The sequence below is a fragment of the Salmo trutta genome, chromosome 5, assembly GCF_901001165.1.
Source record: "Salmo trutta chromosome 5, fSalTru1.1, whole genome shotgun sequence".
Classification (NCBI taxonomy): domain Eukaryota; kingdom Metazoa; phylum Chordata; class Actinopteri; order Salmoniformes; family Salmonidae; genus Salmo; species Salmo trutta.
In genome coordinates, this window is record NC_042961.1 from 61,160,667 (window position 1) to 61,232,755 (window position 72,089).

Genomic DNA, 72,089 nt, shown 5'->3' on the forward strand with positions numbered 1-72,089 from the left:
AAAGGTTAAGGTTTTGATAGGAGACAGAATGTGATCAGATCATCATCTAATTGGCATTCACATAAACTCTTATAGATTTTCCACGTGGACGGGAATATTGGAAATTTAACCAAAGTTTACTGGAGGACAACTTATTTTTAACTAAGACAAAATAATTTATAACTGAATTTTTTCCAGTATAATATATAGGTTCAGCAAATCCCTTTATTGTTTGGGATACCTTTTAAATGTACCTTTAGGGGGTCATTCAATTCAATAATAGAAAAGCAGTTTCTGGCTAAAGAAACAAGACTAACGAGGGAAATCCATGAACTAATAGTACAGGTAGATAGCAATAAAAACAATACTACAGAGATACAAAATAACTTAGAGGAAAAACAAAAAGAACTTGAGGAACTTATTCAAGAATGATCTAATGTAATCTATTACAAAAATAAAGCAAACTGGATGGAATATGGAGAAAAATTCACAAAATTCTTCCTAAATCTCCAATACAGGAACGCTAACAAAAATAATTTGCAAAAACTCGTTACTGAAGACGGAGTCATTTATAATTCTCCGAATGATATTTTAAAAGAGGAAGCTGATTATTTTAGGCAGATGTTCGCTTTTCCGTCTCATTCTCTCCCACTGAATGAAGATTACGGTAAGGAGTTCTTTCCAAATAATATAAAAAATGTACAGAAAGATCAGTGCGAAGGCCAAATTACAGAGGAAGAACTTCAGTCTAAATCCTTTCAGTCTGGAAAAACCCCAGGGCTTGATGGGATACCGGTAGAGGTATATTAAGTATTTTTTTATATACTAAAAGCTCCATTGTTAGATTGTTTTAACTACTCCTATAGAAATGTTAGTCTGTCAGGTACTCAGCCGGAAGGTCTGATTTCTCTATTATTAAAACAAGACCCAGGTCTATCTAAAAAACTGGAGGCCCCTTACACGTCAATGTTGTGATGCAGAAATACTAGCAAAATGCATAGCACTCAGGGTTTTACCAGGTATTGTTCATCCTGATCAGACAGGTTTTTTACATGGACGATACATTGGAGATAATATACAACACCTACTAGAAATAATAGAACATCATGAAACATATAAGAAGCCAGGAATAGTATTTAAAGCGGATTTTGAAAAGGCATTTGATAAAGTAAGACTGGATTTTATTTATAAATGCCTGGATTTTTTTCAATTTCGGTAATTCTCTTATAAAATGGGTAAAAATAATGTATAGCAACCCCAGGTGTAAAATAGTAAATAACGGCTACTTCTCATAGAGTTTTGAATTGTCAAGAGGAGTTAAACAAGGGTGTCCGCTGTCACCATATCTATTTGTTATGGCCATCGAAATGCTAGCTATTAAAATCAGATCCAATAACAACATTAGAGAATTAGAAATCCAAGACTTAAAAACAAAGGTGTCCATGTATGCTGATGACTCAAGGTTTATGTTAAGTCCGCAAGCTAGATCCCTGCAATGTCTCATTAAAGATCTTGATAACTTTTCTGTACTCTGGACTAAAACCTAATTATGATAAGTCTACAATATTATGTATTGGATCCTTAAAAAAATCAAAATTTTACATTACCCTGCAGTTTACCTATAAAATGGGCTGATGGTGAAGTAGACATACTCGGTATTCATATCACAAAATATATAAATAAGCTCTCCACAATGAATTTCAATAGAAAACCTGTAAAAATAGACAAGATTCTGCAACCATGGAGAGGTAAATACCTGTCTATTTATGGAAAAATTGCCCTGATTAACTCCTTAGTCATATCTCAGTTTACTCAGTTTACTCACTTATGGAGCTGCCTTCGTTTTTTTCAAATCATATGAATAAATAAAACGAGCCCATCTATATAATGAATATGCATTGGGTGGGTTGAGATTATTAAATATAAAATCACTAAACCTCTCTCTAAAAGCTTCACTCATTCAAAAGTTTTACTTGAACCCTAAATGGCTCTCAAGTAGATTAATAAGAAAAGCTCATCCATTGTTTAAAAATGGCCTTTTTGCCTTTGTGCAGATTGCATGTCTCATTTTCGATTAATTGAAAATTATACTTTTTTCAAAGTATCTCTTTTTTTTCAAACAAGCATTGCAGAGCTGGCTACAATTTCAATTTCATCCCCCTGAAAATATAGAACAAATATTATGGCTGAACTCAAATGTGCTGGTTGATAAAATACCTGTATTTATGGGAAAGTTTGAAAAGCGTATTTTGTTCTTAAATGATATTGTAATGGTAGAGTTATGTCCTTCATGGAGTTATCAGAATTGTATGGGAAGGTCTGCTCAATCCAAGAGTACAACCAATTGATTACAGCATTGCCCCAAAAATGGAGGAGGCGGGTGGCAGCGGGAGGAGGTAGGGAACTGGTCTGTCTGCCCAATATAAAGGATCAAAACTGGTGGAGGAATAAATATAGCATAAATAGGAAAGTATACCAGTTTCATTTGAGGACCAGGATGTTGACAACTGTGCCATACAGATTGCAAAATATTTGGAAAGAGATTTTTGATGTACCGATTCCATGGTACAGGGTGTATGAGTTCATATACACTGCTCAAAAAAATAAAGGGAACACGAAAATAACACATCCTAGATCTGAATGAATGAAATAATCTTATTAAATACTTTTTTCTTTACATAGTTGAATGTGCTGACAACAAAATCACACAAAAATAATCAATGGAAATCCAATTTATCAACCCATGGAGGTCTGGATTTGGAGTCACACTCAAAATTAAAGTGGAAAACCACACTACAGGCTGATCCAACTTTGATGTAATGTCCTTAAAACAAGTCAAAATGAGGCTCAGTAGTGTGTGTGGCCTCCACGTGCCTGTATGACCTCCCTACAACGCCTGGGCATGCTCCTGATGAGGTGGCGGATGGTCTCCTGAGGGATCTCCTCCCAGACCTGGTCTAAAGCATCCGCCAACTCCTGGACAGTCTGTGGTGCAACGTGGCGTTGGTGGATGGAGCGAGACATGATGTCCCAGATGTGCTCAATTGGATTCAGGTCTGGGGAATGGGCGGGCCAGTCCATAGCATCAATGCCTTCCTCTTGCAGGAACTGCTGACACACTTCAGCCACATGAGGTCTAGCATTGTCTTGCATTAGGAGGAACCCAGGGCCAACCGCACCAGCATATGGTCTCACAAGGGGTCTGAGGATCTCATCTCGGTACCTAATGGCAGTCAGGCTACCTCTGGCGAGCACATGGAGGGCTGTGCGGCCCCCCAAAGAAATGCCAACCCACACCATGACTGACCCACCGCCAAACCGGTCATGCTGGAGGATGTTGCAGGCAGCAGAACGTTCTCCACGGCGTCTCCAGACTCTGTCACGTCTGTCACATGTGCTCAGTGTGAACCTGCTTTAATCTGTGAAGAGCACAGGGCGCCAGTGGCGAATTTGCCAATCTTGGTATTCTCTGGCAAATGCCAAACGTCCTGCACGGTGTTGGACTGTAAGCACAACCCCCACCTGTGGACGTCAGGCCCTCATACCACCCTTATGGAGTCTGTTTCTGACCGTTTGAGCAGACACATGCACATTTGTGGCCTGCTGGAGGTCATTTTGCAGGGCTTTGGCAGTGCTCCTCCTGCTCCTCCTTGCACAAAGGCGGAGGTAGCGGTCCTGCTGCTGGGTTGTTGCCCTCCTACGGCCTCCTCCACGTCTCCTGATGTACTGGCCTGTCTCCTGGTAGCGCCTCCATGCTCTGGACACTACGCTGACAGACACAGCAAACCTTCTTGCCACAGCTCGCATTGATGTGCCATCCTGGATGAGCTGCACTACCTGAGCCACTTGTGTGGGTTGTAGACTCCGTCTCATGCTACCACTGGAGTGAAAGCACCGCCAGCATTCAAAAGTGACCAAAACATCAGCCAGGAAGCATACAAACTGAGAAGTGGTCTGTGGTCACCACCTGCAGAACCACTCCTTTATTGGGGGTGTCTTGCTAATTGCCTATAATTTCCACCTGTTGTCTATTCCATTTGCACAACAGCATGTGAAATTTATTGTCAATCAGTGTTGCTTCCTAAGTGGACAGTTTGATTTCACAGAAGTGTGATTGACTTGGAGTTACATTGTGTTGTTTAAGTGTTCCCTTTATTTTTTTGAGCAGTGTATAAAACAATGCAAGATTCAAGACTTCATGCTTTTCAGCTAAAATTATTATATAGAATTCTTGCCACCAACAAATTGTTGAATATTTGGGGCATAAAATCATCGAAGCTCTGCAGATTTTGTTGTGAGGATACAGAATCAATAGACCATTTATTTTGGTATTGCCCTCAGGTAGCCTGTTTCTGGTCTCAGGTTCGGGTTCAGGAATTGCTGAAAATGCAGAACATTGATCTAAAATTGAAAATTGATTGGAGTGGCTGTGTGAGAGATAGAATGATGGTCAAACGATAAAGGAGAAAAAAAAGTCAAAATAAAACATAATAAAAGTACACTTGAATGACACAAAGAGGCAGTGTTTTTACAACTAATGCCAGTTTGCCTGAGGCTGATGCCGTGCAGGTGTTTGTACACATGCATATACACACACTCTCATTCAAATAAACACATACAAGAACACACACATACATGTAATAGTGCCAGACATGCACACAAACATATACAGTTGGCGTTGCTGTTATAATTTCAGTCGTCCTTGATGTCCTTTGTTTTAAATGTATTATTATTTTTTTTAAAGTGCATTGTTGTTTGCTGTTTTCTTCTGTCTTGTCCTTTTTCCTCTTTAGTTCATTCTCTTGGGTGTTGGTGCTGTGGGGGTTTCTTGGGGAATGGAATTAATTATATATATTTTTTAAATAATCTTCGGGGGGGTAGGACTGTGGGAGGGGTCTCGAATGGTTGAGGGACAGCTATTGGGGAACTGTGGGGGGGGGATCTTGGAGGGTTCTGGTTTCACAAGATTGTGATCATGAAAAAGTTAACTATGACATATATTTTATATCACTATCATGCACACGCACCCTCACACATAAGGATGGGTCTGTTGCAGAAAGACTGATAGTGTCTTGATGCTGTAGTGTTTGTCCTTCATGTTCTCATACTTTAATGTTACCCCTTCCTTGTGTTTTTTGTAATAAATAATTATTTAAAAAAAAAAAGCTGTCACATCAGTCATTTACATTCAAGTCATTTAGCAGACACTTCATAGTGACCAGTTACTGCATTCATCTTTAGTTAGCTAGGTGGGACAACCACATATCACAGGCAAAGAAAGTATATTTTTCCTCAATAACAAGGACCTAAAGTAGATGGCCCTAGCTAGCAAAAAGACAGTACTATACCACAACAGATAAAGACAACAAAAAATGATACTTCTCACTCCTGGAGATATCAGGAGTCCTCCAGCTATAGAATGAAGTCCCAAGCCGTTGCAGCTTTCAGGAGTCGCCTGTGTTACAATGAGTTGTCTTTCAATTCAGTTCATACAATAAGTTATATAATATATTATAACGTTTTCCCCACATGTAGTTATCTATTTCTATTATCACTGCTAGTCTTGGGTGGCAGGTAGCCTCGTGGTTAGAATGTTGGGCCAGTAACCGCAAGGTTGCTGGATCGAATCCCTGAGCTGACAAGGTTAAAATCTGTCGTTCTACCCCTGAACAAGGCAGTTAACCCACTGTTCCCCAGGATGCCGTCATTGTACATAAGAATTTGTTCTTAATGTAACTGCACTGTTATCAGATACGAAGGTAAGACCCAGATGCAGACCACGTCGGACAACCAATAGTTTAATAATCCCAAATGGGGCAGGCAAATAAACAGGTCAAGGCAGGCAGGGGTCAATAGTCCAGAGAAGTGGGGCAAAGGTACAGGACGGCAGGCAGAGGTCGGTAGGGCAAAGGTACAGGTCGGCAGACAGGACAGGCAAGGGTCAAAACCAGGAGGGTGAGAAAACAAGAAACTGGGGAAAAGCAGGAGCTGAGACAAAATGCTGGTTGGCTTGAACAAACAAGACCAACTGGCACAGACAGAATACACAGGCATGAATACACAGGGGATAATGGGGAAGATGGGTGACACCTGGAGGGTGATGTAGACAATCACAAAGGCAGGTGAAACAGATCAGGGTGTGACAACTGTCCAATTTACAGTAGCTATTACAGTGAAAGAATTATTGTTTGAGGAGAGTGCCCAGTTTTGAACTTGAAAATGTATTCATAAACCAATTAGGCACATTTGGGCAGTCTTGATACAGAAGTTTGAACAGAAACGCAATGGTTCATTGGATCAGTCTGAAACTTTGCACATACACTGCTGCCATCTAGTTGCCAAAGTCTAAATTGCGCCTGGGCTGGAATAATACATTGCCTTTCTCTTGCATTTCAAAGATGGTACATTAAAAATACAAAAAAACCAGATGGTTATTTCTTTGTATTATCTTTTACCAGATCTGTGTTATATTCTCATACATTCATTTCACATTTCCACAAACTTGAAAGTGTTTCCTTTTAAATAGTATCAAGAATATGCATATCCTTGCTTCAATGCCTGAGCTATAGGCAGTTAGATTTGGGTGTCATTTTAGGCGAAAATTGTAAAAAAGGGTCAGATCCTTGAGGTAAATAATTTTCCACACACTTTGTCTGTGCCTCTATTTAGTTTTCATGCTAGTGAGGGCCGAGAATCCACTCTTACATAGGTACGTAATTGCAAAGGGCATCAGTGTCTTTTAACAGCGCGATTTGCCAAGGCAAGAAACTCTGAGCGCAGCCCAATCCAGAAATCTGGCAGTGGCTTCTGATTAAATTGAATTTTCACAGAACCGCTTCTTGCAATTTCAATGAGGCTCTTGTTCAGATATCGGTAAGTGGACTGGAGGCAGGGCACGAAAGGGATAATGAATCCAGCTGTTTGTGTCATCCGTTTCGGGAAAGTACCTGCATAATTTCCACCCAGCTCACTCAAGTGCTTCGCCATATCACATTTGACATTGTCCGTAAACTTGAGTTAATTTGCACACAAAAAATCATACAATAATGGAAAGACCTGTGTGTTGTCCTTGTTAATGCAGACAGAAAAGAGCTCCAACTTCTTAATCATAGCCTGAATTTTATCCCGCACATTGAATATAGTTGCGAAGAGTCCCTGTAATCCTAGATTCAGATCATTCAGGCGAGAAAAAACATCACCCAGATAGGCCAGTCGTGTGAGAAACTCGTCATCATGCAAGCAGTCAGACAAGTGAAAATTATAGTCAGTAAAGAAAACTTTAAACTTGTCTCCCAATTCAAAAAAACGTGTCAATACTTTGCCCCTTGATAACCAGCACACTTCTGCATGTTGTAAAAGTGTTACATGGTCGCTGCCGATATATTTACATAATGCAGAATATACACAAGAGTTCAGGGGCCTTCCTTTAACAAAGTTAACCATTTTCACTGCAGTGTCCAAAACGTCTTTCAAGCTGTCAGGCATTCCCTTGGCAGCAAGAGCCTCTCGGTGGATGCTGCAGTGAACCCAAGTGGCGTCGGGAGCAACTGCTTGCACGCACGTTATCACTCCACTATGTCTCCCTGTCATGGCTTTTGCGCCATCAGTACAGATACCCACACATCTTGACCACCAAAGTCCATTTGATGTCACAAAGCTGTCCAGTGCTTTAAAAATATCCTCTCCTGTTGTCCTGGTTTCCAGTGATTTGCAGAATAGGATGTCTTCCGTAACTGACCCCCCATAAACGTTACAGACATATACCAGGAGCTGTGCCAGACCCGCCACGTCTGTTGACCCATCATCCAGCTGTAACGCATATAATTCACTGGCTTGCATGCGAAGTAGCAATTGTTTCAAAACATCTCCTGCCATGTCAGTGATGCGTCGTGAAACAGTGTTGCTCGATGAAGTCATTGTCTGTATAGTTTTTTGGGCCTTATCCTCAGCATTGTCACAGCCATATCCGCGGCAGCAGGAAGAATTAAGTCCTCCACAATAGTATGGGGTTTGTCTGTCCTCGCCACTCGGTAGCTCACCATATAAGACTCTTCTAGCCCCTTCTTATTAATGGTATCTGTTGCTTTTATACGTCTTACTACTCAAAAGTCATCTTTATTCTCGCTCAAAAAACTCCTGTAGCTTATTTTTGGCAGTGAAACAAGGATACTCAGGTGAGAAAAAAACCTCACCTAAATGTATAGCCCCATTGGAAAATATAAATTGTACTGTTTGAAAATGTGAAGGGAAAAAAAGATTAAAAAATTATAATTTGTTTTACACCCAGGGATGCGCGTCAAACCCTTCATCTGTGGACCTGGAGTTCCTCACCGTAATGGGACCTAGTGTACCACGAGACGAAAGAGGTATACTCACCTTGTCATGCCTTAGCCTAACACCCTGAGACATTTTCATACACACCCCAAAGCATGGACCCAACACAGTAACAAAGAGAGGAAACCCTCTGGTCTATTTCGGTCAGTGGCCCCTCCAGAGGAAATGCACAGCCAGTATTTATTCAAGCAAAGCCCTTTATAATCAGTCTACTCATCCTATGGATTCTCTAGCTCTCCACCTCCAGGAAACACAATCCTGTTCCTCCTAAAGAAAAATACTAATTACATGACCCTGCACGTGTGGATAAAAAGCGGAAGCTTACCTCTAACTGATGTCTTAGAATTCAGAAAACGTTAACAACAAAATACAGCAGTAGAATATTTAGCAAAAAGGCCCCAGAGAGAGAGTTTCAAAAAACAGGCCGTCTACAGACAAAGAAAAATAACTTGCCAACAATGACTTATATACAGTCCAGCCTCGCTTGTAAACTCCTCCCTCAACCAGTTAAATCTGATTCACACAATACAGGAATACCCCCTTATCCAATCACTACTCCCCTGGTTACATCCCCTTATCCAATCACTACTCCCCTGGTTACATCCCCTTATCCAATCACTACTCCCCTGGTTACAAAACATCCCATTTATCCAATCACTACTCCCCTGGTTACATCCCCCTTATCCAATCACTACTCCCCTGGTTACAAAACATCCTCCTTATCCAATCACTACTCCCCTGGTTACAAAACATCCTCCTTATCCAATCACTACTCCCCTGGTTACAAAACATCCCCCTTATCCAATCACTACTCCCCTGGTTACAAAACATCTCCCTTATCCAATCACTACTCCCCTGGTTACATCCCCTTATCCAATCACTACTCCCCTGGTTATGTAATGCTCACATTGATTATATAAGGGATGTTTTCTACAATTTCTTCAGATCGGATACATCTGGGTGGCTACTTTGAAGAAAGTAAAATATTACATATTTTTGGATTTGTAAAAATCACTTTTGGTTAATACATGACTCCATATGTGTTATTTCATAGTTTGTTTTCAGTATTATTCTATAATGTAGAAAATAGTCAAAATAAAGAAAAACCCTTGAATGAGTAGCTGTATCCAAACTTTTGACTGATACTGTAAATCTATTTACATGTGCGAATACTTGGGAATATATTCCCTAAATACATTTTCAAAATGTCCAACAATGAAAAAAAACCAAATACAAATATTCTATAGATTATCTTGTTTTAATCAGAAAACTTGGGGCCAAATAAAATCACCTATTGGGAATCCTACATTACATCTGGACATCTTGTATCCATATCTGACTACGACATTGAATGTTCACAACTCTCCAACCCCATCCCTCAGTTGTTCACCTAAAAAGTGGTGGTTGTCTGAACTGCAGTGTCCATTTCATACACAAAGAGTAGCAACATTACCTGTCAGGTTCAGACAACAGCCCCATTATATCATTACTGTGACATTGGACTGAGCAGGATCAGGAGGACCAGTTAGAGTTGGTCCACAGGTGTATCTCAATACTCTCTTAGTCCCCTCTCTGTGTCCTCATTTACTTTCTTTGTGGATGTTTTTCACTTGTCAGTGGATTAGTTGTCTGAATTAATATTTTATCAGACTGAGCAGCCATGTTGGTTCCGATTGAAGCTTTTCTCGCAGTCCACACAGCTAAATGATTTCTCTCCTGTGTGAATCAGCATATGTCTCCTTAGGTTCCCCTTCAGAATAAAGCTCTTCCCGCAGTCACCGCAGCTAAATGGTTTCTCCCCTGTGTGAGTCAGTATATACCTCATTAGGTCACCCTTCTGAATGAAGCTTTTTCCACAATCACCACATCTAAATGGTGTCTCTCTGGTGTGAGTCAGTTTGTGCATAGTTAAGGTCTGCTTGCGATTGAAACTTCTCCCACAGTCACCACAGCTAAATGGTTTCTCTCCTGTGTGAATCAGTATATGTCTATTTAGTGTCCTGTTTTGAATAAAGCTCCTCCCACAGTCACCACAGATAAATGGTCTCTCTCCTTTGTGAATCCTCATGTGCCTGGACAGATCTCTTTTGTGTTTGAAGATCTTTCCACAAACAGGGCAGGTGCAGGGTTTCCCACCGTGACAGAGTCGGACATGGGCCTTCAGTTTACAGGTAGAGTTGTAGCGTTTTTGGCAGGAACTACATTCACTGGGTATCTTACTGAAGAGAGTCACATGTCTCTGCAGGTCAGCTTTCAGAGCAAATGTTTCACCACAGTCACAGCAATAGTGATTTTTTCTAGCTGTGGTGCTGGGTTTGGAACAGTGTTTCTCCAATGTTGGGCTGGGATCCAATAGTGGACTGATATCAAGTCCTACTGTGTCACTCCTTACAGCTGAGCTGTGGCTGGAGGCATTGTTTTGATTATCTGGAGGGTCACAGGGAATGTAGAGACCCTTAATGTGGGTCACAGTGACAAAAGGTTTCAGATCCACTGGTTTAGAGTCACTCTCTCTGTTCTCCACAGTCTGGGTTTGGGGAAGAGTCAAGGACTGAAGTGGGTCCTCCAGATCACATTCACTTTTCACACAGGAAGGAGTGAATATGGAGTCTTTGGTATCAAAGAGCCCTTGAAGCTGCTCTTCCTCCTGACTGGTCCTGACTTCCTCCTGTTCCTCTTTAATCTGTGTGGGCTCTGAGTCCTCCTGCCCCAGACTGGGGCTCCACTCCTGCTCACAGTGCTGCTGCTCAGGGGGAACCTCCTCTTCAGAGACAGAGAACTTCAGGGAGTCTGGAGGGAAGGAACAGATGTTATTTATATATTACAGAATTAAATACAACACTTGAATCACAAATGTGAATTATAGATCAATGATTTTTTAATTGCAAATGTCTTTATTGGCATTGATCCAAAATAATAACAGTAGCTAAAATAATGTGCAATACAGATAAAAATAGTTTCACTGTTCCCAAACTTGATATTTTAATAAAGTTTGTACACGTCCTAATAATTTGAGAGATTTCTCAGAAAACTAGATGTTTTGATCACCGTATGCTTACTTCTATTATGAGCTCACGGCGTTTAAGATGAGCAGAGTCAGGGGTCTACAGGACTGAAGCCGTACTCTGCCTACTGCCATCATCAATATAATATTGAATTACTAGTGTGAACGTAAACGTACTCACATTCTCTAATGAAATGCATTGGAGTCAGAAAGGCTGTGCTATATAAGCTAATTCAATCATCTTTTCCTGACAGATAACTTTTTAATTATGCCCGGTGAATCTTAGCTATATTATAAACTGTTCTTTAAAAATGGATGCAATGGAGATCCCTGTTACCGGAAACAATTTATTAACTAAGTAGAACCGTAGCTAGCTAGGTATTACCGTAAAGTTCGGACTATAAGCCGCAACTTTTTTCCCAGGCTTTGAACCTCGCGGCTTAAACAATGACGCGGCTAATATATGGATTTTTCCCGCTTTCAAATTTTTTTTTCTCTAAAAAAAACCCACATTCTGTGACGTGCTCAGTTTTTTGGCGGCATGAAGCTTTCATTAGACCAATGAAATTGCCGAACGGGTTAAGGTCAAACAACTTTTTTGTTTACTGTTTAGATTAAATTGAGCGCTCTCAAATTTCCCATCATTCTGATTACGGTAGTCATTTTGTCACCATCATCATGGCAAAGACACGGAGAAATATATATGATGCAGCTTTCAAGTTGAAGGCGATTGATCTGGCTGTTGGAAAAGGAAATAGAGCTGCTGCACAGGAGCTTGGTCTTAATGAGTCGATGATAAGATGTTGGAAACAGCAGCGTGAGGAATTGACTCGGTGCAAAAAGACAACTAAAGCTTACTGCTATTTTTATTTTTTTTGTTACAAGCCGTGTTTCGTTAAAGCCTGTGTAAAGTTCATTTGTTTCAATGTACCGGTAGGCACCTGCGGCTTATAGACATGTGCGGCTTATTTATATTCAAAATAATATATATTTTTTAAAGTCAGTGGGTGCGGCTTATATTCGGATGCGCTTAATAGTCCGGAAATTACGGTAGATCTACGTACGAACCTATTCTACATAGTTTTATCTCTGGTGTCCTCCGCAGCATTCTCCGTAGCAGATCACTCTTCCTGGTACTCTGCTACAGTTTCCTCAACCGCACCAAGAATCTCCACAGCAGCAGATGCCGTTAAACATTCATTTAACAACACACGAAACAACTGTAGTTTAGACGTTTTCAGTGGACTGAGAGTTGGGTGTTCAGCTAGTATGGCTTCTTGATGTGGGTCCATCTGATCACATTCACTTTTCACACAGGAAGGAGTGGATATGGAGTCTTTGGTATCAAAGAACCCTTGAAGCTGCTCTTCCTGCTGACTGGTCCTGACTTCCTCTTGTTCCTCTTTCATCTTTCTGGTCTCTGGGTCCTCCTGCCCCAGACTGGGGCTCCACTCCTGCTGCTCAGGGGGAACCTCCTCTTCAGAGACAGAGAGCTGCAGGGAGTCTGGAGGGAAGGAGAGGAATAGCAGAGGTTTACACTCCCCTATGTATTTATTTAGACAGTGAAACTAACATTTACAAATGTGGCTCTGTATTCCAGAATTTGGGATTTGAGATCAAATGTTTATGTGAGGTGACAATACAGAATGTCACCTTTTATTTGAGGGAATTTTCATAAGACCTGTTTTACCATTTAGAAATCAAAGCACTTTATGTATCTAATCCCCCAACGTGAAGAAGTCATAAGTGTTTGGATAAATTAACTTAATGTATTACAGTAGTCAGAAGTGTAGTATTTGATCCCATATTCCTTACACACATTAAGCTTGTGAAACCACAAACTTGTTGAATACATTAGCAAGGGTGGGTATAACGTGGGGAACGTTCCAACAGGAATCTGTTCCCAAAACTACGTAAATAACAAGGATGTCAACAAACAATGCATACAACGTAGCGTGATCAACTCACCACCTAGCTAACTAGCTGCCGAATAGGCATCAACTCACCACCTAGCTAACTAGCTGCCGAATAGGCATCAACTCACCACCTAGCTAACTAGCTGCCGAATAGGCATCAACTCACCACCCAGCTAACTAGCTGCCGAATAAGCATCAACTCACCACCTAGCTAACTAGCTGCCGAATAGGCATCAACTCACCACCTAGCTAACTAGCTGCCGAATAGGCATCAACTCACCACCTAGCTAACTAGCTGCCGAATAGGCATCAACTCACCACCTAGCTAACTAGCTGCCGAATAGGCATCAACTCACCACCCAGCTAACTAGCTGCCGAATAGGCATCAACTCACCACCCAGCTAACTAGCTGCCGAATAGGCATCAACTCACTACCCAGCTAACTAGCTGCCCAATAGGCATCAACTCACCACCTAGCTAACGAGCTGCCGAATAGGCATCAACTCACCACCTCGCTAACTAGCTGCCGAATTGGCATCAACTCACCGCCTAGTTAACTAGCTGCCGAATAGGCATCAACTCACCGCCTAGCTAACTAGCTGCCGAATAGGCATCAACTCACCACCCAGCTAACTAGCTGCCGAATAGGCATCAACTCACCACCCAGCTAACTAGCTGCCGAATAGGCATCAACTCACCACCCAGCTAACTAGCTGCCGAATAGGCATCAACTCACCACCTAGCTAACTAGCTGCCGAATAGGCATCAACTCACCACCTAGCTAACTAGCTGCCGAATAGGCATCAACTCACCACCCAGCTAACTAGCTGCCGAATAGGCATCAACTCACCACCCAGCTAACTAGCTGCCGAATAGGCATCAACTCACCACCCAGCTAACTAGCTGCCGAATAGGCATCAACTCACCACCTAGCTAACTAGCTGCCGAATAGGCATCAACTCACCACCTCGCTAACTAGCTGCCGAATTGGCATCAACTCACCGCCTAGTTAACTAGCTGCCGAATAGGCATCAACTCACCACGTTGCTTAATTCTTTTTATTCTTTTTTCCTCTTAGAGTTTAACCATTTATGTTCTTTAATACAGGGCCGACATACAAGTTCCTTACTTTTTTCCCCCTTCTACTTGCCTCTTCCCTTTTTGTGGTAATGCTGCAATTAATTGGTTGTAAATTTGGGTAGAGCAGACATTTCTATATGTCTGTGTTAGCTGCATGTGTGACATAACTCCACCAGTCCTATTTATAATATCATTCACTAAAATTATACCTTTTCTAAACATTTCTTTGAAAAACACAGTTTTTTTATCAGTTAGTATATTTGAATTTAACCACAATATTTGTTGTATTATTTGTTCTGTCTTTTCAGGTGGATTAAACTGAAATTGCAACCAACTTTCTAAGGCTTGTTTAAAAAATAAAGATATTTTGGAGATTCTTTTCTTTTCAAACAACCGAAAGTGGGCAGGTGTAATCTGAATAAAGGGGAAAAAGACCATTCTTGAACATAGGATGAGACATTCCTACCAATTTACTAGAGAACCAGTTTGGATTTAAGTATAACTTTTGTATGACTGATGCCTTTAGTGAGAGGTCTAATGCTTTAATATTTAATAATTTCTGCCCTCAGAATTCATATATTCGTTATATAAATAGGCCCTTTTAATTTTGTCTGGCTTGCCGTTCCAAATGAAAATGAATATTTTTTGTTCATATAATTTTAAAACATGTCACTAGGTGTAGGCAAAACCATAAGCAAATAGGTCAACTGTGATATGACTAAAGAGTTAATCAGGGGGATTTTTCCACATATAGACAGGTATTTTCCTTTCCATCGTAGCAAGATCTTATCTATTTTTGCTAACTTTCTATAAAAATGTATTGGAGTGAGATCATTTCTTTCTTTTGGGATTTGTATACCGAGTATGTCCACATCTCCGTCAGACCATTTAATTGGTAAACTACATGGTAATGTATAAATAGCATTTTTTTAGTGATCCAATATAATATAGTACACTTATCATAATTTGGTTTTAATCCAGAGAGGATAGTAAAAGTATCTAGATCCGTTATGAGGCTGTGGATGGATTCTAATTGTGGTTTCAAAAGAAAACACAAATCATCAGTGTACAATGACAGCTTCGTTTTTAAGCCACGGATTTCTAATCCCTTAATATTATTGTTTGATCTAATCTTAACAGCTAACATTTCGATGGCAATAATAAATAAATATGCTGACAGTGGACAACCTTGTTTTACTCCTCTAGATAGTTTAAAACTTTCTGAGATGTAGCCATTATTTACTATTTTACACCTAGGGTTACTATACATAACTTTAACCCATTTTATAAGATTCCCCAAAATTGAAATATTCTAGGCATTTATATATTAACTCCAGTCGTACTTTATCAAAAGCCTTTTCAAAATCAGCTATGAAAACCAGGCCTGGTGTCCCCGATATTTCATAGTGTTCTATTGCTTCCATTACTTGTTGTATATTATCTCCAATGTATCGCCCATGTAAAAAACCTGTCTGATTAGGATGAATAATATCTGACAATACTTTTTTAATTCCATGCGCCAAGCATTTAGCTAGGAGTTTTGCATCACAACACTGAAGTGTAAGAGGTCTCCAATTTTTTTAAATGGACTGGATCTTTATATATAGCATTTGGGTCCTGTTTCAGTAATAATGATATCAGACCTTGTTGCGTGTCTGATAATCTACCATTTATATAGGAGTGGTTAAAACATGCTAATAATGGTCCTTTGAGTATATCAAAAAAAGTTTTGTATACTTCCACTGGTATGCCATCCAGCCCTGGAGTTTTCCCAGCCATAAAGGCCCCAATTGCGTCAAGAAGTTCCTCCTCTGTAATTTGGCCTTCACATGAGTCTTTCTATACAGATGTTAATTTTACATTATTATTAGGGAAAAAATCCATACAATTAGCTTCGGTTAGTGGAGATGGAGGAGACTGAAACATATTCTTAAAGTACTTTACTTCCTCTTTAAAAATATAGTTTGGTGAATCATGCGTGAAAAAAAGTTTCAATACAGTTTCAATACATTTTTTTTGGTAGCATTTCTATGTTGAAGATTGAAAAAGAATTTGGTGCATTTTCCCCCCCATTTTCCATCCAGTTCGCTTTATTTTTATAATATATAACACTGGATCTTTCTTGAATAGGTTCCTCCATTTCTTTTTGTTTTTCCTCTAACTTATTCTGTGCCTCTATGGAACCGTTTTTATTGCTATCACAACATGTGTGTTCTCTTGTTTTGTACTGTTCTGTAGTTTCGACCCAACGATTCGTCTGACAAACAAAGGACTTTGCGTCCTGCAGGCCTAAGCATGGATCAAAGCTGACGAGACATTCAATGACGTCATCTTCTCAACCGTATCCCTCGAACAACTTGCTCAAATATGCTACAGAAAATAGGAAGAAGATCAAGCAAGCCGAGTCCCAAGCATCCCCACAAACTCCATGTGTGGGGGGCAATTTCTCGCCAGGGACCAGGCCTATATTTGATTTTTGATGGTAAGTTTAGCTATTTACAAAGCAAAAGGTACATAAAATATTGTAGCCTACACCTCACGGACTGCTATGTGTTCCACAATTCACTGTTGCCTCCTTTTTCAGGTATCATGGCTCGAGATTTCTTTGAGGAATGAAATCATCAATGAGATATGCTGGACCCTTCGTCAGAGAGGTGTTTCTGGGACCACATCGTTTCTTTCAAGGTAGGATTATAGCAATATTTTGTTATGTTTAGGCCTATTTACATGTATATTTCTAGTATTGTACTTAATGTTGGCTGTGAGGCTAAATGTATTTTTTCCTTCTCCAAATGCAGACAATGATCCAAAACACACTGCCGCCCGGGTTTGCAAATGCGGGAATAAACTGCGTCAAGACGCCAGCAGATTAAGTGGACGTTGATCTAGTTAAATAAAAATAAATAAATAAAAGACCTACAACACTTTTAACAGCACATTACACAACACTAGTGAGACTCATGTAGCCTACAGTATATCTAAACATATTTTTCTCATGTCTACATGTAGGTCTCCTGATTTATACCCAATCCAACTTGTTTGACATCAACTGAAAACATTCATCCGTAACTCTGCCAAACCTACAAGCAAAGATGAACTGGTCAAGGCGATCAAGACGTTTTGGATTAAGAAACTGACGATACAACAATGCAACAAATACATTGATCATCTCAGAAAAGTTTTACATGTGGTTGTGGAGCTGCGGGGAAGTGAAGTTAGAAATAACGAGCTGAGATTAGGAGCACACTCTTAAAGGGAGTGCTCCTAATCTCAGCTTGCTACCTGTATAAAAGACACCTGTCCACAGAAGCAATCAATCAGATTCCAAACTCTCCACCATGGCCAAGACCAAAGAGCTCTCCAAGGATGTCAGGGACAAGATTGTAGACCTACACAAGGCTGGAATGGGCTACAAGACCATCGCCAAGCAGCTTGGCGAGAAGGTGACAACAGTTGGTGCGATTATTCACAAATGGAAGAAACACAAAAGAACTGTCAATCTCCCTCGGCCTGGGGCTCCATGCAAGATCTCACCTCGTGGAGTTGCAATGATCATGAGAACGGTGAGGAATCAGCCCAGAACTACACGGGAGGATCTTGTCAATGATCTCAAGGAAGCTGGGACCATAGTCACCAAGAAAACAATTGGTAACACACTACGCCGTAAAGGACTGAAATCCTGCAGCGCCCGCAAGGTCCCCCTGCTCAAGGAAGCACATATGCATGCCCGTCTGAAGTTTGCCAATGAACATCTGAATGATTCAGAGGACAACTGGGTGAAAGTGTTGTGGTCAGATGAGACCAAAATGGAGCTCTTTGGCATCAACTCAACTTGCCGTGTTTGGAGGAGGAGGAATGCTGCCTATGACCCCAACAACACCATCCCCACAGTCAAACATGGAGGTGGAAACATTATGCTTTGGGGGTGTTTTTCTGCTAAGGGGACAGGACAACTTCACCGCATCAAAGGGACGATGGACGGGGCCATGTACCGTCAAATCTTGGGTGAGAACCTCCTTACCTCAGCCAGGGCATTGAAAATGGGTCGTGGATGGGTATTCCAGCATGACAATGACCCAAAACACACGGCCAAGGCAACAAAGGAGTGGCTCAAGAAGAAGAACATTAAGGTCCTGGAGTGGCCTAGCCAGTCTCCAGACATTCATCCCATAGAAAATCTGTGGAGGGAGCTGAAGGTTCGAGTTGCCAAACATCAGCCTTGAAACCTTAATGACTTGGAGAAGATCTGCAAAGAGGAGTGGGACAAAATCCCTCCTGAGATGTGTGCAAACCTGGTGGCCAACTACAAGAAAGTCTGACCTCTGTGATTGCCAACAAGGGTTTTGCCACCAAGCACGAAGTCATGCTTTGCAGAGGGGTCAAATACTTATTTCCCTCATTAAAATGCAAATCAATTTATAACATTTTTGACATGCGTTTTTCTGGATTTTTTGTTTTTATTCTGTCTCTCACTGTTCAAATAAACCTACCATTAAAATTATAGACTGATCATTTCTTTGCCACATGGCCTCAATATCCAAATATTGAAAGTGTGTATGGGCGACGGAGAGAAACAAAATGGTGCAGTTTGAGGCCATGTGGCGGAGAGATCTGGAGATGGAGGTGTGATCAGGTGGGTCTGGAGACGGAAGTGTGAGCAGGTGGGTCTGGAGACGGAGGTGTGAGCAGGTGGGTCTGGAGACGGTGTGATGTAGTTGATCTGGAGATGAGGGTGTGAGCAGGTGGGTCTGGGCAGGTGTGATGTAGTTGATGTTTGTATGTGTATGTTTTGAATTGTCTAAACATTTTAAAATAGAGAAACCAAAAGCCCACCTTGCCTATTTTTAGAAAATCGTCAGTCCACATGTCAAGTGTGTTTGCACCATTATATTTACCCAAGTTCTCTCTCAACTCCAGGACCACCGCCAGCAATTTTGTTGTTGTTGTTGTTGCCTGATGCAGGACTCTAGTGCCAGAGAAGAGAGACTCTCAGACTGAAAACACATCCATTAATTCAGGAAAATATAGTCAATTCCTGTCACAGTTTAGACTACGGATAAATCAGCGTTCTAACTCCCCCTTGTGACAGTGTGGTGCAATGACAGAATGCCACCATCTACTACAAATGGTCACAGCATAAACTCAAAACTTTTAATTGAGGAACCACTGCATGTGTGAGTGGGACCAGTGGACTCAATAGGCTGAGTGTATGATGAGAGGATGTCATCAACTTTCTTGATAAAATAGTCCACAGGAGGGAAAATAGTTTCTAGGGTTAGAGGCAGAAGCTTGACATTTAGAGTGATAGAAAGTGGCTTTAGCAGTGGATACAAAGGAAGAGGAGGTAGAGAAGAGGGAGTGAAGGGATGATAGGTCCTCCGAAAGTATTCCAAATTTTCGCTCAGCTGCCCGTCGCTCTGTTCTGTAAGCTCGCAATGAGTCACTCAGCCACGGAGCAGGAGGGGAGGACCGAGCCAGGCGGGAGGTAATATGGGACAGAATGAGGAGATGGACAGGTGAGTGAGGGATAAAATAGAAAATCTCCATTTAGGAGAAATGAGTAACCCTGTGCCACCACCGCAACGACCAGACGCTCTCAGACTATAAGAGAACACACAGTAAGATGCAGAGAGCAGCTGGAGTAGTATCTGGGATAATCTATGTTTCCGTCAACGCAAAAAGTTTAGGGACTGAAGGGCAGTATAGGCTTAGAAGGGTTGCAGCCAAGCTTCAGGGATTCATCTGATACCACATCAGTCACCGGCTTCATTAATACGTGCATCGACAACGTCGTCCACACAAACCGTAGGTACATACCCCAACCAGAAGTCAAGACAACATCCGCACTGAACTAAAGACTAGAGCTGACGCATTCAAGGAGCGGGACGCTTATAAGGAATCCTACACTTTCTGACGAACCATAAAAAAGGCAAAGCGTCAATACAGGAATAATACACCGGCTCTGACGCTCGTCTGCACTGATACGATAAATTATGCAATATTTAATGTAATAAATAAGATTAACTATCATAAATCTGTCTGAATTTGAGTGTTTACATTTCTCCAACCCTATCCCTCAGCTGTTTAGCAAAACAGTGGCGGGTGCCCACTTTGTTGTTGTTTTAACTGCAAAGCAGGATCAATGAGTTAGCCAGCTAACTTTGATAAGCAACCAGAGGGGTATACTACGTAGCTGGTTTGAGGAGTTAGCCAGCTAACTTTGATAAGCAACCAGAGGGGTATACTATGTAGCTGGTTTGAGGAGTTAGCCAGCTAACTTTGATAAGCAACAAGAAATAACTATTGATTTTCTAATTCACTTAGTACCCTACACTTAGATATACGGTTTTGTGGTTGTTGAGTCAATTAGACCATAACCCTTTCATGCTTATCTTTCTAACACGTTATTTCTGAATATTTTGGCAAGTTAAATGACTAACTGCCAAGTTAAATGACTAACTTGCCAAATCATACAATCATTCGTACTTCTGTTTACAAAATGAACAAGTAGCTTCAGGCAAATTATATACCTTAGCTCAATAGTTTGACATCTTGCATCCATTTATCAATCTATGCCTTTTAGTGTTTTCCAATTCTCCAACCCCATCCATTAGTTGTTTACCTGTTGTTGTCTGAACTGCAGATTGCCCCTTTCATGAACAAAGCAGCAACAGCCAACATAAATACATTATATCATTACTGTGACATTGGACTGAGCAGGACCAGGAGGACCAGCTAGAGTTGGTCCACAGGGGATCTTGAGTGTATCTGAATACTCTCTTAGTCCCCTCTCTGTGTCTGTGTCTTCATTTACTTTCTTTGTGGTTGTTTTTAACATGCCTCAACAGATTAGTCTTCTGAGTGAATATTTTATCACAGACTGAGCAGCCATGTTGTTTCTCTCCTGTGTGAATCCGTTTGTGTTTGATTAGGTTCCTCTTGACACTAAATATTTTCCCACAGTCGCCACAGCTAAATTGTTTCTCTCCTGTGTGAGTCTGTATGTGTCTCCCTAGGACCACCTTCTGACTGAAGCTTCTCCCACAGTCTCCACAGCTAAATGGTTTCTCTCCTGTGTGAGTCCGTATGTGTCTCCCTAGGACCCCCTTCTGACTGAAGCTTTTCCCACAGTAACAACAGCTAAATGGTTTCTCTCCTGTGTGAGTCAGTATATGCTTATTTAGGTGGTCCTTCAGACTGAAGCTTTTCCCACAGTCACAACAGCTAAATAATTTCTCTCCTGTGTGAGTCAGTATGTGCCTCCCTAGGACACCCTTCTGACTAAAGCTTTTCCCACAGTAACAACAGCTAAATGGTTTCTCTCCTGTGTGAGTACGTATATGATTATTTAGGTGGGCCTTCTGACTGAAGCTTTTCCCACAGTCACCACAGCTAAATGGTTTCTCTCCTGTGTGAGTCAGTATATGCACAGTTAAGTGCTTCTTCAGACTGAAGCTCTTCCCACAGTCACCACAAATACATGGTTTCTCTCCTGTGTGAGTCAGTAGATGCACGGTTAAGTGTTCCTTATGATAAAAGTTTTTCCCACAGTCACCACAGCTAAATGATTTCTCTCCTGTGTGAGTCCATATATGTTTGGTCAGGGACCCCTTGTGTATGAAGCTTTTATCACAGTCTTCACAGCTAAATGGTTTCTCTCCTGTGTGAATGAATATATGCCTCCCTAGGTCCCCCTTCTGACTGAAGCTTTTCCCACAGTAACCACAACTAAATGGTTTCTCTCCTGTGTGAATCAGTTTATGCATGGTTAGGTTATTCTTGATACTGAAGCTTTTCCCGCAGTCACCACAGCTGAATAATTTCTCCCCTGTGTGAGTCCGTATATGCTTGGTTAGGTTCTCCTTGCGATAGAAGCTCTTCCCACAGTCACCACAGATAAATGATTTCTCTCCTGTGTGCATCCTGATGTGTCTGGACAGATATTTTTTTAGTTTGAAGGTCTTGCCACAAACAGGGCAGGTGAAGGGTTTTACACCGTGACAGAGTCGGACGTGGGCCTTCAGTTTACAGGTGGATTTGTAGTGTTTTTTGCAGAAGACACATTCACTGGGTCTCTTCTTGGTGAGAGTCACATGCTTCTCCAGATCAGCTTTCAGAGCAAAAGTTTCACCACAGTCACGACAGCTGTGAGTTTTTATCGATGTGAGGCTGAGTTTGGAACAGTGTTTCTCCATTGACGTGTTCGGATCCAATGGTGGGCTGCTGTCAAGTCCTACTGTGTCACTGCTTACAGCTGAGCTGTGGCTGGAGGCATTGTTTTGATTATCTGGAGGGTCACAGGGAATGTAAAGACCATTAATATGGGTCACAGTGACAAAAGGTTTGCGATCAACTGGTTTAGAGTCACTCTCTCTGTTCTCCACAGTCTGGGTTTGGGTAAGAATCAAAGACTGAAGTGGGTCCTCCAGATCACATTCACTTTTCACACAGGAAGGAGTGAATATGGAGTCTTTGGTAACAAAGAGCCCTTGAAGCTGCTCTTCCTCCTGACTGGTCCTGACTTCCTCCTGTTCCTCTTTAATCTGTGTGGGCTCTGGGTCCTCCTGCCCCAGACTGGGGCTCCACTCCTGCTCACAGTGCTGCTGCTCAGGGGGAACTTCCTCTTCAGAGACAGAGAGCTGCAGGGAGTCTGGAGAGAAGGAGAGGAGGGTAGAGGTTATCTATATACCACATAATTAAATAGAACATTTGAATCATACACATGAATTATAGATCTCTATGATTTAAAAATTAAAATGTAAACATGCTTTTTTTGGCATGGATGTCTGTGAGCGACGCAGCCTTAAAACACAGCCTTTAAACATGTCTGAGTGCAGTTATCTAGGTACTTGCTCTCATTCACTTGGGTTCTCATTCCTATTATGGAACACACCGTGGCCAACATATACAAAAGTCACGCTGACTTTTTGTATAACCGCTAAACAAAATATTGGTTTGTATTAAAAAAAAAATACAAAAATTGAAAGTGTATGTTTTGTATTTGTAAAGTTATTTTGGAAAATTATTACGTTTTGTTTTCGAGGTTTCCAAAACCTTATTGCAATCAAGGATCAATTGTTTCTAGATAAAATGTTTCACACTTGACCAAATCATCGTCCTCAGCTAAATCAAAATGGACGTTGAATTACTTCAATGTAGCACTGGAGTCAGAAGGGCAACGTAAGGATGAACTTTCTGGAGTAAATTCAAATAGAATTTTATTCAACATTCGTCAATGGAAAAAATGTGTGACGATGATACTTTTATCCAATCACAGTAAAAGTATTTCTAAAAAGCTACTACTTAAAATTGTCTGAAAGCCTGAACAGTTTATTAATTTACTAGAACTATAGCTAACTATCAGTAGATATACATACGAACCTATTCTACATAGTTTTATCTCTGGTGTCCTCCCCAGCAGTCTCCGTAGCAGATCATTCTCTTCCTGGTATTCTACTACCGTTTTCTCAACTTTCCCGAAAATCTCCATAGCAGCAGACGCCGTTAAACGATCATTTAACAACACACGAAACGACTGTAGTTTAGACGTTTTCAGTGGACTGAGAGTTGGGTGTTCAGCTAGTATGGCTTCTTGATGTGGGTCCATCTGATCACATTCACTTTTCATACAGGAAGTAGTGAATATGGAGTCTCTGGTATCAACGAGCCCTTGAAGCTGCTCTTCCTCCTGACTGGTCCTGACTTCCTCTTGTTCCTCTTTCATCTTTCTGGTCTCTGGGTCCTTCTGCCCCAGACTGGGACTCCACTCCTGCTGCTCAGGGGGAACCTCCTCTTCAGAGACAGAGAGCTGCAGGGAGTCTGGAGGGAAGGAGAGGAATAGCAGAGGTCATTTATATGCTACAGAATTAAATAGAACACTTAAATTATAGATCTCTGATCTACAGTGCTTTCGGGAAGTATTATTCTACAAGCCTTATTCTACAATATATATTTTTTAAAAATAAGTAAATCCTCAGCAATCTACACACAATAACCCATAATGACAAAGTGAAAACAGGTTTTTAGAAATTTGTGCAAATGTATTAAACCAAAAAAAACGGAAATACCTTATTTACATACAGTACCAGTCAAAAGTAAATTTGGACACACCTACTCATTCAATGGTTTTTCTTCATTTCTTACTATTTTCTACATTGTAGAATAATCGTGAAGACGTCAAAACTATGAAATAACACATGGAATCATGTAGTAACCAAAAACAAGTGTTAAAATAAATCAAAATATATTTGAGATTCTTCAAAGTTGCCACCCTTTGCCTTGATGACAGCTTTGCACATTCTTGGCAATTCTCTCCCCAGTCTGAGGTCCTGTTTTTGCTTTGTCATTATGGGGTATTGTGATGTTATTATGGGGTATTGTGATGTTATTATGGGGTATTGTGATGTTATTATGGGGTATTGTGATGTCATTATGGGGTATTGTGATGTCATTATGGGGTATTGTGATGTCATTATGGGGTATTGTGTGTAGATTGATGACGGGAAAAAAACTATTTAAACAGTTTTAGAATAACTCTATAACGTAACAAAATTAGGGGGGAAAAAAATCAAGGGGTCTGAATACCTTCTGAATGCACTGTAGATGCCTTTCTAATTATTTTAGAATGCAAAGATAAATCAATCGCTTTTAGCTGTTCTCACAAACAGCAAATTATTCCATCTTGTTATTATATTTAGCTAACCATTTTATTTTTTTAATGAATAAGAGTCTCAAGGCTTTTGCTTTCTTGTAATCCAAATACATACACCACTAGAAAACAGTATCTATTCATGGTCGAAAGTCTGTGAGGATAAGCACATTCTCAAGTCAAGTTAATGTTTTTATAAATGTTGAGTTTTGTGTGAAAAATTGGCATAAGCATGTTTTGGGGTTCATAAATGAGGCACCTAATGCTCTGTGGCTACATCAGGAATGAAGTTACAATTCAAAGTAACAATATTACAGTGATTTATTTCAGCAGTATGCATGTAAAAAACATCCCTGCTACCGCTATCAACTATCAAACTTAGTTTGAAGTGTTTTTGAGGAACTTTCGACTTGCAATGCAGCATTTCCTATAGCGGTCCAACCGTTTCCATTCATGGATTTCGACACTGCTAGCTAATTATGCTAACTCTAGGCTGAAGAAAACAATGGTTTATTGTAGATTCTGACACCATGGGCCTTCAGACACAAATCCATTGTAAGGGGCATTTCACCCCAAATATGATTTTATCCCTTTGATAAACTATCCCTGAAGAGTTCTACTTTGTCCTCTCTGCCACAACATATGAATTCAGACACTGGTCTCATCACAGAAAAAATAAAGTTATCGTTGATGTATTGAATCACCATTTTATTTCAGCGGGCTCTCTCTTTTTGAAAGAACTTCTAAACCTATTCACAATGATACTGGGCTGGATGCTGACAGGAGAAACCTGCTGAATGATCAGAGAAATGATAGTCAAAGCAATTATTTTTGGGCTATTTACAGAAAAACAAGTCCTGGATGCTTTGCTAGCAATAGACAACAAGAAATCCACAGCAGCCGACCAATTTGGATCCCGGTTTGTTTAAGTGCGCAGTGCCCATCATTGTTGGCTCAATAACCCACTTTTTATTTTGTATTTAACGTTATCAGGAGATATTCCATAAGTATGGAAATCAGCTTTTGTTCTGCCTCTCCATAAGAACGGGATAGTACAGATCTTCATTATCATCGCCCCATTTCAAGGCTTCCTGTCTAGATAAGATTCTAGAATCCCTGGTCAAATGTACAACTTTGCTCTTTTTTTTTATTTGAGAAATGTATTTTGAGTGTAAACCAATCAGGGTTTAGGGCTGGGGCATCCAATCAGGGTTTAGTCTTGGGGCATCCAATCAGGGTTTAGGGCTGGGCATCCAATCAGGGTTTAGTCTTGGGGCATCCAATCAGGGTTTAGGGCTGGGCATACAATCAGGGTTGAGTCCTGGGGCATCCAATCAGGGTTTAGTCATCGGATGGGGCCACAGTGTCTTCTGATCCCTCCTGTCTCAGCCTCCAGTATTTATGCTGCAGTAGTTTATGTGTCGGGGGGCTAGGGTCAGTCTGTTACATCTGGAGTATTCTCTTGTCTTATCCGGTGTCCTGTGTGAATGTAAATATGCTCTCTCTAATTCTCTCTTTCTCTCTTTCTTTCTTTCTCTCGGAGGACCTGAGCCCTAGGACCATGCCTCAGGACTACCTGGCATGATGACTCCTTGCTGTCCCCAGTCCACCTGGCCATGCTGCTGCTCCAGTTTCAACTGTTCTGCCTGCGGCTACGGAACCCTGACCTGTTCACCGGACGTGCTTGTTGCACCCTCGACAATTACTATGATTATTATTATTTGACCATGCTGGTCATTTACGAACATTTTAACATCTTGACCATGTTCTGTTATAATATCCACCCGGCACAGCCAGAAGAGGACTGGCCACCCCTCATAGCCTGGTTCCTCTCTAGGTTTCTTCCTAGGTTTTTGGCCTTTCTCAGGAGTTTTTCCTAGGGAGTTTTTCCCAGCCACCGTGCTTCTTTCACATGCATTGCTTGCTGTTTGGGGTTTTAGGCTGGGTTTCTGTACAGCACTTTGAGATTTCAGCTGATGTACGAAGGGCTATATAAATAAATATGATTTGATTTGATTTAGTCCTGGGGCATCCAATCAGGGTTTAGTCCTGGGGCATCCAATCAAGGTTTAGTCCTGGGGCATCCAATCAGGGTTTAGTCCTGGGGCATCCAATCAGGGTTTAGTCCTGGGGCATCCAATCAGGGTTTAGTCCTGGGGCATCCAATCAGGGTTTAGTCCTGGGGCATCCAATCAGGGTTTAGTCCTGGGCATCCAATCAGGGTTTAGTCCTGGGGCATCCAATCAGGGTTTAGTCCTGGGCATCCAATAAGGGTTTAGTCCTGGGGCATCCAATCAGTGTTTAGTCCTGGGGCATCCAATCAGGGTTTAGTCCTGGGGCATCCAATCAGGGTTTAGTCCTGGGGCATCCAATCAGGGTTTAGTCCTGGGCATCCAATCAGGATTTAGTCCTGGGGCATCCAATCAGGGTTTAGTCCTGGGGCATCCAATCAGGGTTTAGCACTATTACAGCATCCACGTTAGTCATTAATGAGATTCTCAATACTTTAGACACTAAAATGACATGTGCTGCTTTGTTTGTGGACCTGTCTAAAGCTTTTGATACTGTCGATCATGCTATTTAATTGAATAAAGTTGTCCTCGATAAGCCTGAGGTCTGACGCCTGTTCATGGTTTCATGATTATATCAGTGGCAGAACTCAGGCCATCGTGATTGATGGGGTTAAGTCAGAATTTCCTGAAGTACATCAAGGTGTTCTGAAGGACCTGTTCTTTTCACTATTTATATAAATGCTATTAATCAATCTGTTAAAAGTGGTACATTTAATCTCTATGCGGATGATACTATTATATTACCCCCCTGCTGACCTGGCTGAGACAAGGCTGCAGTCTGATTACCCCCCCCCCCCTGCTGACCTGGCTGAGACAAGGCTACAGTCTGATTACCCCCCCCCCCCCCCTGCTGACCTGGCTGAGACAAGGCTACAGTCTGATTACCCCCCCCCCTGCTGACCTGGCTGAGACAAGGCTACAGTCTGATTACCTCCCTGCTGACCTGGCTGAGACAAGGCTGCAGTCTGATTACCCCCCCCCCCCCCTGCTGACCTGGCTGAGACAAGGCTACAGTCTGATTACCCCCCCCCCTGCTGACCTGGCTGAGACAAGGCTACAGTCTGATTACCTCCCTGCTGACCTGGCTGAGACAAGGCTGCAGTCTGATTACCCCCCCCCCCCCCTGCTGACCTGGCTGAGACAAGGCTACAGTCTGATTACCCCCCCCCCCCCCCCTGCTGACCTGGCTGAGACAAGGCTACAGTCTGATTACCCCCCCCCCCCCTGCTGACCTGGCTGAGACAAGGCTACAGGCTGATTACCCCCCCCCCCCCCTGCTGACCTGGCTGAGACAAGGCTACAGTCTGATTACCCCCCCCCCCCCCCCCCTGGTGACCTGGCTGAGACAAGACTACAGTCTGATTACCCCCCCCCCCCCCCCCCCCCTGCTGACCTGGCTGAGACAAGGCTGCAGTCTGATTTTGCAGCTGGGCAGGAAGCCCTTACTGATTTAAAACTGCTACTTATTACGGGACCAACTAAATACTTGTTGTTTTCAAGTTCTCCTAAGATTGTCTCAGACGGATTACATCTTTACTCATCGGCTGGTTCTATAATCAAACGAGTCCCTGTATACAAATACTTTGGTATTCGGATTGACAATGATTTATCTTTTTTTTTTTTTAAACATAGGAATGAGCTCGTTAATGGTCTTTCTTGTTCTACAGAAACAGATTGTGTCTCTCTCTAGTCAGCAGGAAGCAGATTGTCCAATCAACCTTTCTACCTGTTCTTGATTATGGTGATACTATTTACCAAAGTGCAGCTGCCTCTACTCTTAAACCCCTGGATGACGTTTGTCATATCGCCCTTCGGTTTTATCATAGTTTTATTACTCACCACTGTTATTCTTTACCAGAAGGTTGGCTAGACCTCTTTGAAGTCACGTAGATCGCATCATTACTCTCATTTTGATTACAAAGCCCTGCTCCACAAACTTCCAACTTTACCAAACATCACTGTTAGGATTTAAAATGATAAGTAATCAAACCCGTTCACAGGGTTGGTTAACTCGAGACTCCTTTGGCGTCTAGAGATTTTGGTAAATCCGCCTTTAACTTCCTCGCACCTTACGTGTGGAATGATCTGCAATACACTTTCAAATTGGAGGAATTGGTGACTCTAGGGAATTTCAGACTGTTGCTAGGAGACACTTTTTACTGAAGAATGGCTGTTTTGCTTTTCGTGTGTTGTTGTGTATAACTACATATTTTTTTATTTTACCTTTATTTAACCAGGCAAGTCAGTTAAGAACAATTTCTTATTTACAATGACGGCCTACCAGGGAACAGTGGGTTTAACTGCCTTGTTCAGGGGCAGAATTACAGATTTTTACCTTGTCAGCTCAGGGGGATTCAATCTAGCAACTGAATCCCTAGAAACCTTTCGGTTACAGGTCCAATGCCCTAACCACTAGGATACCTGCCGTATATGAATGTGTAGTTTAATATGCTTATTGTATGTGTATTGTATTGCTCAAAGATTATCTTAAATACCCCCCCTCCCCAAAAATACCCCCCTCCTCAAAAAAGATAGACATACACACACATATATAAATAAACAACACTTGACCTTGACCCCCCCAGCTCTGACTTTGCTCATAACTATTTTGAGGAAAAGTGTACTTACTATGCCTGTGAGATGTGCTTGTCCCACCTAGCTATCTTAAAATGAATGCACTAACTGTGAATCGCTCTGGATAAGAGTTTGCTAAATGACTAATGAAAATTATGCTATAGAGGGCTCATCTGGAAAAGAGACCTTGGTCTCAGCATTGACTCCCTGTCAAAATTAAAGGTTAAATAAATAAAAAAAACATTACCTTCCAATTAAGGAAGTATCGGCAAGTAAAGGTTGGTGGAAAATGTACCACGCTTTGAATGGATCCAATAACGTCGTATGCAAGTACAGATTAAAATGATTGCATATCGACCGTTGCACATCAAAAAGTAATAACCGGGGACCAGTACGGAAAAAAAATGTAGGAAATGTATACATTCACTATTGTAAGTCGCTCTGGATAAGAGCGTCTGCTAAATTATTAAAATGTAAATGTAGGCTGACAGCCGCCGCATTTGTCAATCCGACGTCTGCATTGGCCGTGCAGTGTTTACGTGATACGGCCTCTGCAGACGTCAGGGCGTTCACAGTTCTTGCGCTTCGCGGAACAACGCAGAGCTGTTGTCAAGGAAGTTGTCAAAGGAAGTTGTCAAGGAAGTGAGTTTGTGTTTATACAAGACCTCCCGCCCTCACCTACCGTCAACCAATCATGTCAATGCGGAGCTATATGGCGCCATCCACACTGTCACAACATTTGAAAGGTGCGCGGCGATGCTGTACAGAGCTCAATTTGGCCTTTTTTAATTAAATGTTTTATTCATTATACAAAATTAACAACTTACATCCCTACATAAAACATGTCAAATAATAATAATAATAATAATAATACAGGTATAAACAAGAAAATACTAAATAATACAAATATATATATAAATAATCTAAAAATATTATATTTTATTTTTTTACATATGACAATTCTAATGCAATTATATTCACTCTGAAAAAAATCTTAATGATCCAGGAAGATGTTATTCTTGTCGTTATTCACTAAGGATAATGTCTTTACAAGATAATACAATTCTAATCAAAAATATTTGTAATTGTGGTATAGAATTCTGGAATTTTTGTTTGTGTATAAAGTATTCGGCAACAAGAAGGGAAAAAAAGCACAATAATTTCAATGGTCTTGTTATCATTGCAATAGTAACATATTATATCCTTCATGTCAAAAAGATGGATATTGTTCAAAAAGGTAAATAAGTATTTTTTTTTTTTTTTTTTTTTTAATCTATCACAGATTTTCACCTCCACAGATATTATCAATATCAGCAAATTTGGACAACATAGAATTACATGGATATATCTTATGTAGAATCTTAAAATGCACTTCCTTAAATTTGTTTTGGTATACAATATTTGTAAGGCATCAACCAAGCTTTTTTCCAGACAATGTCAGGAATAAGCATGTTCCATTTTTTTCTCCCTCTAGGCATAAGTTGGTTCCGTGAATGGAAAAATGTGTCTTATGTATTTGTTACAACAACATTTCTTAAAGCTCACATCTTCCAATCTGAGTTCTGGATAAACTCTGTGATCATCACCAAAGCTAAGATGAGTTTTCATTAGTGTAGTTAGGCCACTGGGAACGGCTTTGATCACAGAAATAAACTCTCTGAAATGTATTGGAAACTCATTCAATGCTAGAATATTCCCCCTCTTCAATTCATTTTGCTTTTGATCTGTGCAAAACTGTTCTAATTCTAGTTGTAAAGATTTAGATACAGACTCTTCTTCTTGAGATAGATTATCTTTCTGTAGAAAACTGTGAAGCTTGCTCATCAAAACCATTTTTCTCTTAAGATTCTTCAGGTGCTTCATGCTCTTTGGAACGTTTAACATCTACAACTCTGACTTTATATTTGAAGAATTCCCCATCTACTTCCAGGACCCAAGTCTTTTCTTGAGATTTGATGTTTCCAATGAAAATAGGATCTTTAAGAAGTGTGTTGTTTAAAATGTCCAATATCCTTGAATACCTTTAGGTTTTTTTTAGTAGCTTTTAAATTCAGGGAAATCAAATGAGGATCAGAAAAGGCAGCCAACTGATGATCTACATCTGTAACAAAACGGGAGAAATTAGGTTAATCTATTCTAGATTTTCGTGACATATTTTTGTTGGTCGAGGTATAACCCTTTATATCCGGATTGAATTAACACCAGGCATCAACAGAGAGATCATTGCATAACGTTGTAACGATATTGTTATTTTGAGAGCTTTGACTCATTCTAGGAGGAAAACGATCAGCAGATGCATCAGGTGTTTTGATTAAAATCCCCGGAGAGAATTAGAAAAGCCTCTGAGTATTTGTTTTGAGAAAAACCCTCTCATTTTCTAGGAAGTTGGGCAAAAGGGGGTCTTATATGGAGCATGTGTCCATACACATTATACTGGTTGATAATCATCAAAACACCAGCAGAATGGTTTGATCCATGACTGAAACAGGCCACGTCTCCAAAATTTCAAATCACTTTCACACCAATGAGTTTCCCTGAAGGGCAAAGTCTGCGTTACTGCGTTTACAATATAACAATAAAGCTTTTCCTTTTTTTTGTAAGATCTCTCAAACCCCTAGCATTAAAACAAACTCATGCATTATTAAAAAAGAAAGAAAGAGACAAACTAGACAACAGATGTGAACAGATGTGACCAATAAAACTAATCTGGCCTGTGTGTGCCTCTGGAGGGGTCGCGAATTGCGCCACATCATCCATCCATACAACGTCTACGACCACATTTTGGAGTCGAGCATAAATTGTCTCTTACCTGCCTTAAGACGTTACCGAGTGCAGATAGATAGCTGTACGCTATATCAATCAGCTTTTCGTGACAAACACAACTGTAAAATTAAAACAAAATTACAAATAATAATAATTCTTAAAATTGTGGAAATGGGGATCTCTTACAAGTGTAATTAATTGAGTAGAACTATAGCTAGCTATAAGTATAACTTAATAGGATTACGAACCTATTCTACATAGTTGTATCTCTGGTGTCCTCCGCAGCAGTCTCCGTAGCCGATCATTCTCCTCCTGGTATTCTACTACCGTTTTCTCAACTTCCCCGAAAATATCAACATCAGCCGCCGTTAAACGCTCATTTAAAAACACACGCAACAACTGTAGTTTAGACATATTTCAGTCGACTTAGAATTGGGTAGCCTATTCAGTTCAGTCAATATGTCTTTCTTTACTCCACAAAAGGAATGCAAAAAAAAAAAAACTCGTCTCCAATCCTACTTCCGTGTTGTAGTGAAAATCATTTTAGAAAAGTCAATGGTTCTAGTGAGGGTGAGCAGCGCCACCAGCTGGATGGGAGTTTACTGTGCAAGGCAGCCTACAGACCACTAGTCAAGGAAAACGACGACTACATGTAGACAAACAGTGGTTATCATCAGTATAGGATGATCTGGGAGAATCAATTCTTCCCCAGGAGTCAACAGTTTTATATTATTCCATACAAGATGAAATCAATATCGTCAATGAGCAGCATTAGGTCAGAACTGATATGAAACACTATCGGAGAAATCCAATATGTTTTCTTGAAATCATATTTGAAATGGATCAATATTTTTTTATATAATCTGGGCTTTTTTTCTACAAGATCCAGACCAGTAATAAAATCAGGCTGGGGTGTGAATACTTTCTGAACTTTCTGAAGGCACCATATGACCGGTGTAGATTGCGTTATGTTTTGTAATGCTTATCTATGAACATAGGATTAATCTTTTATTCCCTGATAATGACAGGTCAAACTTCTGTAAACAAATGCTGTGATGCCCTACTTCTCCAACTCCTCTTCTACATGGGCAGACAATATAACAATCTCGTTTCACCAAAGCATATAATATAAGGTAGATGCAATGTACAGTATAGCCTATGAGCTGGGCTAGACAACTTTCATAATGTATAATGTACAGTATAGCCTATGGGGCTAGCCAACTTTCATAATGTATAATGTACAGTATAGCCTATGGGGCTAGCCAACTTTCATAATGTATAATGTACAGTATAGCCTATGGGGCTAGCCAACTTCCATAATGTATAATGTACAGTATAGCCTATGGGGCTAGCCAACTTCCATAATGTATAATGTACAGTATAGCCTATGGGGCTAGCCAACTTTCATAATGTATAATGTACAGTATAGCCTGTGGGGCTAACCAACTTTCATAATGTATAATGTACAGTATAGCCTATGGGCTGGGCTAGCCAACTTTCATAATGTATAATAATGTACAGTATAGCCTGTGGGGCTAACTAACTTTCATAATGTATAATGTACAGTATAGCCTATGGGGCTAGCCAACTTTCATAATGTATAATGTACAGCATAGCCTATGGGGCTAACTAACTTTCATAATGTATAATGTACAGTATAGCCTATGGGGCTAGCCAACTTTCATAATGTATAATGTACAGCATAGCCTATGGGGCTAACTAACTTTCATAATGTTTAATGTACAGTATAGCCCATGGGGCTAGCCAACTTTCATAATGTATAATGTACAGTATAGCCTATGGGGCTAGCCAACTTTCATAATGTATAATGTACAGTATAGCCTATGGGGCTAGCTAACTTTCATAATGTATAATGTACAGTATAGCCTGTGGGGCTAGCCAACTTTCATAATGTATAATGTACAGTATAGCCTGTGGGGCTAGCCAACTTTCATAATGTATAATGTACAGTATAGCCTATGGGCTGGGCTAGCCAACTTTCATAATGTATAATGTACAGTATAGCCTATGGGGCAAGCTAACTTTCATAATGTATAATGTACAGTATAGCCTATGGGGCTAACCAACTTTCATAATGTATAATGTACAGTATAGCCTATGGGGCTAACCAACTTTCATAATGTATAATGTACAGTATAGCCTATGGGGCAAACTAACTTTCATAATGTATAATGTACAGTATAGCCTATGGGGCTAGCCAACTTTCATAATGTATAATGTACAGTATAGCCTATGGGGCTAACCAACTTTCATAATGTATAATGTACAGTATAGCCTATGGGGCTAGCCAACTTTCATAATGTATAATGTACAGTATAGCCTGTGGGGCTAACCAACTTTCATAATGTATAATGTACAGTATAGCCTATGGGGCTAACCAACTTTCATAATGTATAATGTACAGTATAGCCTATGGGGCTAACTAACTTTCATAATGTATAATGTACAGTATAGCCTATGGGGCTAGCCAACTTTCATAATGTATAATGTACAGTATAACCTATGGGGCTAACCAACTTTCATAATGTATAATGTACAGTATAGCCTATGGGGCTAGCCAACTTTCATATTGTATAATGTACAGTATAGCCTGTGGGGCTAGCCAACTTTCATAATGTATAATGTACAGTATAGCCTATGGGCTGGGCTAGCTAACTTTCATAATGTATAATGTACAGTATAGCCTATGGGCTGGGCTAGCCAACTTTCATAATGTATAATGTACAGTATAGCCTGTGGGGCTAGCTAACTTTCATAATGTATAATGTACAGTATAGCCTATGGGCTGGGCTAGCCAACTTTCATAATGTATAATGTACAGTATAGCCTATGGGGCTAGCCAACTTTCATAATGTATAATGTACAGTATAGCCTATGGGGCTAACCAACTTTCATAATGTATAATGTACAGTATAGCCTATGGGGCTAACTAACTTTCATAATGTATAATGTACAGTATAGCCTATGGGGCTAGCTAACTTTCATAATGTATAATGTACAGTATAGCCTGTGGGGCTAACCAACTTTCATAGTGTATAATGTACAGTATAGCCTATGGGGCTAGCTAACTTTCATAATGTATAATGTACAGTATAGCCTATGGGGCTAACTAACTTTCATAATGTATAATGTACAGTATAGCCTATGGGGCTAGCCAACTTTCATAATGTATAATGTACAGTATAGCCTATGGGGCTAACTAACTTTCATAATGTATAATGTACAGTATAGCCTATGGGGCTAACTAACTTTCATAATGTATAATGTACAGTATAGCCCATGGGGCTAGCTAACTTTCATAATGTATAATGTACAGTATAGCCTATGGGGCTAGCTAACTTTCATAATGTATAATAATGTACAGTATAGCCTATGGGGCTAGCCAACTTTCATAATGTATAATGTACAGTATAGCCTATGGGCTGGGCTAGCCAACTTTCATAATGTATAATGTACAGTATAGCCTGTGGGGCTAGCTAACTTTCATAATGTATAATGTACAGTATAGCCTATGGGCTGGGCTAGCCAACTTTCATAATGTATAATGTACAGTATAGCCTATGGGGCTAGCCAACTTTCATAATGTATAATGTACAGTATAGCCTATGGGGCTAACCAACTTTCATAATGTATAATGTACAGTATAGCCTATGGGGCTAACTAACTTTCATAATGTATAATGTACAGTATAGCCTATGGGGCTAGCTAACTTTCATAATGTATAATGTACAGTATAGCCTGTGGGGCTAACCAACTTTCATAATGTATAATGTACAGTATAGCCTATGGGGCTAGCTAACTTTCATAATGTATAATGTACAGTATAGCCTATGGGGCTAACTAACTTTCATAATGTATAATGTACAGTATAGCCTATGGGGCTAGCCAACTTTCATAATGTATAATGTACAGTATAGCCTATGGGGCTAACTAACTTTCATAATGTATAATGTACAGTATAGCCTATGGGGCTAACTAACTTTCATAATGTATAATGTACAGTATAGCCCATGGGGCTAGCTAACTTTCATAATGTATAATGTACAGTATAGCCTATGGGGCTAGCTAACTTTCATAATGTATAATAATGTACAGTATAGCCTATGGGGCTAGCCAACTTTCATAATGTATAATGTACAGTATAGCCTATGGGCTGGGCTAACCAACTTTCATAATGTATAATGTACAGTATAGCCTATGGGGCTAGCTAACTTTCATAATGTATAATAATGTACAGTATAGCCTATGGGGCTAACTAACTTTCATAATGTATAATGTACAGTATAGCCTATGGGGCTAGCCAACTTTCATAATGTATAATGTACAGTATAGCCTGTGGGGCTAACTAACTTTCATAATGTATAATGTACAGTATAGCCTGTGGGGCTAGCTAACTTTCATAATGTATAATGTACAGTATAGCCTATGGGGCTAACCAACTTTCATAATGTATAATGTACAGTATAGCCTATGGGGCTAGCCAACTTTCATAATGTATAATAATGTACAGTATAGCCTATGGGGCTAACTAACTTTCATAATGTATAATGTACAGTATAGCCTATGGGGCTAACTAACTTTCATAATGTATAATGTACAGTATAGCCTGTGGGGCTAGCTAACTTTCATAATGTATAATGTACAGTATAGCCTATGGGGCTAACCAACTTTCATAATGTATAATGTACAGTATAGCCTATGGGCTGGCCTAGCTAACTTTCATAATGTATAATGTACAGTATAGCCTATGGGGCTAGCCAACTTTCATAATGTATAATGTATTGAATTGATATTAGGCCATGGCCTTAACAACATCTACATGAGTTAATGAAAAGCAGCAAATAGACAAAACATTGTTTCACATTCTTTAATAAAAGACAAACAGAAACAGGAAGTTTATGATTACATTTATAAACCTGGTTCGAGCACTGAATGGTGATTGGCTGAAAGCCGTGGTATATCAGACCATATACCACGGGTATGACAAAATATTTATTTCTACTGTTCTAATTACAGTGGTAACCAGGGGTTTGTAGTATATGGCCAACATACCTCGGCTAACGGCTGTATCCAGGCACTCTGCTTTGCGTCATGTTAAGAACAGCATTTAGCCGTGGTATATTGGCCATATACCACACCCCCTTGTGCCTTATTGCTTAATCAGAACAGTCAAACGAGTTAAATCGACATCCATTGATGGAAAATGATCTGAGGAGTTTAATAGAGGAGAATTATCTTTTCTCTTGCCACATATTCAAATTGCTTTCTTACTTCATGTCACAGCTAGCAATAATTGTTATTTTGAGGAAACCTAAATTTAGCTTCTATCATCGTTACAAGTTACTATGATATTCATATTCCTTCTTAATTGGCTCGTTACCGTCATGGAAAAAGGGTTTATTGTATAGATATGACAACTCCTCTCTTGATGTGAAAGAAATAAAAAATGGGGCTAGTTTTCAGGCCTTTTGGGGGGGGGGGTTGAGTGGTCATTGGGCTAGACATTTTAGCTTGACCTGGCAACCCTGACTGTCGTTGACTGTCGAAACTCACTTTATATCATATGAAGGTCAGTGAGGGCTATGGCAAAACTGAGCTTTTTTCAACAAAGTAATATTTAAACGGCTAAATAATTGAATAGTCCACAAGGAGTACTTAATACTTTTGCAACATTTTTTTGCTAGCTCATTCTCATTGACCACCAAACGTTGCTAACGCTAGCTAGCCACTTAATGTGGTGTTGTTTCTGGTTGTCTCTATGTGCTCTGCAGTGTGAGAGTTTCAGTGATGACCTTTGAGGGAACAGACTGCAGGTTAGCTGAGGTGGGACTACTGACAGGCCAGACTGGAGGCAGGGTGAGAGTTTCAGTGATGACCTTTGAGGGAACAGACTGCAGGTTAGCTGAGGTGGGACTACTGACAGGCCAGACTGGAGGCAGGGTGAGAGTTTCAGTGATGACCTTTGAGGGAACAGACTGCAGGTTAGCTGAGGTGGGACTACTGACAGGCCAGACTGGAGGCAGGGTGAGAGTTTCAGTGATGACCTTTGAGGGAACAGACTGCAGGTTAGCTGAGGTGGGACTACTGACAGGCCAGACTGGAGGCAGGGTGAGAGTTTCAGTGATGACCTTTGAGGGAACAGACAGCAGGTTAGCTGAGGTGGGACTACTGACAGGCCAGACTGGAGGCAAGGTGAGAGTTTCAGTGATGACCTTTGAGGGAACAGACTGCAGGTTAGCTGAGGTGGGACTACTGACAGGCCAGACTGGAGGCAAGGTGAGAGTTTCAGTGATGACCTTTGAGGGAACAGACTGCAGGTTAGCTGAGGTGGGACTACTGACAGGCCAGACTGGAGGCAGGGTGAGAGTTTCAGTGATGACCTTTGAGGGAACAGACTGCAGGTTAGCTGAGGTGGGACTACTGACAGGCCAGACTGGAGACAAGGTGAGAGTTTCAGTGATGACCTTTGAGGGAACAGACTGCAGGTTAGCTGAGGTGGGACTACTGACAGGCCAGACTGGAGGCAAGGTGAGAGGCACAGACACACGTCGGCCTTTAAAGGATTCAGAAAAATAAAAACATTGAGGCAGAGTTGTGGTTGACAGATTAGGAGATTATAGGTTTAATTTACATGCCAGGTGTGTGTGATTGTTTTACCAGTCAGACGTTGAAAGAACTGGTTCCTGGTTGCATTCACAGCGTTTTAGAACAGTCTTCATATCTCTGTCATCTTTATCACAGTTGTCTGGGGATTTCAAATATTTATTTGAGGAAAATAAATATCGAAAGTTCACTCATCTACTTTCTCCTCTCCTCTCACCTCTTTCCTTCTCCTCCAACTCGCTCTCCCTCTTGCTCTCTTTCCCCTCCATCTTCCTCCTCTCCTCTCCTCTCCTCTCCTCTCCTCTCCCTCTTGCTCTCTTTCCCCTCCATCTTCCTCCTCTCCTCTCCTCTCCTCTCCTCTCCCTCTTGCTCTCTTTCCCCTCCATCTTTCTCCTCTCCTCTCCTCTCCTCTCCTCTCCTCTCCCTCTTGCTCTCTTTCCCCTCCATCTTCCTCCTCTCCTCTCCTCTCCTCTCCTCTCCCTCTTGCTCTCTTTCCCCTCCATCTTCCTCCTCTCCTCTCCTCTCCTCTCCTCTCCCTCTTGCTCTCTTTCCCCTCCATCTTTCTCCTCTCCTCTCCTCTCCTCTCCTCTCCCTCTTGCTCTCTTTCCCCTCCATCTTCCTCCTCTCCTCTCCTCTCCCTCTTGCTCTCTTTCCCCTCCATCTTCCTCCTCTCCTCTCCTCTCCCTCTTGCTCTCTTTCCCCTCCATCTTCCTCCTCTCCTCTCCTCTCCCTCTTGCTCTCTTTCCCCTCCATCTTCCTCCTCTCCTCTCCTCTCCTCTCCCTCTTGCTCTCTTTCCCCTCCATCTTCCTCCTCTCCTCTCCTCTCCTCTCCTCTCCTCTCCTCTCCCTCTTGCTCTCTTTCCCCTCCATCTTCCTCCTCTCCTCTCCTCTCCTCTCCTCTCCTCTCCTCTCCCTCTTGCTCTCTTTCCCCTCCATCTTCCTCCTCTCCTCTCCTCTCCTCTCCTCTCCTCTCCTCTCCTCTCCTCTCCTCTCCTCTCCCTCTTGCTCTCTTTCCCCTCCATCTTCCTCCTCTCCTCTCCTCTCCTCTCCTCTCCTCTCCTCTCCTCTCCTCTCCTCTCCTCTCCTCTCCTCTCACCTGTTCAGGTGAACATAGTAAACATTGGTACCGTAGCAACAGAGATCCAGTCAGCTCTGACCGTCAACATCCTAGCAACGGGCATCACCTAGCAACTGATGACGTGCGAGTATAACTTCCTTATGGGCCAAGTATCTCTCACACAGACACAGGCACTCCCAGTGACCCCATAGCGACGCCCAGTTTGTGTTGTACAGGTTTCATGCACTTACGTGTCTTTATGTGGAAAACTGTTTGTGCGTACAGCCCTGTCGTTGAGATACATCGACTTTCCTTGTTGGCCTATTTTTGTTTTACGGGGAAACTGAAGCCAGCTCTATAGCTTATTGCCTGCTTCTGTTTGTCTTTTATTAAAGAATGTAAACCAATGTTTTGTCTATTTTTTGCTTTTCATTAAATCATGTAGCTGTTCTTTGGGCCGTGGCCTAAAATCAATTCGTTCATATGGGCAGAATATTATATTTTGTATCTTAGGATACCGAATTTATGAAAAGAAACAGTTCACGTGAAAATATTTGGATCTGGTAAAAAGCCATCGTTTGGTTGTTTCTGAGGCTAGCTAACGCGATATCAGACACCACTGGCCTGATTTTGATGAAACTTGGGTGAATGATGCGTCATTTACAAAATTACCCTGATTGGCCCAAGGGGGGCGCTGCATTATCCTTATACTGTTGCCTTGTTTGTATTTACATTTGGTTGTCAACTAACTTGAATTGAACATGAAATCAATAACAAAAATGTCACCATGTCATTGGACTTCAGTTAAAAGTTGGTAACAACAAAAAAGACAAAATACCGTTACATTGATGACTTTTTGCAAATCCAAACAGTTTTCCACGTTGATTAGATGTCATAACATAGATTTTTTTTTTTGGGGGGGGGGGGGTTGAAATGACGTGAAATGACGTGGGAACAATGTTGATTCAACCAGTTTTTGCCCATTGGGAACTGTCTTCACTAGCGGCCCACAACGAATGGGACATCGACATATTCTGGACAGTCCTTCCTGAACACCGTTTTGTTACTTGACTGTCATTCAGAAAAATATTTCCTTGATCAGCTGACGATGTTCAACAGTATCACTAGGCCTAACAAAACAGCTGGATACCAAATTGCACATCCAACAAATAGGTCTATGTTATGTGAATTAAGTTGTCAAATGTTCTTAAACCGAACTTCAATTTAAACTCCTCAGCTTGTATACCAGAAGGTGTAAGGTTCCGGTTGAAATAAACAGACTGAGGCCCAGCTAACAATGGTCAGAACGTTTATTTATGAGAGCTCTGAAATCCTTACAATGTACAAAGACTTTTATATTAACACACACACACGCACGCACGCACGCACGCACGCACGCACGCACGCACGCACGCACACACACACACACACACACACACACACACACACACACACACACACACACACACCAGTAGAGAACTCCACCCCGCTTTAGGCGGCTGTATTTTTCCACAGTACACATACATTCCTTATCAACCTTGCCACCTGTCTTCTAATCTCCTGCCAACTAGCCGTTCCCAGGCCGTTGTTTCTCTCCCTAACTTAGGGAGGCATCTTCTCCTGTTCCTTTTCCCAAGGTCGTCTTATCAACTCTGCCCTGCTCATTTTGAAGTGGTTACAGTGTCTTACTCACACAGTATTGGATTATAGTCTTTAACACCTTATTATAGCCTTATTTCGAATACATTTCAACAGGTTATAGGGTTTCCGAGTGAAATAATTTAGTCAAACCTTTAATCATATCATTTCCATTACAGTCTATTAGCCTACGCATAGACTATTGAAGTACCAGCCCACACTGGGCAAAAACTGGTAGAATCAACATTGCCCAATGGGACACAAGTTAGGTGACTCTTTCGGTTAGAAGCATTCGATTTTACAATTGCATACATCATTTTGTATTTGTGTGCCCATAAATCGGTTTCACAACGTAGCTTAAAATATCAATATGAACATTTTCATAAAACGGTTTAAAAACCACACCATCTCGTAGACTCTGCAAGACTTTTTGTCCCGCTGGTGGCCCATAAGAGGTTGAATGGTTTCTTATTGTTTTCATAACTGATTAGAATGAAGCTTCCAGAACATTCACACCTACCTGGTGATTCAGCACAGAGCCATAGTCATCTGGACACTTTCTGTGCAGGTCAATCATTTCCGTCTACTTTCATATAAAAAAAAAAAAAAATACAACTGGTAGTCTATTGACACAGACTTTACATTGGTCTTGATTCCTTTAGCCTAATACTCCTCCAATCGATGAAAAGATTGTGCTGAAAATGAATGCCCTTGCAAAAGCTAATTGAGTAGGTTAGGCTTATTCAATGAAATAACATAGACCTAGTTGAATTAATGTATTAGTAGGCTTATGGATAAACGTTTCAGTTATTCGCCAACTCTGTTTAATTTATTCTGTCTAAGAATGTCTTCTAATCTCCTGCCAACTAGCCGTTCCCAGGCCGTTGTTTCTCTCCCTAACTTAGGGAGGCAAGAAGGAAAGCAACGACTGGAGCGCATTCAATAATATAATGTTTATGTTGTTTTTACATTGTAGTCATTTAGCAGACGCTCTTATCCAGAGCGACTTACAGTAGTGAACGCATACATTTCATTACATACATTATTTTTTCTCCGTACTGGTCCCCCGTGGGAATCGAACCCACAACCCTGGTGTTGCAAACATATGAATGAATTGATATACAATATTTTGCCTATATCAATACATTTATTTTAGGGCATAAGTGAACCAATATATGACAGCATTCAGGTTTAACCGCGTTCCCTCAAGGAGCCACCAGACAGCCGTTGTTCCTCAGCCAATCTTGCACACAGAGCCGGTCCTGACCTCCCTTGGGCCCTTAATCAACATTCTGTTAAGGGGCCCTCCTACCTGACCCGTGAGAACATGTAAACCATTTGCCATTGCCACACAGTCACACCTGACATCTCAGTGCTCCCACTACAATCCTCCTGTAACGTAGGTCGTCTCAAGGAGACCAAGGCGCAGCGTGTATAGTTCTTCATTCTTTTCTTTAATGAAAAAACACTTCAACAAAACAACAAACGACCGACAACAGTTCCCGTAAGGTACACTTGACTAAACGGAAAACAACTACCCACACCCACACATGAAAAACAGGCTGCAAAAGTATGGCTTCCAATCAGAGACAACGATAGACAGCTGCCTCTGATTGGAAACCATACCCGGCCAAAACATAGAAAACTAAAATCTAGAAACCCCCCACATAGAAACAGAAAACCAAAACCACCCAAAACACCCCCCTGTCACGCCCTGACCACTCTACTATGGAAAATGACCTCTTACAAGGTTCAGGACATGACACCTCCTTCCTTTAGAACAGTTTGCTCCATCTGTCAGTCTAACAGTAAGTAGACCAATACAGAACAGAATGTGGTATAAACAGATGTAACAGTGTAGGTTCCGTCCCTCTCTTCGCCCCAACCCAGGCTCAAACCAGGGACCCTCTGCACACATCAACAACTGACACCCACCGAAGCATCGTTACCCATCGCGCCACAAGAGCCACGGCCCTTGCAACGCAAGGGGAAACCCTACTTCAAGTCTCAGAGAGAGTGACGTCACCGATTGAAACGCTATTAGCGCGCACCACCGCTAACTAACTAGCCATTTCACATCGGTTACACAAACAATATTCATTGAATATAATATTTTCTATAGAATCTTAAGATAAGTTAATATTAATATTAACATAAATAAGAAATTGTAGAAAATCAAAAATGTAGAAAATAATTAAATATAACACTGAGCTTTGGTTCTGCTGCTTGGTAATTAGTCCTCCTTTGGTCGTCTCTCCTTCCAGTTCTCTGCTGCCAATGACTGGAATGAACTACAAAAATCTCTGAAACTGGAAACACTTATCTCCCTCACTAGCTTTAAGCACCAGCTGTCAGAGCAGCTCACAGATCACTGCACCTGTACATAACCCATCTATAATTTAGCCCAAACTACTACCTCTTCCCCTACTGTATTTATTTATTTATTTATTTTGCTCCTTTGCACCATATTATTTAGATTTGAACTTTGAACTTTCTTCAAACTTCAAATCTACCATTCCAGTGTTTTTCTTGCTATACTTTATTTACTTTGCCACCATGGCATTTTATTGCCTTTACCTCCCTTATCTCACATCATTTGCTCACATTGTATATAGTCTTATTTTTTTCTACTGTATTATTGATTGTATGTTGTTTACTTCATGTGTAACTCTGTGTTGTTGTATGTTGTCGAACTGCTTTGCTTTATCTTGGCCAGGTCGCAATTGTAAATGAGAACTTGTTCTCAACTTGCCTACCTGGTTAAATAAAGGACTTGTTCTCAACTTGCCTACCTGGTTAAATAAAGGACTTGTTCTCAACTTGCCTACCTGGTTAAATAAAGGACTTGTTCTCAACTTGCCTACCTGGTTAAATAAAGGACTTGTTCTCAACTTGCCTACCTGGTTAAATAAAGGTGAAATAAAATAAATAAATAAATAAAAAGTCCAGTCCTCACAATATTATACAACTAGCTTTGTCTATACAATGTAAACATAAGCCTATAGACTATGGCTGCAGCTATACGTCTCAAAATAGTCAAATAAAACCTATACAGACAGATGTGTGATTAACTTTGGTTCCCTCTACAGCCTGGATATTTTCAGCATCACCATGGGCACCAGTCTATCTGGACTGTCTGGAAGAAATTGAGAAAGTATGTCACATACTTAATTAAGCAGTCATTAACACAAATACACTTCTGCCATACAATCTTAAATGTTACAAAGTGTGTAAACATTTGAATGTTCAAATTAAAATCATACCATCAAAATGTCCTCTTCTGCACTTTCTTGAGGCAAAAATCATCCATGATGTCATCATAGGACATGCATTTCTCCACGTAATGACCACTCAAACATTCCTGTGACATGGAAGACCTCGGGTAGCTTTTGATGAGCTTTAATTTTGAAAAGCTCCTCTCTGCCGATACTACTGTTACTGGTAGGGAGACCGCAATTCTTAGGGCTATCCAAAGGTTAGGATAGAGTTCCTCCAGGTTGTTCTCACAGAGAAAGGAGAGCAGCTCAAAGGCAGTCATTTTATCTGATGGCAGATCAGGTAAATTCTGAATGTCGTGTGTCAGATCCATTCCACTGATGTCACAGTCATCTCTGAAGGTTAAGAGTGTTTTCAGCTTCCATGCAGTGAGCCTTTAAAGATTCACTGGACATCTGAGAGGCAGTGCTGAAGTTCAGCAGCACTCCATATTTGGTTTTCACCTGGTTGAGTGTTTCAAATCTCTCATCCGTGGATGTCACAGCAGAGTCGACCACAATGTTGAAGTAGTTGACTTCAAGGTTTTTCAGTGCGTCAGTCACTGGTTCATCAGGAGCATCATAGCTGAAATGTCTCTTGCTGTTTCTCAGTCTCTTCTCTTTTAGAACAGCCTCCACATTCATTTCTTCACAAATGCTTTTGGCTGTTGTCTGGACCTCAGAGAATCCAGCTTCCTGGTATGTAGTGAGGGAGGCCTTTGCATTTGAGACTAAATTCACTGCGATATCAACTACATTGAGGCGGATTGGAGGAGCTTGTTCACCTTGTTTGTCATTGTCAATATCTCACACCATACGATACAGCAAATCAAAAAGCGGTAGGACCCAACTTCCTCTGCAAGTACTCGTGCCTCCACTTTGGCCACATGATCGTTGATCGTCTGTCTGGCTTCCAATAATGCCTCCCGAACCTCAGAAGCCTGATTGCATGAACTCTCCCATCTTGTGTCACTCCATGACTTCACGGTTATGTTCACCTGTTTCTTCAAAAACACTCCCATCTTTGTGTGCCAGCTGAAAATAAGATTTTGCACGTGTCCGTCCCCCCCAACTGCATCTTTTTGAAGATTTGGCAGCATCTGCAATGACAAGGTTTAGAGTATGTTCTCCACATGGGATGAACACAACTCTGGGATGTTTTTTGAGCAGTTTGGCTTTACTCCTTGGTATAACATGCTCAGTACACCAGGTGTGTGCGTCTGCATGCTGATTTTGTCCTTCTACAGCAGACGCGATCAGGACACACGGTTGAAATATGAAAACAAACTCTAAACCAACTATATTCATTTGTGGACAGGTCAAAAAGCATTAAACATTTATGGCAATGTAGCTAGCTAGCTGTTGCTAGCTAATTTGTCCTGGGATATAAACATTGGGTTGTTATTTTACCTGAAATGCACAAGGTCCTCTACTCCGACAATGAATCCTCAGATTAAAGGGGAAACCGAGATCGTTTCTCGTAACCTCTCCTCCTTCATGGTTCTTCTTCTTCTGTGGACTTTATATGGTGGTTGGCAACCAACTTTAAGGTGCATTACCACCACCAACTGGACTGGACTGTAGACCTCTTCTTTCAATCACCCACATGGGTATATGCTCCTAAGAACCAATGAGGAGATGGGAGAGGCGGGACTTACACCACGTCAAGCGTCACAAATAGAAGCAAGTTCTATTTTAGCGCCTGGCTACGCAGATGCTCAACGTGCGCGAGCAGTGTGGGTGCAACGATTGAATAACTCTCAGTAACTCCTCCAGTATGTGTTGATGTGATGTAGCTAGTTCGTTAGCTAAGCTAGCCACTATAGTCAGTAACTCTTACAGTATGTGTTGATGTGATGTAGCTAGTTTGTTAGCTAAACTAGCCACTGTAGCTAGTCAGTAACTCCTCCAGTATGTGTTGATGTGATGTAGCTAGTTCGTTAGCTAAGCTAGCCACTGTAGCTAGTCAGTAACTCTTACAGTATGTGTTGATGTGATGTAGCTAGTTCGTTAGCTAAGTTAGCCACTGTAGCTAGTCAGTAACTCCTCCAGTATGTGTTGATGTGATGTAGCTAGTTCGTTAGCTAAGCTAGCCACTGTAGCTAGTCAGTAATTAATCTCTTTGGGGGGGGGGGGGGGGGGGGGGTTAAGCATTACATGACCTGGTATAATGGTGCGTTGGTCAGTTATACAGTTAATACGTTATTTTTGTGTTTTGATGAGATGTTGGCTTGTAATGCAGAGTTGACTTGTAAAGCTCCTCTGTGGCTGCAGAAGCCTAGTTGTGGGTTGACTGTTACTATACTACACAGTACAGGACACTGCACTTCCTTATATAGTGGTCCGACACCCCCATCTAGTGGTCGCTTGGTGCTACTACTGCACTGGTACTGTAAGTTGAGCAATAGTTCAGAACGAGGAAGCAGGTCAACACAAGTTTAATTAGGAAAATGTTAAATATTTACATTTTAGTCATTTAGCAGATGCTCTTATCCAGAGCGACTTACAGTAGTGAATGCATACATTTCATTTCATGCATTTGTTTTTGTACTGGCCCCCGTGGGAATCGAACCCACAACCCTGGCGTTGCACACACCATGCTGGCGTTGCAAACACCACGCTCTACCAACTGAGCCACAGGGAAGGCCGTTATGCATTTGCCACATCCATTTTTTAAAAACTTTATAATGAACTATACACTGAGTGGACAAAACATTAAGAACACCTTCCTAATATTGAGTTGAATCCCTTTATGCCCTCAGAACAGCCTCAATTCGTCTGGACATGGACTCTACAAGGTGCTGAAAGCGTTCCACAGGGATGCTGGCCCATGTTGACTCTAATGCTTCCCACAGTTGTGGCAAGTTGGCTGGATGTCCTTTGGTAAACTCAGTGTAGACTACACACAAATGCAGCCTTCACCTTGATGGGAACTAACATTCTTACATAAAAAAAATAGTATTTATCCCTTAAACTATTTTCACCAGGATGAGCAACAAAAAATGTTGTAATGTGTCTGAGATATGTTGTATTGTAAATAAATTATTCTAATTCAAAAAATAAAAATACGAAAATGCTAAGATTGTTTTATTCCGTTGTTTGTAAGCAATGTAATTGCGAACACACTTTATGCTATAGCCTCAAAACATAGTAAAACTATCCCATTCTGACTGAAGCTTTCACCACAGTCACCACAGCTAAAGGGTTTCTCTCCCATTTGAGTCAGTTGTGCGTGGTTAAGGTCTCCCCGCGATTGAAGCTCTTCCCACAGCAACCACAACTAAATGATTTCTCTCCTGTGTGAGTCATTATATGAATAGTTAGGTTATTTTGGAAGCAGGAAGCTTTTCCACTCTGTCCTTGTTTTCTTTCTTCTGCCCTTTTTCATCCTTTCTTTCCTTTGTGGACGGAATCTACATGCCTCAGCAGATGAGTCTTACGAGTGAATCTTTTCTCACAGACTGAGCAGCCATGTTGTTTCTCTCCCGTGTGAGTCAGTTTATGAGCGGTTAGGTTGCGCTTGACAAGGAAGCTTTTCCCACAGTCACCACAGCTAAATGATTTCTCTCCCGTGTGAGTCAGTTGATGCCTGGTTAGGTAGCTCTTGACACTGAAGCTTTTCCCACAGTCACCACAGTTAAATGATTTCTCTCCCGTGTGAGTCAGTTTATGAGTGGTTAGGTTGTGCTTGACACGGAAGCTTTTCCCACAGTCACCACAGCTAAAAGGTTTCTCTCTGCTGTGAGTCAGTTTGTGCGTAGTTAAGGCCTCCTTGCGATTGAAACTTTTCCCACAGTCACCACACATAAATGGTTTCTCTCCTGTGTGAATCAGTTTATGCTTCTGTAGGTCCCCCTTCTGAGTGAAGCTTTTCCTGCAGTCACCACAACTAAATGGTTTCTCTCCTGTGTGAATCAGTTTATGCTTCTGTAGGTCCCCAGTCTGAGTGAAGCTTTTCCCACATTCACTACAACTAAATGGTTTCTCTCCCGTGTGAGTCAATATGTGGAAGGTTAGGTTCGCTCTGCGACTAAAGCTATTCCCACAGTCGCCACAGCTAAATGATTTCTCTCCTGTGTGAGTCAGTTTATGCCTGGTTAGGTGCTGCTTGACACGGAAGCTTTTCCCACAGTCACCACAGTTAAATGATTTCTCTCCTGTGTGAGTCAGTTTATGCCTGGCTAGGTTCTGCTTGACACTGAAGCTTTTCCCACAGTCACCACAGCTAAAAGGTTTCTCACCTGTGTGAATCAGTTTATGAACAGTAAGGGATCCCTTCTGACTGAAGCTTTTCCCACAGTCACCACAGCTAAATGGTTTCTCTCCTGTGTGAATCAGTAAATGTTCAGTTAGGCTCATCTTCCGATTGAAGCTTTTCCCACAGTCACCACAGCTAAAAGGTTTCTCTCCTTTGTGAATCCTCATGTGCCTGGGGAGACCTCCTTTGTGTTTGAAGGTCTTGCTACAAACAGGGCAGGTATAGGGTTTCCCACCGTGACAGAGTCGGACATGGGCCTTCAGTTTACAGGTGGAATTGTAGTGTTTATTGCAGAAGCTGCATTCACTGGGTCTCTTCTTGGTGAGAGTCACATGTCTCTGCAGGTCAGCTTTCAGAGCAAACGTTTCTCCACAGTCACAGCAGTGGTGAGTTCTTCTAGCTGTGGTGCTGGGTTTGGAACAGTGTTCCCCCAATGTTGGGCTGGGATCCAATGGTGGACTGGGATCCAATGTTGGACTGGAATCACACTGTTTCCCCATTGACGTGTTCGGATCCAATGGTGGGCTGCTGTCAAGTCCTACTGTGTAGCTGCTTACAGCTGAACTGTGGCTGGAGGCATTGTTTTGATTATCTGGAGGGTCACAGGGAATGTTGAGACCCTTAATGTGGGTCACAGTGACAAAAGGTTTGAGATCCACTGGTTTAGAGTCACTCTCTCTGTTCTCCACAGTCTGGGTCTGGGGAAGAGTCAAGGACCAAAGTGGGTCCTCCAGATCACATTCACTTTTCACACAGGAAGTAGTGAATATGGAGTCTTTGGTATCAAAGAGCCCTTGAAGCTGCTCTTCCTCCTGACTGGTCCTGACTTCCTCCTGTTCCTCTTTAATCTGTGTGAGCTCTGGGTCCTCCTGCCCCAGACTGGGGCTCCACTCCTGCTCACAGTGCTGCTGCTCAGGGGGAACTTCCTCTTCAGAGAGAGAAAGAGAGAACTGCAGGGAGTCTGGAGGGAAGGAGAGGAGGAACAGATGTTATTTATATATTACAGAATTAAATAGAACACTTGAATCACAAATGTGAATTATATATATTTTTTAATTGAAAACACCTTTATTGGTATTGATCCAAAATAACAACAGGAGCTAAAATAATGTGCAATACAGATAAAAATAGTTTCACTGCTCCCAAACTTGATATTTTAATAAAGCTTGTACATGTCCTAATAATTTGAGAGATTTCTCAGAAAATTAGATGTTTTGATGACCGTATGCTTACTTCTATTATGAGCTCACGGCGTTTAAGATGAGCAGAGTCAGGGGTCTACAGGACTGAAGCCGTACTCTGCCTACTGCCATCATCAATATAATATTGAATTACTAGTGTGAATGTAAACGTACTCACAGTCTCTAATGAAATGCATTGGAGTCAGAAAGGCTGTGCTATATAAGCTATTTCAATCATCTTTTCCTGACAGATAACTTTTGAATTATGCCCGGTGAATCTTAGCTATATTATAAACTGTTCTTTAAAAATGGATGCAATGGAGACCCCTGTTACTGGAAACAGTTTATTAACTAAGTAGAACCGTAGCTAGCTAGGTATTACCGTAAATTTCGGACTATAAGCCGCAACTTTTTTCCCACGCTTTGAACCTCGCGGCTTAAACAATGACGCGGCTAATATATGGATTTTTCCCGCTTTCAAATTTTTTTCTCTCTCAAAAAAAACCCACATTCTGTGACGTGCTCAGTTTTTTGGCGGCATGAAGCTTTCATTAGACCAATGAAATTGCCGAACGGGTTAAGGTCAAACAACTTTTTTGTTTACTGTTTAGATTAAATCGAGCGCTCTCAAACTTCCCATCATTCTGATTACGGTAGTCATTTTGTCACCCTCATCATGGCAAAGACACGGAGAAATGCATATGATGCAGCTTTCAAGTTGAAGGCGATTGATCTGGCTGTTGGAAAAGGAAATAGAGCTGCTGCACGGGAGCTTGGTCTTAATGAGTCGATGATAAGATAAGTTCATTTGTTTCAATGTACCGGTAGGCACCTGCGGCTTATAGACATGTGCGGCTTATATATATAAAAAAAAAAATATATATTAAATTCAGTGGGTGCGGCTTATATTCAGGTGCGCTTAATAGTCTGGAAATTACGGTAGATCTACGTACAAACCTATTCTACATAGTTTTATCTCTGGTGTCCTCCGCAGCATTCTCTGTAGCAGATCATTCTCTTCCTGGTACTCTGCTACAGTTTCCTCAACCGCACCAAGAATCTCCACAGCAGCAGATTCCGTTAAACATTCATTTAACAACACACGAAACAACTGTAGTTTAGACGTTTTCAGTGGACTGAGAGTTGGGTGTTCAGCTAGTATGGCTTCTTGATGTGGGTCCATCTGATCACATTCACTTTTCACACAGGAAGGAGTGAATGTGGAGTCTTTGGTATCAAAGAACCCTTGAAGCTGCTCTTCCTGCTGACTGGTCCTGACTTCCTCTTGTTCCTCTTTCATCTTTGTGGTCTCTGGGTCCATCTGCCCCAGACTGGGACTCCACTCCTGCTGCTCAGGGGGAACCTCCTCTTCAGAGACAGAGAGCTGCAGGGAGTCTGGAGGGAAGGAGAGGAATAGCAGAGGTTTACACTCCCCTATGTATTTATTTAGACAATGAAACTAACATTTACAAATGTGGCTCTATATTCCAGAATTTGGGATTTGAGATCAAATGTTTATATGAGGTGACAATACAGAATGTCACCTTTTATTTTAGGGAATTTTCATAAGATCTGTTTTACCATTTAGAAATCAAAGCACTTTATGTATCTAGTCCCCCAACGTGAAGAAGTCATAAGCGTTTGGATAAATTAACTTAGTGTATTACAGTAGTCAGAAGTGTAGTATTTGATCCCATATTCCTTACACACATTAAGCTTGTGAAACCACATACTTGTTGAATACATTAGCAGGGGTGGGTATAACGTGGGGAACGTTCCAACAGGAATCTGTTCCCAAAACTACGTAAATAACAAGGATGTCAACAAACAATGCATACAACGTAGCGTGATCAATTCACCTAGCTAACTAGCTGCCGAATAGGCATCAACTCACCACCTAGCTAACTAGCTGCCAAATAGGCATCAACTCACCACCTAGCTAACTAGCTGCCGAATAGGCATCAACTCACCACCTAGCTAACTAGCTGCCGAATAGGCATCAACTCACCACCTAGCTAACTAGCTGCCGAATAGGCATCAACTCACCACCTAGCTAACTAGCTGCCGAATAGGCATCAACTCACCACCTAGCTAACTAGCTGCCGAATAGGCATCAACTCACCACCTCGCTAACTAGCTGCCGAATAGGCATCAACTCACCACCTCGCTAACTAGCTGCCGAAAAGGCATCAACTCACCACCTAGCTAACTAGCTGCCGAAAATGCATCAACTCACCACCTAGCTAACTAGCTGCCGAATAGGCATCAACTCACCACCTAGCTAACTAGCTGCCGAATAGGCATCAACTCACCACCTAGCTAACTAGCTGCCGAATAGGCATCAACTCACCACCTAGCTAACTAGCTGCCGAATAGGCATCAACTCACCACCTAGCTAACTAGCTGCCCAATAGGCATCAACTCACCACCCAGCTAACTAGCTGCCGAATAAGCATCAACTCACCACCCAGCTAACTAGCTGCCGAATAGGCATCAACTCACCACCCAGCTAACTAGCTGCCGAATAGGCATCAACTCACCACCCAGCTAACTAGCTGCCGAATAGGCATCAACTCACCACCTAGCTAACTAGCTGCCGAATAGGCATCAACTCACCACCTAGCTAACTAGCTCCTGAATAGGCATCAACTCACCACCTAGCTAACTAGCTCCTGAATAGGCATCAACTCACCACCTAGCTAACTAGCTGCCGAATAGGCATCAACTCACCACCTAGCTAACTAGCTGCCGAATAGGCATCAACTCACCACCTAGCTAACTAGCTGCCGAATAGGCATCAACTCACCACCTAGCTAACTAGCTGCCGAATAGGCATCAACTCACCACCTAGCTAACTAGCTGCCGAATAGGCATCAACTCACCACCTAGCTAACTAGCTGCCGAATAGGCATCAACTCACCACCTAGCTAACTAGCTGCCGAATAGGCATCAACTCACCACCTCGCTAACTAGCTGCCGAATAGGCATCAACTCACCAACTCGCTAACTAGCTGCCGAATAGGCATCAACTCACCACCTAGCTAACTAGCTGCCGAATAGGCATCAACTCACCACCTAGCTAACTAGCTGCCGAATAGGCATCAACTCACCACCTAGCTAACTAGCTGCCGAATAGGCATCAACTCACCACCCAGCTAACTAGCTGCCGAATAGGCATCAACTCACCACCTAGCTAACTAGCTGCCGAATAGGCATCAACTCACCACCTAGCTAACTAGCTGCCGAATAGGCATCAACTCACCACCTAGCTAACTAGCTGCCGAATAGGCATCAACTCACCACCTAGCTAACTAGCTGCGGAATAGGCATCAACTCACCACCTAGCTAACTAGCTGCCGAATAGGCATCAACTCACCACCTAGCTAACTAGCTGCCGAATAGGCATCAACTCACCACCCAGCTAACTAGCTGCCGAATAGGCATCAACTCACCACCTAGCTAACTAGCTGCCGAATAGGCATCAACTCACCACGTTGCTTATTCTTTTTATTCTTTTTTCCTCTTAGAGTTTAACCATTTATGTTCTTTAATACAGGGCCGACATACAAGTTCCTTACTTTTTTCCCCCTTCTACTTGCCTCTTCCATTTTTGTGGTAATGCTGCAATTAATTGGTTGTAAATTTGGGTAGAGCAGACATTTCCATATGTCTGTGTTAGCTGCATGTGTGACATAACTCCACCAGTCCTATTTATAATATCATTCACTAAAAGTAAACCTTTTCTAAACATTTCTTTGAAAAACACAATTTTTTATCAGTTAGTATATTTGAATTTAACCACAATATTTGTTGTATTATTTGTTCTGTCTTTTCAGGTGGATTAAACTGAAATTGCAACCAACTTTCTAAGGCTTGTTAAAAAATAAAGATATTTTGGAGATTATTTTCTTTTCAAACAACCGAAAGTGGGCAGGTGTAATCTGAATAAAGGGGAAAAATACCATTCTCGAACATAGGCTGAGACATTCCTACCAATTTACTAGAGAGCCAGTTTGGATTTAAGTATAATTTTTGTATGACTGATGCCTTTAGTGGGAGGTCTAATGCTTTAATATTTAATCATTTCTGCCCTCAGAATTCATACATTCGTTATATAAATAGGCCCTTTTAATTTTGTCTGGCTTGCCGTTCCAAATAAAATTTAATATTTTTTGTTCATATAATTTATAAACAGGTCACTAGGTGTAGGCAAAACCATAAGCAAATAGGTAAACTGTGATATGACTAAAGAGTTAATCAGGGTGATTTTTCCACATATAGACAGGTATTTTCCTTTCCATCGTAGCAAGATCTTATCTATTTTTGCTAACTTTCTATAAAAATGTATTGGAGTGATATCATTTCTTTCTTTTGGGATTTGTATACCGAGTATGTCCACATCTCCGTCAGACCATTTAATTGGTAAACTACATGGTAATGTATAATTAGCATTTTTTAGTGATCCAATATAATATAGTACAATTATCATAATTTGGTTTTAATCCAGAGAGGATAGTAAAAGTATCTAGATCCGTTATGAGGCTGTGGATGGATTCTAATTGTGATTTTAAAAGAAAACATGAATCATCAGTGTACAATGACAGCTTCGTTTTTAAGCCATGGATTTCTAATCCCTTAATAGTATTGTTTGATCTAATCTTAACAGCTAACATTTCGATGGCAATAATAAATAAATATGCCGACAGTGGACAACCTTGTTTTACTCCTCTAGATAGTTTAAAACTTTCTGAGATGTAGCCATTATTTACTATTTTACACCTAGGGTTGCTATACATAACTTTAACCCATTTTATAAGAGATTCCCCAAAATTGAAATATTCTAGGCATTTATATATAAACTCCAGTCGTACTTTATCAAAAGCCTTTTCAAAATCAGCTATGAAAAACCAGGCCTGGTGTCCCCGATATTTCATAGTGTTCTATTGCTTCCATTACTTGTTGTATATTATCTCCAATGTATCGCCCATGTAAAAAACCTGTCTGATTAGGATGAATAATATCTGACAATACTTTTTTAATTCCATGCGCCAAGCATTTTGCTAGGATTTTTGCATCACAACACTGAAGTGTAAGAGGTCTCCAATTTTTTAAATGGACTGGATCTTTATATATACCACTTGGGTTCCTGTTTCAGTAATAATGAAATCAGACCTTCTTGTTGTGTGTCTGATAATCTACCGTTTATATAGGAGTGGTTAAAACATGCTAATAATGGTCCTCTGATTATATAAAAAAAAGTTTTGTATACTTCCACTGGTATGCCATCCAGCCCTGGAGTTTTCCCAGCCTTAAAGGCCCCAATTGCATCAAGAAGTTCCTCCTCTGTAATTTGGCCTTCACATGAGTCTTTCTGTACAGATGTTAATTTTACATTATTATTAGGAAAAAAATTAATACAATTTGTTTCAGTTAGTGGAGATGTAGGAGACTAAAACGAAAACATATTCTTAAAAAGTACTTTACATCCTCTTTCAAAATATCATTTGGTGAATCATGCGTGACTCAATTTGTAACAAGTTTTAATACATTTTTTTGGGAAGCATTTCTATATTGAAGATTGAAAAATAATTTGGTGCATTTTTCCCCATATTCCATCCAGTTCGCTTTATTTTTATAATATGTAACACTGGATCTTTCTTGAATAAGTTCCTTCATTTATTTGTAGTTTTCCTCTAACTTATTCTGTGCCTCTATGGAACCGTTTTTATTGCTATCTAACTGTACTGTTAGTCCTTCAATTTCCTTTGTTAATATGGACTCTTATGATCTAAATTGCATTTGTTTTATAGATGAGTCCTGAATTGCATGGCCTCTAAAGGCTCATTTAAAAGTGTCCCATACAATAAGGGGATCTGCTGTACCTATGTTATGTCTGAAAAAGTCAGTTATAAATTCTTCTGTCCTAGTTCTAAACAATTTATCATCTAGTAAGCTTTGATTAAATTTCCAATATCCTCGCCCACGTGGAAATTCTGTAAGAGTAATATATATGCCAATTATGTGATGATCTGACCGCATTCTGTCCCCTAGCAACACTTTTTAAACTTTTTGTGCCAGAGAGAATGGCATAATAATTAGGCAAAGACTCAGCATCTGCAAAAGGTTCGTACGGTTTATTCAGAGAACGTTCTGCCCAACATTAACAAAGAAGTTCATTTTATCCTCTCTCTCCGTTTACGCACACACCTCCACACAAACAGTAGATAACCTACGCACGCACATACAGTAGGTGAATAGTATCTCCCTGATCCACCTCTACGCAGACGACACCATTCTGTATACTTCTGGCCCTTCTTTGGACACTGTGTTAACCTCTCTCGGGTATGTGGGACGAAATCGTCCCACCTAGTCAACAGCCAGTGGAATCGAGTGGCGCGATATTCAAAAACCTTAAAAATGCTATTACTTCAATTTCTCAAACATATGACTATTTTACACCATTTTAAAGACAAGACTCTCGTTAATCTAACCACATTGTCCGATTTCAAAAAGGCTTTACAATGAAAGCAAAACATTAGATTATGTCAGAGTACCCAGCCAGAAATAATCACACACCCATTTTTCAAGCTAGCATATAATGTCACAAAAACCAAAACCACAGCTAAATGCAGCACTAACCTTTGATGATCTTCATCAGATGACACTCCTAGGACATTATGTTATACATGCATGTTTTGTTCAATCAAGTTCATATTTATATCAAAAACCAGCTTTTTACATTAGCATGTGACGTTCAGAAAATAGCGATAATATTCCGACCGGGAGACGTCGTTTTCGTTCAAAGACTGAAAGAAGAAAATGGACTCTTCACGTGCACACCCGTGTCATTGTTCTCAGATCAACCACTATCCAAATGCGCTACTGTTTTTCAGCCAGGGACTGCAGAGTCATCATTCAACGTTCTGGCGCCTTCTAAGAGCCTATGGGAGCCTTAGAAAATGTCACGTTACAGCAGAGATCCTCTGTTTTCGATAAAGAGGCTATAGAAGGCCAAGAAATGGTCAGAGAGGGCACTTCCTGTATGGAATCTTCTCAGGTTTTGGCCTGCCATATGAGTTCTGTTATACTCACAGACACCATTCAAACAGTTTTAGAAACTTTAGGGTGTTTTCTATCCAAATCAAACAATTATATGCATATTCTAGTTTCTGGACAGGAGTAATAACCAGATTAAATCGGGTACGTTTTTTATCCGGATGTGAAAATACTGCCCCCTACCCTAGAGAGGTTAACTAACATCCAGACGAGCTTCAATGACATACAACTCTCCTTCCGTGGCCTTCAACTGCTCTTAAACGCAAGTAAAACTAAATGCATGCTCTTCAACCGATCGCTGCCAGCACCTGCCCACCCGTCCTGCATCACTACTCTGGACGGTTCTGACTTAGAATCTGTGGACAATTACAAATACCTAGGTGTCTGGTTAGACTGTAAACTCTCCTTCCAGACTCACATTAAGCATCTCCAATCCAAAATTAAATCTAGAATCGGTTTCCTATTTTGCAACAAAGCATCCTTCACTCATGCTGCCAAACATATCCTCTTAAAACTGACTATCCTGCTGATCCTTGACTTCGGCGATGTAATTTACAAAATAGCATCCAACACTCTACTCAGCAAACTGGATGCAGTCTATCACAGTGCCATCCGTTGTCACCAAAGCCCTATATACTACCCACCACTGCGACTTGTACGCCCTCGTTGGCTGGCCTTCGCTTCATATTCGTCGCCAAACCCACTGGCTCCAGGTCATCTATAAGTCTTTGTTAGCTAAAGCCCCGCCTTATCTCAGCTCACTGGTCACCATAGCAGCACCCACCCATAGCTCGCGCTCCAGTAGGTACATTTCACTGGTCATCCCCAAAGCCAATTCCTCATTTGGCCGCCTTTCCTTCCAGTTCTCTGCTGCCAATGACTGGAACGAATTGCAAAACATTTTTTTATGAATGTTTTTTTTAATAAAAAATAAATAACATTTGCTGGAGACTGATATTTCCCTCACTAACTTTAAGCATCAGCTGTCAGAGCAGCTCACAGATCATTGCACCTGTACATAGCCAATCTGTAAATAGCCCATCCTACTACCTCATCCCCATATTGTTATTTTTTTTCTCCTTTGCACCCCAGTATCTCTACTAGCACATTCATCTTCTGCACATCTATCACTCCAGTGTTTATTGCTAAATTGTAATTGTAATCTTACTGCATTTGCACACACTGTATATAGATTTATTTTTCTATTGTGTTTTTGACTGTAAGTTTGTTCATTCCATGTGTAACTCTGTGTTGTTGCTTGTGTCCCACTGCTTTGCATTATCTTGGCCAGGTCAAAGTTGTAAATGAGAACGTATTCTCAACTGGCCTACCTGGTTAAATAAAGGTGAAATAAAAAATAAATAAACATCCATCCCAAAATGCTGAACTCCCCTGTTATTGGGGAGGGGGTGTATGATCTTCATTATTCATGATTTATTCGTGATTATCCGTAATCATAGTAGCAGCCACATTAATGTAGTAGTGTTCAGAAACATTATATTCTTATTTACAATAAAAAACAATGACTCCAAAAGTACAATACGTTACACTTGAAATGTGTGTCATTTAGCAGACGCTCTTATCTGCAGCAATTACAGGACACATCAGGGTTAAGTGCTTTGCTCAAGTGCACATGGACAGATTTTTAACCTCATGTGGAAATAGTGAAGGGGTCTGAATACTTTCCGAATGCACTGTACATACGTACCTGTTCTACATAGTTGAACCTCTGATGTGATCTCCAGCAGTCTCCGTAGCCGATCATTCTCCTCCTGGTATTTCACTACCGTTTTCTCAACTTCCCCGAAAATCTCCACAGCAGCCGAAGTTAAGCGCTCATTTAAAAACACATGAAACGACTGTTGTTGAGACATTTTAAGTTGACTGGTAGCTAGTTAGCTATTCAGCTGCTAGCTTCTTCCACGTTGAAAGAACGATGTTCACAAGAAAGAAAAGTCCACTCGCAAGCTCACTTCCGCCTGTATCAGCGGGTGGCAAGACAATACCACAGCGCCTCTATGTGGATGGAGAGTTAACTACAAGGTACAGACCATTTTTTTTAAATGAAACTTTTATTTAATCAGGCAAGTCAATTAAGAACAAATTCTTATTTACAGTGACGTCATCCTGGGGAACAGTGGGTCAATTGGTTGTTCAGAATGACAGATTTTAACCTTGTCAGCTCTGGGATTTGATCCAGCAACCTTTTGGTTACTGGCCCACCATTCTAACCACAAGGCTACTGGCCACCCAAGACTAATAGAGATAATGGAAATGTGGGGAAAACGTTATAATAGGTTACATTACTTTTTTTTAATATGTTTATTATTTTCCAAAAATATATTTTTTTAAACGACAGCAATACCAACGTTGACATTCATTGTACTGTTGAATGGGATGGCCAATTTAGAGGACCAAACAAAACTTAACTCACACATACACAAAATAAAACAAAACCCTATTAGGTTGTACATGTATAAGAAGACAGCATATAGTCATTACAAGCAGTGTAGTTAAGCCAAAAATAAATATTGAATCGAGTACAGCACAGAGTAGCAGCAGATCGTCAACCCAGTTATGAAGCGGGACTAGACCATTTATCCAGTATCGGCTGCCATATTTAGTAAAACAATGGACTTCTATTGGAGGTATTGTATCGTATCTTTTCCATATGTATTACATTCCCTAAATCCCGTAACCACATTTCAAAGATAGTTACAGTCTCCAATTTCCAAAATTGCAATATGAGCCTTTTGGCTAATAGAGTACAAAGAGAGACAGCCTTCTCCTCCTGGTTATTCCCATCAACTTTACCAAACAGAGCGATCAATGGGTCTGGGGCTAGAACTCTATCGAAGGCTTTAGATAAGTCATCAGAAATGAGAGCCAAGAAAGCATGTAATTTAGGACGTGTCCAGAATAAGTGGGTCAACGTCCCCTCATCCTGCTCTCACCTCTCACACAGTGGTGTGTCCGGGAATATTTGATTCAGTTTCACTTTTGAGTAATGTAACCTGTATATCACCTTAAACTGTACAAAATTGTGTCTGGCATTCACAGACCTGTGGTTTATATTCCTGAGAGCTTCTACCCAGTCCTCATCTGAGATTTCTGAACTAAGTTCTTGTTCCCAAGCCCTTTTAATAGTGTCTGTGGATACCTCCATGTTTTTAATAGTGTTTGTGGATACCTCCATGTTTTTAACAGTGTCTGTGGATACCTCTATGTTTTTAATAGTGTCTGTGGATACCTCCATGTTTTTAATAGTGTCTGTGGATACCTCCATGTTTTTAATAGTGTCTGTGGATACCTCCATGTTTTTAATAGTGTCTGTGGATACCTCTATGTTTTTAATAGTGTCTGTGGATACCTCTATGTTTTTAATAGTGTCTGTGGATACCTCTATGTTTTTAATAGTGTCTGTGGATACCTCCATGTTTTTAATAGTGTCTGTGGATACCTCCATGTTTTTAATGGTGTCTGTGGATACCTCTATGTTTTTAATAGTGTCTGTGGATAACTGTGGTAACTGACGCAGCTGCTGAAATTAGTTTGGAGTCCAACAAAAATAGTCAATTCTGGAATATGATTTATGAACTGATGAAAAGACAGAATAATATCTCCTAATATCAACAATGTTAAGGTTTGTCATCAATGTATTTAGACAGACACTGGCATTTGATTGTTGAAGTGACCTTGATAGCTGTTTATCTAAAAGAGGATCTAACGTACAGTTAAAGTCTCCTCCAACAATAACACTTGTATCCAAGATATTTGGTATGGCCTTAAATAACCTTTGAAAAAATAATGGATCATCAAAGTTGGGTCCATATAAATTGACCAAGGTTATTGGTTTTGAATTCAGTGTACCAGCCACAATAATATACCGACCATTAGGATCTGAAATCGAGGATGAGTAAACAAAAGGAATGTTTTTCCTTATCAGGACTGCTACCCCCCTCGCTTTTGCATCAAAGTTAGACTGGTATAGCTGACCGATCCAGCCGACTCGTAGCTTGGCCTGAGCCGAGCGTTTAATATGAGTTTCTTGAAGAAGCACTATGTCAGCACCCAGTGATTTAAGATGAGAAAAAAACCTTAGCTCGTTTCACGACATGCCCTAAGCCATTACAGTTCCAGCTGACTATCTTTATTCCACTAGGTGTACTCTGTGCTCGGTCACTATGTGGCATTTCTTATTTTAGAGCAAATTGTTGCTGTCATACAAAGCCCAAAAGAAAAAGCTTGTCATGCCACCTGTATTAATAAATGTGAACATAAAACACAGACCCCATCCCCCCTCCCATCCCTATACTGAGTGACTTCCCCAAACGAAGCACTCCTTGACTAACACACAAACCTTAGGGTGTCTAGACATACAGCTTGAACTAACTCGTCGTCTATAGATGCTCCGCATATGTAGCGTGGTTCGTTCTGCGTTGTGTACTTTTAATCAGGACACTGCCACAACTGGAATTATGATGGTTGAATCATGTTTATTGGTCTTGCACACGAAGAGACAACACACAATAGGTTAGCCCTCGGTGCAGTCACAGCTCTCGGGCACCTTGCTAGCTGAAGGTCCGGCAAAAGAGAACGATAACAGGGTCCGCAAGTACGGATAACCCGCGATGGACCAAACCAAAATATACAAACTTTTACAATTAGGTGTATTTACAATATAGATATCAAAAAATGTTTGTACACTGAAAAATAACATTAACTATGCTGCTGTAATTAAATAAAGAAAACACATTGATTATTATTATTGTTATTAACTTATTAACATCCCCTCTTGCCCTGGCCTACTTGAACTGTCCTTGCGTGCAATTTGGTGCGTAATCTAGGGGAACAACATCACTCTACTACATTCACCCCCCCTGTTTTACACTAGATTATAGGCACAAAACAAAACACATTACCTCGAAGGTAACAAAGCAAAGAAAGAAAAAGAAGAAAAAAAAATAAATTCACACCCACAGAGCGACGGAGTAACCCAGTGTAGTCCCTTAAGTCTAGACCCACAAATGGTCGATCAGCTGGAAAGCTATCCCGCGAAGGATTAGGAAAAATAAGAGGTAGCTAATCCCTTATTCAACCGTATACAAAAAAATGCCAAATACATTTTATGCTGATGAACTACACACAAAGTTACATGAATTGTCAAAAATATTAGACCAACCCACCAATCACTCTAAGACCCAGTTAGGTTACCATATACACACAAAAAATGAAAAGGTAGACAATATCCTACCGTCACTGAGAAACCAAGAACGGTTTCATTTCCTGTGTAAACATAGTTTGGATTAACCTATTCACTGGCTTAATAAATCTACCTAGTCTAGTCCGAACACCCTCACCCAAAAACCTAGCAGGAATGTCACGGACAGCACTAACCGTGCTCAGAGGTCTAACCTCAGGTTGGGGAATACTACAACTCGGCCTATCCGGAGCCAGCACACTTTCAGTTACAGACTCAACACTAGTAGCGTCAGACGACTGATCAGAATCCTGGTAGATTGCCACAGACCACTCTGACAAAGCATCTTCAACCAAGTTAACATCTGTCACAACACCATCCCCACTGAATGGAGTTTCGCCATCAGAACTCTTGAAGGCTTTGGGAATCTCTCTCTGGTCCACTTCTACTGAGCACACCTCACTCAAGGGGACGTCATATGGCCGTTCCACTTCACTTCCATCAACTGGGACTACACCATCTTCTTGGAATATCCTCCCAGAAGACTCAGGAAGGCTTGCTACCCAGAGGACAGTCCTTGCGTCACTCCCATCCATTTTGCTGGACGCTGCAGACATCTCAGAGAACACGTCACCACTCGATAGATATCCGTGACTCTCAGGTTCCTCCCATGAAGGCAAAGGCAGAAAGTTGACTGGCATAATCAGGTTCCTATGCACCGTCTTGATGCGCCCAGTGGTAGGGTGCTGTATACGATGTGTTCAGTGAGCTGTTCTTCGCAACAACTATGTACACTGCACTGCCCCAGCGATCAGCCAGTTTCTTCTTGCCCCTCTCTCCCTTGTTAGCAAGTAGAACTCTGTCTCCCTTCTCTACCGAATGACCCTTCGACCGTCTGTTGTAGACCTCGGCTTGTCTCTTTTGTTGCTTACTTGCATGCTGCTGAGCCAATGTCATGGCTTCTCTCAGATCCTCACCCAAAGACTGGACATACTTATCCACATCGACCGTGTCCCCATCCAACAGCACACTTTCAAACATAACATCTACTGGCAACCTAGGGGTGCGTCCAAACATCAAGAAGAAGGGCGGAAACCCAGTAGTCTCGTGAACAGTGCAGTTATAGGAGAATGTCAATGTGTTCAACATCTGAGGCCATTTAGCCTTGGACCTAGCTGGCAGAGCTCTAATCATCCCACCCAGCGTGCGATTTAGACGTTCTGCTTGACCGTTCCCCATGGGATGATACGGTGTTGTGTGCGACTTTCCAACACCAGATAACTGAAGTAATTCTGCAATAAGTGAACTTTCAAAGTTAGCACCCCTGTCAGAATGGATACAATCAGCGAACCCATAAACGCAGAAGAAATTATTCCAGAGAACACGAGCCACAGTCTTAGCAGACTGGTTTGGACACGGATACGCACATGCCAGCTTAGTAAAGTGATCAGTCACTACTAACACATCAATAGACTTGTTGTTTGAATCTTCTGCAGTCCAGAAATCAATACACACAAGTTCCAAAGGTGCCGTTGTCACAATGGAGACAAGTGGAGCTCTTGCTTCAGGCTCAGGTGCTTTACTCAACACGCATCTCTTACAGTGGGCCACGTATTCCTTGACATCCTTTTCCATAGAGTTCCAGTAAAACCGCTGTCTCGTAAGCCACAATGTGCGCTGCTGACCCTGATGACCAGCATCATCATGAACTCCCTTCAACACAAGGCCCCTCAAAGACACAGGTACAACATACTGGAATATTTTCTTCTTACTCACTGGGTGTTTTGAGACACGATACAGAATCCCTAACCGCGTGGTGAGTTTTCCCCACTGTCTTAGAGTATAAACTGTTTCATTAGCTTCAAGGACTCGCTCTCTCCTAGATGGGCGCCGGCCTCTATCTACAAAGAACATGACTCTGCTGATGACAGGATCCAGTGACTGGTTATCATACAGCTCCTTGTGTGTAAAGACAGGTAAAGGGCTCTGACCCATGGACATCAACTTCTCAAGGTGCTGCGCATGTGAAATGGCCCTCACCGTGGCACCATCATCCCATCGGCGGTGAGCATGGAGGACAGCAGACACCTCTTCACAGGAAACCAACCCACTGACATCGTCTCCAGCTCTACTTAAATCACTCCCAGGAGCCATAGACGTTCCACAGCCAGCCTCGGGCTGTTCACAGGAGAGGCGGAACATGTCTTGAACATCATCCACTCGAAGACCTCTGGCTTCCTCCAGCAGGACATCATATGGAATTCTTGTCAGTCGGTGCAGAACTGTGGAGCGGACAAATGGCTCTCTGCTCAAAGCATCAGCAACGACATTCTTGGGACCTGGTATGTACTGGATATCAAAGTCAAAGGGTGCCAGCTTTGCAACCCATCTCTGCTCGCATGCATCAAGTCTCGGCTTTGTAAGAATATATTTGAGTGGATTGTTGTCGGTCCACACAGTAAACTTATGCCCTCGCAGCCAATGGCTGAATTTATCATGAATGGCCCATTTCATGGCTAGAAATTCCAGCCGGTGAGCAGGATACTTGGATTGTGCATGATTAAGAGATTTACTAGCAAAAGCTATTGGCCTGGCTATTGCCGTTCCATCTTGCACTTGGGATAGTACAGCTCCCAAACCACTAGTAGATGCATCCACAGAAAGTAAAAATGGCTGAGAAAAATCTGGATGAGCCAGCAGGGCCTGGTCAACTAGTGCTGATTTCAAAGCTTCAAAAGCGAGTTGACATTCGGCAGTCCAGTCTGCAGCAGTGAGCCTGCGAGAGGGACCAGGCCTTCTCCTACCTTTGCCTCCCCTAGGCTTCTTCTGACCTGTAGTTAGCTGAAACAATGGCCTAGCAACCATGGAACAATTCTCAATGTAGTGCTGATAGTATACTACCATACCAAGAAAAGAACGGATTTTGCTAGGAGACGGAGTGACACCATCAGCTTCCATCATCTCGCTCTCAGTCACGTTCAAAATAGTTTGAACTTTAGCAGGGTCAGTGGCTACACCCTCCTGAGAAATGATGTGACCCAAAAACTTAACAGACCTCCTCAAAAACTTGCACTTAGACGGAGACAGTTTAAGATTGTGCTCCTGCAACCGCTGAAAAACCATCTCAAGTCTCTGCAGACTCTCTTCCTCAGTCTTAGCAAAAACCATCAGATCATCCAAATAACAAAGGAGACTTAGAAAGTTTTGGTCACCAAAAATGGTCAGCATCATTCTCATAAATGTAGCCGGGCTGTTGCAGAGGCCCTGAGGCAACCGATTGTACTCGTGCAGGCCTAAAGGAGAGGAAAAGGCCGTGTATTTCTTATCCTCTTCATGCAGTGGCACGTTATAATACCCTGACGTCAAGTCCATTGTGCTGAAGAAGGCATTACCTCCCAACGCGGCCAATACATCAGCCTGATGAGGCAGGGGATGAGCGTCCTTTACAGTGCGGGCATTTAACCACCTAAAGTCAGTCAGGCTACCTCTGGCGAGCACATGGAGGGCTGTGCGGCCCCCCAAAGAAATGCCACCCCACACCATGACTGACCCACCGCCAAACCGGTCATGCTGGAGGATGTTGCAGGCAGCAGAACGTTCTCCACGGCGTCTCCAGACTCTGTCACGTCTGTCACATGTGCTCAGTGTGAACCTGCTTTAATCTGTGAAGAGCACAGGGTGCCAGTGGCGAATTTGCCAATCTTGGTATTCTCTGGCAAATGCCAAACGTCCTGCACGGTGTTGGACTGTAAGCACAACCCCCACCTGTGGACGTCAGGCCCTCATACCACCCTTATGGAGTCTGTTTCTGACCGTTTGAGCAGACACATGCACATTTGTGGCCTGCTGGAGGTCATTTTGCAGGGCTCTGGCAGTGCTCCTCCTGCTCCTCCTTGCACAAAGGCGGAGGTAGCGGTCCTGCTGCTGGGTTGTTGCCCTCCTACGGCCTCCTCCACGTCTCCTGATGTACTGGCCTGTCTCCTGGTAGCGCCTCCATGCTCTGGACACTACGCTGACAGACACAGCAAACCTTCTTGCCACAGCTCGCATTGATGTGCCATCCTGGATGAGCTGCACTACCTGAGCCACTTGTGTGGGTTGTAGACTCCGTCTCATGCTACCACTGGAGTGAAAGCACCGCCAGCATTCAAAAGTGACCAAAACATCAGCCAGGAAGCATACAAACTGAGAAGTGGTCTGTGGTCACCACCTGCAGAACCACTCCTTTATTGGGGGTGTCTTGCTAATTGCCTATAATTTCCACCTGTTGTCTATTCCATTTGCACAACAGCATGTGAAATTTATTGTCAATCAGTGTTGCTTCCTAAGTGGACAGTTTGATTTCACAGAAGTGTGATTGACTTGGAGTTACATTGTGTTGTTTAAGTGTTCCCTTTATTTTTTTGAGCAGTATATAAAACAATGCAAGATTCAAGACTTCATGCTTTTCAGCTAAAATTATTATATAGAATTCTTGCCACCAACAAATTGTTGAATATTTGGGGCATAAAATCATCGAAGCTCTGCAGATTTTGTTGTGAGGATACAGAATCAATAGACCATTTATTTTGGTATTGCCCTCAGGTAGCCTGTTTCTGGTCTCAGGTTCGGGTTCAGAAATTGCTGAAAATGCAGAACATTGATCTAAAATTGAAAATTGATTGGAGTGGCTGTGTGAGAGATAGAATGATGGTCAAACGATAAAGGAGAAAAAAAAGTCAAAATAAAACATAATAAAAGTACACTTGAATGACACAAAGAGGCAGTGTTTTTACAACTAATGCCAGTTTGCCTGAGGCTGATGCCGTGCAGGTGTTTGTACACATGCATATACACACACTCTCATTCAAATAAACACATACAAGAACACACACATACATGTAATAGTGCCAGACATGCACACAAACATTTACAGTTGGCGTTGCTGTTATGATTTAACTGTCCTTGATATCCTTTGTTTTAAATGTATTATTTTTTAATTGCGTTGTTGTTTGCTGTTTTCTTCTGTCTTTTCCTTTTTCCTCTTTAGTTCATTCTCTTGGGTGTTGGTGCAGTGGGGGGTTCTTGGGGAATGGAATTAATTATATATATTTTTTAAATAATCTTCGGGGGGGTAGGACTGTGGGAGGGGTCTCGAATGGTTGAGGGACAGCTATTGGGGAACTGTGGGGGGGATCTTGGAGGGTTCTGGTTTCACAAGATTGTGATCATGAAAAAGGAAACTATGACATATATTTTATATCACTATCATGCACACGCACCCTCACACATAAGGATGGGTCTGTTGCAGAAAGACTGATAGTGTCTTGATGCTGTAGTGTTTGTCCTTCATGTTCTCATACTTTAATGTTACCCCTTCCTTGTGTTTTTTGTAATAAATAATTATTTAAAAAAATAAGCTGTCACATCTGTCACGGTTGTCGTCGGTGAAGGAGGACCAAAACGCAGCAGGTACGTGTATGCTCATTTTGATGATTTATTAACTTCAAAAAATGAATACAAAAATAACAAACACGAGAAACGAATGAACGAACGACAACAAACAGTCTGGCAAAGCCTAAGCTCAACACAGAACAATCACCCACCAATAACAACCACAAACACACCCTAATATATGGGACTCTCAATCAAAGGCAGATAGACAACACCTGCCTTCAACTGCGAGTCCCAACCCCAATCAGCACAACATAGAAACCCACTCACCAGACTACACATAGAAATACATAAACATAGAACATCAACCCAAAACCCCGGAAATACTAAATCAAACCCCCCTTTGAACAAACACACCACCTTGCACCACATAAAACAAATACCCTCTGCCACGCCCTGACCAAACTACAAAACAATTAACCTTATATACTGGCCAGGACGTGACAACATCAGTCATTTACATTCAAGTCATTTAGCAGACACTCTTATTCAGAGCAACTACAGTTACTGCATTCATCTTAAGATTCATCTTTAGTTATCTAGGTGGGACAACCACATATCACAGGCAAAGAAAGTATATTTTTCCTCAATAACAAGGACCTAAAGTAGATGGCCCTAGTTAGCAAAAAGACAGTACTACACCACAACAGATAAAGACAACAAAACATGATACTTCTCACTCCTGGAGATATCAGGAGTCCTCCAGCTATAGAATGAAGTCCCAAGCCGTTGCAGCTTTCAGGAGTCGCCTGTGTTACAATTAGAGGTCGACCGATTAATCGGAATGGCCGATTAATTTGGGCCGATTTCAAGTCTTCATAACAATCGGTAATCGGTATTTTTGGCCACCGATTTTTTTTGTTTTTTTTACACCTTTATTTAACTAGGCAAGTCAGATTAAGAACACATTCTTATTTACAATGACGGCCTAGAAACGGGGGTTAACTGCCTTGTTCAGGGGGGATTCGTTTTTGCAACCTTCGGTTACCAGTCCAACGCTCTAACCACCTGCCTTACATTGCACTCCACAAGGATTAACAGGCTGACTACCTGTTACGCGAGGGCAGCAAGAAGCAAAGGGAAGTTGCTATCTAGCATTAGACTTATAAAAAACGATCAATCTTAACATAATCACTAGTTAACTACACATGGTTGATGATATTACTAGTTTATCTAACGTGTCCTGCGTTGCATATAATCGATGCGGTGCCTGTTAATTTTAATTGAATCACAGCCTACTTCGACAAACGGGTGTTGATTTAACAAGCGCATTTGCGAAAAAAGTACTGTCGTTGCACCAATGTACCTAACCATAAACATCAATGCCTAACAGGAATATTTAGACTTAGCCACCCGTTAGATAAAATATGGAACGGTTACGTATGTCACTGAAAGAAAAAAACTTTTGTTTTCGAGATGATAGTTTCCAGATTCGACCATATTAATGACCCAAGGCTCGTATTTCTGTGTGTTTATTATATTATAATTAAGTCTATGATTTGATAGAGCAGTCTGACTGAGCGGTGGTAGGCAGCAGCAGGCTCGTAAGCATTCATTCAAACAGCCCTTCGCTGTGCTTCAAGCATTGCGCTGTTTATGACTTCAACCTGGGTGGGTATAATTTGTGAGAAGGTTCCAACAGGAATCAATTCCAAAAACTTTGTAAATAACAAGGTTTCCAAAAAACAATGCATACAAAGTTGTATAGCGGCAGAATAAGATACAGGGTAGGGAGTGGTCTATTTCATTGCGTTTTTCACTCATCATGTTTATTCTGAAAAATGTCTGTCCTCACATGTCTGTTTGCCTATGGACAAACATTAAGAATAAGCTACGTGGTGAGTTGATGCCTATTCAGCAGCTAGTTAGCTAGGTTTGTATGCGTTGCTACTTTGTATGCGTTGTTGGTTGGCAACCTTCTACTTTACGTTTTGTGGAACAGATTCCTGTTGAAACATTCCACCCCTTCAAGCCTATCAACTCCCAAGAAGAGGCTGGTGTAACCGATGTGAAATGGCTAGCTAGTTAGCCGGATGCGCGCTAATAGCGTTTCAAACGTCACTCGCTCTGAGACTTGGAGTAGTTGTTTCCCTTCCTCTGCATGGGTAACGCTGCTTCGAGGGTGGCTGTTGTCGATGTGTTCCTGGTTTGAGCCCAGGTAGGAGCGAGGAGAGGGACGGAAGCTATACTGTTACACTGGCAATAATAAAGTGCTTATAAGAACATCCAATATTCAAAGGTATATGAAATACAAATCGTATAGAGAGAAATAGTCCTATAATTCCTATAACTACAACCTAAAACTTCTTACCTGGGAATATTGAAGACTCATGTTAAAAGGAACCACCAGCTTTCATATGTTCCCATGTTCTGAGCAAGGAACTTAAACGTTAGCTTTCTTACATGGCACATATTGCACTTTTACTTTCTTCTCCAACACTTTGTTTTGCATTATTTAAACCAAATTGAACATGTTTCATTATTTATTTGAGGCTAAATTGATTTTATTGATGTATTATATTAAGTTAAAATAAGTGTTCATTCAGTATTGTTGTAATTGTCATTATTACAAAAAAATAAATAAAAATAATCGGCCGATTAATCGGTATCGGCTTTTTTGGTCATCCAATAATCGGTATCAACGTTGAAAAATCCTAATTGGTCGAACTCTAGTTACAATGAGTTGTCTTTCAATTCAGTTCATACAATAAGTTATATAATATAACGTTTTCCCCACATGTAGTTATCTATTTCTATTATCACTGCTAGTCTTGGGTGGCCAGTAGCCTTGTGGTTAGAGCATTGGGCCAGCAACCGCAAGGTTGCTGGATCGAATCCCTCTGCTGACAAGGTTAAAATCTGTCGTTCTACCCCTGAACAAGGCAGTTAACCCACTGTTCCCCAGGATGCCGTCATTGTACATAATAATTTGTTCTTAATGTAACTGCACTGTTATCAGATACGAAGGTAAGACCCAGATGCAGACCACGTCAGACAACCAATAGTTTAATAATCCCAAATGGGGCAGGCAAATAAACAGGTCAAGGCAGGCAGGGGTCAATAGTCCAGAGAAGTGGGGCAAAGGTACAGGTCAGTAGGGCAAAGGTACAGGACGACAGGTACAGGTCGGTAGGTACAGGACGGCAGGTACAGGACGGCAGGTACAGGACGGCAGGTACAGGACGGCAGGTACAGGACGGCAGGTACAGGACGGCAGGCAGACAGGACGGCAGGCAGACAGGACGGCAGGCAGACAGGACGGCAGGCAGACAGGACAGGCAAGGGTCAAAACCAGGAGGGTGAGAAAACAAGAAACTGGGGAAAAGCAGGAGCTGAGACAAAATGCTGGTTGGCTTGAACAAACAAGACCAACTGGCACAGACAGAAAAGACAGGCATGAATACACAGGGGATAATGGGGAAGATGGGTGACACCTGGAGGGTGATGTAGACAATCACAAAGGCAGGTGAAACAGATCAGGGTGTGACAACTGTCCAATTTACAGTAGCTATTACAGTGAAATAATTATTGTTTGAGGAGAGTGCCCAGTTATGAACTTGAAAATGTATTCATAAACCGATTAGGATGTCTTGATACAGAAGTTTGAACACAAATACAATGGTTCATTGGATCAGTCTAAACCTTTGCACATGCACTGCTGTCATCTAGTGGCCAAAATCTAAATTGCGCCTGGGCTGGAATAATACATTGTGGCCTTGCTTTAACAAAGTTAAACATTTCCACTGTAGTGTCCAAAACGTCTTTCAAGCTGTCAGGCATTCCCTTGGAAGCAAGAGCCTCTTGGTGGATGCTGCAGTGAACCCAAGTGGCGTCGGGAGTAACTGCTTGCACGCACGTTACCACTCCACTATGTCTCCCTGTCATGGCTTTTGCGCCATCAGTACAGATACCAACACATCTTGACCACCAAAGTCCATTTGATGTCACAAAGCTGTCCAGTACTTTAAAAATATCCTCTACTGTTGTCCTGGTTTCCAGTGATTTGCAGAATAAACGT

At 41.4% G+C, this 72,089-nt stretch overlaps 2 protein-coding genes across 2 annotated transcripts; both read right to left on the reverse strand.

Annotated features, from left to right (window-relative positions):
• Positions 1 to 9,552: 9,552 nt before the first annotated feature.
• On the reverse strand, positions 9,553 to 20,501 carry LOC115194684 (oocyte zinc finger protein XlCOF6.1). The gene is made up of 3 exons (XM_029754590.1): positions 19,209 to 20,501; positions 12,386 to 12,821; positions 9,553 to 11,103 (listed from the first exon to the last, which is right to left on the reverse strand). The coding sequence occupies exons 2-3, from the start codon at positions 12,423 to 12,425 to the stop codon at positions 9,959 to 9,961; spliced, it is 1,185 nt and encodes a 394-aa protein (XP_029610450.1). The 5' UTR covers positions 12,426 to 12,821; positions 19,209 to 20,501; the 3' UTR covers positions 9,553 to 9,958.
• A 203-nt stretch (positions 20,502 to 20,704) lies between these two features.
• On the reverse strand, positions 20,705 to 22,876 carry LOC115194680 (gastrula zinc finger protein XlCGF57.1). Its single transcript, XM_029754582.1, has one exon. It carries the CDS (start codon positions 22,506 to 22,508, stop codon positions 21,120 to 21,122), a length of 1,389 nt encoding a protein of 462 aa, XP_029610442.1. The 5' UTR covers positions 22,509 to 22,876; the 3' UTR covers positions 20,705 to 21,119.
• Between the last annotated feature and the right edge of the window lie 49,213 nt (positions 22,877 to 72,089).

Excerpts from the sequence above, each read along its gene's own strand:
- LOC115194684 (XM_029754590.1), bottom strand. The coding sequence starts at position 12,425 with ATGCTGCGGAGGACACCAGAGATAAAACTATGTAGAATAG. Across the intron at positions 11,104-12,385 it reads GATAAAACTATGTAGAATAG|ACTCCCTGAAGTTCTCTGTC; the intron begins GTTCGTACGTAG and ends CCTTCCCTCCAG.
- LOC115194680 (XM_029754582.1), bottom strand. The coding sequence starts at position 22,508 with ATGGAGAAACACTGTTCCAAACTCAGCCTCACATCGATAAAAACTCAC.